Here is a 72,089-nt window from a genome sequence, read left to right on the forward strand (position 1 = left end):
AAAAGCATTGACATCATTAATGTCGTTGTAGGCTTGTAGCTGGACTCCCCTTTCTTGGCCAACTCGTCCTTGATAAGGTTCGTGTGATATACTGGAGAATAAGCTGGACTCCTTCGTCTATGTTGACACAGGAAGAGGAGTCCACCTCCTCCGTTGATCTGGACGGAGGAGATATCTTTGCATTCTCCGTCCAGATTGGAATAATATTATATTTTCAATATATATATTTTTTTAAATTCACGGGGTCTTTCTCCGTCCATCCGGGTCTACCCGCGTTTACTCCGAAAGGCATGATAGTTGACCCAAGGGGAATGGTCACTTGTAGAATCGAATCCGGATTGTCTAGAAATTCTTACCTACGAAGAGAGCTCCCTTGCCACTTAAACTACCCCATTGAGTTCCTATAAATAATGCTAACTGCACAAAATTTTAATATTAAATGGTTGAATTGCACACTTTTTTATTCAATAACCTAATTGAAGTGTAAAAGTTCCAATGAACTATTTGACACTTTTTCCTTTAAAATAACCAACATCCTATATTTTATAGATCTATTTATTTTCTTCTTCTCCTCGCCATTTTTCCTCCGCCATCTCCAACATTACCGTCAGTTCCGTCGCTGCCGTCGTCGTCGCAGCTCCATTCTACACAGAATCCTGCCGTCACAGTTGCTGCTTCGCCATCCAGGTTTACTCTTCTTTTAATGGCACTTGCAGGGGTATCAAGGATCATTGGAGTTGATTTGGTTCGTTCCCAGCATATTTGAACTAGGCAAGGTTTTAATTTTTATGTATTTACTTTACTAATTACTACTAGGCTACTAGCTAGCCTCTCTGCATTTCCTTATTAGTACGTACAATATTTGGCTAAGTTTTGTTTGCTCTTTTGTATATATTTAAGTCTAGAAATTCGGTAGGACAGTTTTTCTCAACCCAAAAGACCATAGCAAACCAGTTCAAGAGGTGATTGTTGAGCAAACCATAGCTATTTTAAATCAGAAGCGCGAGTGGAGTGCACAGATATCTATTTTAAAAAAATAAAAAATTAGATATGATACAAAAATCGACATAGTATCGTTTAATTAAAAAATTGAAAATAGGGTACTAGGTACATTTAAAAAAAAAAAAAGAAGTGGGGTAATCCTTCAATTAATGACCAATCAACGCATGCAGTATCTGTTCATAACTACTTTCTCAACCTATTGAAGCACAAGAATCAGTATTGCCTCCATTGAAACTCGAACCCACCACCCCTCATATAAAGGGAAGGGTTTGATGCCACTAAACTATAAGGTCCTTGGCAGGTAGTGGAGTAGGTATGAGTATATGCACTACAATGGGAAAGAACACAATTACACACTAATGTCGTAATGCCATTATTTAGTATGCATACATAGATGATGGTACTTGGCACACCATTATGCTATTTACATAAAGGCATATTTCTATAAGATTAAGGATAAAGCTCGAATTTAGATAACCTCTGTGCTGGCACAACAATTAAGGGAACACATTTCTTAGTCACTATCCCAAATTTATCAGATAGGTCAAGATTTTTACCTTCAGGAAGATGCCAGTCAAAGGAGTGCAACAGTGAACTCAAAATATAAATAAGCATTTTCTCTGCCAAGGGAATGCCAACACAAATTCTCCTCCCAGATCCAAATGGCAAAAACCTATGATCATTGCCTATATAGTCTAAACCAGAAGTTTGGTTAAGGAACCTTTCAGGCCTAAACTCCAAAGGATTGTCCCAAAGTTGAGGGTCTCTATGTATTGCATACATATTCAGAAAGACTCTAGTGCCCTTAGGAATTGTGTATCCCCCAATTTGTGTAGTATGAGTTGGGCACCTGGGAACTAGAAGTGGTAATGCTGGGTATAAACGGAATGTCTCCTTCACAACTGCATCCAAATAGCTGAGCTTTGGTAGATGGACCTCTTCAACAATATTGTTTATCCCTACAATCTCCTCTAATTCTTTCTAGACCTTTTTCATTATCACTGGATTATCAAGTAATGTTGTCATAACCCACTCCACCATTGTGGTTGTGGTGTCCGTACCCCCTATCACAATATCCTATATAAATAGTAAACTATAAATTAAAAAAAGAAGTAACAAAGTAATAAGGAGCCGTAATTCTAAAGTCAAATGGTATTATATGCATTAAACTTTATATTACTTGAAGTAATTTGTTTGATTTACTTGTAGCACTTTTAGTATATTCAAACATAGCAACCAATTGAAGAATAAACAATACATGTCTACTACATGTCCTCGACTATACTGTAACTATAACTTGGTAATTAGTTATTTTTTTCGATTTAGTCCTTTATTCTAACAGTTGCTGACTCAATTAGATAAAAGCATCAAAGTCGAGCCAATAATTGAGGCTCAAATCCACAACCTCCCATATAAGGGAGCAACTTGGTGCTACTGGATCACAAGGTCTATGATGATGTGTTTGTGACAATAAATTATTAGAATATTTTCAACTATTAGAAAGTCATTGGAAATTTATGGTTCATAGTAAAAAATTAAGCGCCATATTCAATCAAGATTTTTATAAATTTTTAAAGAATTTTAACGACTTTAACACAGTTTAGTAGTGTTGGACCAAAATTGTCATTTTCATTTAAAATCAATCACTCTTAAGTTTGCCACCAGCAATTTAACCACTTTTAAAATTTAAGACACAAATTTTTGTCTTTTAATTTCTTAGTTTTTTTTTTTTTTTTGAAAGTTTTGAACTTAAAACAACCCTTTTGAAATGGTAATTGGGATGTCATTATACTACACTGGAGTTGACCTCTTAATCTCTTTAATTACATAAAGAAGAAGTAAAACTTTTTCAAAAAAAAAATCAAAACTTTTTAAAAAATGAAAAAATTTTGTTCACTTAATAAATGATTAATTAAAAAGAAAAAAGAGTAATTGAAAGTACGCGAGTTTTGAACAGACATACCAGCAACAGTGCCTTGATTGCTTGGAAATCCAATGATCTCCCAGCGGCATCACGCTCCTTCAGCTCTAAAAGGATCTGCAGAAAATCCTTCTTTTCGTCACCGTTGCTCACATTCCCAGATTTCTCAGAAACTATCTTTACACCTTCATTAATGATGGGCTCCAAAATATTGTCCACAGCATTCCTCATACCCTCCATCTTTGCCTCTATCCCCTGCAAATCAAATCTAGCAAGCCAGGGGAAGAAATCAGAGATATTAGGCACAGCCACCATGTCAACATACTTCCCCATTAACTCCCTAAACACTGCTCCAATCTTTTCATTCTTTTCTTCATCAGATCCCAAAGTACTTCCCCAAATCATTCTCGTCACAACGTTTAGTTCAGTAGAAGAGGCCAACGCCCCAATGTTGACAGGCTCACCTATCCTCGATTTCACACCTCTAATAGCCTTTCTAACCTCTTCTCTCCGGTGCTCGTAGCACGCTCGAAGGTTGGCGCTGCTCAGCATCTCCCGTACAAACACCTGTTAGAGCATCCTTATCAGTGGGATATTTCGCGGTTATTAAATAGTTTTTGTAAGTGTGATTAGGAAAGATAAAGTGTGATGAGAGAAAAAAAAAAAAGCAAATTTGATTTTAAAAAAAAAATTAATAAATAACTTTGTAGGGGGAGGAGCCCAGGGCATAAAGTGACAGCCACGCGGGTGCCACTTGTATTGTTAATTGGAGTGGGTCCCACTGTTCTGCATTATTTCTTCATTTGCAGGAGCAGCTTCATTCTTTCTCCCTCACCTCACTCCTCCATGTGACATTGATGCCTGACATTATCCCCTCAATATGCATCAATGTAGATGCTCTTATGAGTAAAGCTGTGTTTATTAATGACAAACTAATAGACTATAAATAGTATACCGAACAGAGGAAGTAACTGAAAGTTACAACTTATAGGTAGTCTACAGGAACACATTTAGACCAGAGAAATGAGCATAATTAATATCAACCAAACTTTAACACACCTTGCGGAGGTCCCGCCAGTAGGTGCCGCTTGGGGCGAAGGCAATATCGCGGCAGCCATACGTGCCGACTATCCCAGCTATGGGCGGGTCGCGGTTAGCGAAAACAGCGTCGTGGTCGCGAACCACCTGTTTTGCGATGGAGGGTGAGTTGATTACCACAACAAGGCGGCTCCCAAGTTGGAGCTTGAAGATGGGGCCGTACTTGCGGGTGAGGTCTGTGAAGTGGTGGTGTAAATTGGGGCGGAGAAAAGGCAAGTATCCCACCACGGGGAAGCCGCGCGGCCCCGGTGGCAATGGCAGCCGGGCTTTCTTGCTTATAGACTTTGCATAAACCCACACTACTGCTGAAAGGAGCAGTGCTGAGAACAACGTGAATTGAGCTAAGGTTTCCATTTCTGTGTGGTATTGGAACGTTTATCCTTGCAAGAGCTTTAAATAGATAGATAGATGCTTTCTCTTTGGAAGGGATAAACAGAAAGAGACTGCTTCGTTCAATGCCTAATTTGGAAAGTTAAGGTTGAAAATATGGGAGCTTTTTGTCCATACATTATTTAGTAATTGTAAAAATTATTCCTAAGTGCCGGTAGCGTTCACTTTTTTCTCCTAACTTCATTGGCGTTGTATTTGTTCATCCTTTTATTACTTTTTATGCTCATTTTTTTGTCTATAAGTTATACTAAAATTGTAAATTTCGTCCCTAATATGTTGTTAGTAAGGAGACCAAAAGTTAGGGGACAAAAGTGAGTATGACCAACAATCCGACACTTAATAACGAATTTTACAATTATCGTATAACTTAGAGACGAAAAGTGTAAGTTGTTCTCAAATAATTAAATTGGAATAGAATATGAATACTATTCTACTATACCAAGAAATTAAAAATAAAAAGTAATAGTGAAAATTTCACTTTTAATCATTGACTATTGTATCATTGTCACATTTAGTCTTGCTCTTTTAATTTTGTCACACTACATTTTTAAATTTTATTTGTTTGCTACATTTAGGATGTGTTTAGTTCAAACATTTAAATCGGAAAGGTTATCGGAATACATTTTATTAAATACATGTTCAAAATAAAATGTTTTTAAATTTATAAAATATGAAATTATTTAAAATCTAATTTTTCTTTAAATGAAATTATAAAATGTTGTGATCGGGTTATTATGGTGTTATTTTTAATTTAAAAATTATTGATTATTCTATTTTTAACTTAAAATTAAAAATTTATGTGACCAGTAATCTGGCTAAGAGCATTCTCAGTAGGAATATTTGTCAAATTTTTTTTCTTGATGACAGAGAGAGAATGTAGGAAAAGGAGTGGGAGAAATTATTCGACAAGATCGTATTTTTTGTGAGCTGCACGTAAAAAAAAATTAACCGTGTTGATGTACAAATTATTGTGTAGATCATAACAAAATGTACAATTGTACATTTTTAATATACTAAAAATACATTATTCGTGTACGAAATGCACATTATACAAAATAATGTATTTTATGTATTCAAATAATGCAATTTCTCTGAATATAATATACATTTTAAATATACTAAAAGTATATTATTTATTTACTGAATGTACATTATTTGATAGTAGGCTAAAGTGTCATCTAGCACCACGAACTATATCACATTATTCATGTCTCACCCTGAACTTTCATATCGTATATATCGAACCACAAACCAAAAAATAAAATTCACCTAGAATTTTTAGCAGGTTTCCTGTCTCCCTGCTGACATGGCGTAAGTTTTCCACTGATGTGACATTTCTTTTAACCGCCCATGTAAGCATTTACATATTAAAAATTAAAATAAAAAAAAAAAGAATACATTATGAAAATAAAGCATTTCTATAAATTGAAAAAATATTAAACAAAAAATTAACCAAAAAAATATAAATTTTACAAAAAAAATTGAAACATTGGAATTGCAAAATTGAAAAAAGTATACATTATGAAAATAAAGAGAAGAAAATTCTGGTTATTTTAATATAATATTTTTTAAAAAAATTTTAATATGTAAATGCTTACCTGGACAATATAAGGTTAAAAGAAATGCCACAGCAGTAGGAAACATGCGCCATGTCATCAAGAAGATAGGGAAACCTGCTAAAAGTTTTAGGTGAATTTTATTTTTTGGTTTGTGGCTCGATATATATGATATGGAAGTTCAGGGTGGACATAAATAATGGGATATAGTTCGTGGTGCTAGATGACACTTTAACCTTGATAGTATGATTCACGCAGTTGCGTGGAAAATAATGATTGGTGTTGATGCACATTTCACCCCACCGGATGATTAGGGTTGTCTTATCTTTTTCATTTCTACTTTCGTTTTTTATTTTTTATGTTTGGTTTCGTTTCCCACATGCCTTCACTATCTCTTATTTTGACAAGCAAAAAATCTGAAAATAAAAAATAAAATATTGAGACTCTAAGCTTTATCCTGCAGAATGATTAGAAATGGGAAGTTTATACTTCAACACGTGATACTGTATAAATTTCACAGATCAGAGACGGCAGATGACCATAGATTGAGTGAATGGTTATCATATGGGACAGATATCTCTTTGTGTCCATACTCGAGATTTTTTTTTTTCCTGCATGAAGCTTTCTTGCATTTCTTTATGTGGCCATAGATTTTTGGTTAATAGATTTGATTTTACTTTTTCAATTTTAGATATATTAAATATAATATATCTTATATCTACAGTGGCGGAGCCACCTTATGGGGTAGGGGGGCCCTGGCCCCCCCAACCCCCACCCTACCCTTACCCCTAGCTACCTTAAAATATTTTAGTAAATATGTATTTATATATTGATATAATAGGGATAAAATACACTTTTGGCCCCCCTCTAATTTTTTTAAACAATCTATTATGTTTATATTAAGTGAATTTAATATATATATATATATATATATATATATATTAAAATTTAAATTCATTAAATAGAAAGAAATAAACCAAATTAAATAATTAAAGTCACCATTTTCTTTTTATCTTATTTCTTTTATCAAGATTTTAATAATGGAGGGCATCAAATATCCATTTTATTTTAAAAGATCTCTAAATTTGAGATATATGCTTTAGTTTTATTAGTTACGTTGATTAATTAATTAATGATTTATTGTGTGTTTTAATTATTTATTAACACTTTGAAGATGTACATTTGCTTGTATAAATATTGTGAATCATCAGTAAAATGAATATCAATGAATTATGAAAAAAATTGGTGACAAAATAATTGACAAAACTTTTTATTTGATAAAAATTGACAATTTATATTTAAATAAATGTTGTTGTTCTTATTGTTGTTCTTGTTGAATTGTTGTTGTTATTATGATATTTTGTGTTATGTGAAAAATTCTAAAGTAATGATCGACACTCGTGTCAATCGTACTCATATATTTATGTATTTCATACTTTATTACACAAAGTATAATTAGAAATCATTATCAATAATAATTACAATAATGTATGATATATATAATACTACAGTACGATTAATTATAATGTCGACTAACACGGTAAATTTTCTCTACTACATTAATAGCCCCCCACCTTGAGTTTTCTGGCTCCGCCCCTGTATATCTATATACGTGAAGAAGAGAGCAATACAAAAATGTATGAACAATTAATTGAGATGACACTCTTTTTTTTTTTTTTTTTTGAATACTAAGATGACACTCTTTTATTGAATGAACTTTAATTGATAAATTACAAGCTAAGCAAATTAACATTCTATTTATAGGAAAATTTCTAATTAACTTTCTTAAAATAACTAACAATTAAACCCATCGTCCCACTAAAGTGACTAGCCACTAATTCCACTAATTAAAATAACTAATCACTAACTTTAATTTTTACTTGGTTTAATGTAATAACAACAACAACAACAACAACAACAACAACAACAATAATAATAATAATAATAATATTTGATGGATACCCCGACTAGGGTACCCGACCTGAGAAGATCGATATTTGGAGCCCGCCGACTGCCTAGTCTCAGCGAATATGTAGTAGCTCGGGTCCTGTGACTCGTGTGGCTCCGTTCTTGCAGGCAGTCAGGAGGCGGCGCCCGGCCGAGTGCGCTCTAAAAGGCGGTTACCATGCAGATTTTGGAAACTCGGGGCGAGATTTAGAGAATTATGCCTTAATCGGAATTTGGTAACTTCCATGTCAGATGGACAATCCTAAATTGCATTCCTAAATCATATTTGTTAAGAATTTTATTTATTTCTTTGTAGGCTTATTATTCTTGTATAAATACCCCATTGGGTTCACATTGTAAGGGGTTGAATTTTGAATACAAGTACAATTATTCTCTTATTATTGTGTTCGAATATCTTCTCTAAGTTCTAGAGTAGTGTTAGCCAACCGAAACGGTTCTCGCGCAGCCGTAAAACCAACATTGGCACCGTCCGTGGATACCTGATACGAAAAGTCTCATTTCTAAACTAATTATATGGTATAGACTCGACGTAGTCGGCGCTCAGGCCCGACTAACCGGAACGCTAATGCTGCGACAAATGAAAACGCAAACGGAAATGCAAATGGCAACGTGATTGTCATCGCTCCTTAGGAAGTTGACTGTGCCCCAGAAGGAGACTTACGTCAATAGCTGAGTCGTCTACCGGTCGATTTGCGTCAACAACTCAGTCGTCGCAACTCGGTAGAGCAATCAGTAGCAGTAGCTAATAATGATCGACCAGTTGTACCTCCGGTAGCGGTGCCAGTGGCAACACTCAATCCTTTGACAACTCCTACACTAGTGATGTGTAGCAAAAATGAGTGATGGTGAGTGTACGCGGGTGTGAAATGTCGTTTCGCTGAGGGATTGGGGGTTATGACACGTAATATGCAATCACAAAACTAGGCACTAGCACAAGGAAATCAACAAGAAGCTAAGCAAACGACAACAAGGTAGAACAAACACATATAAACAATAGATAAATACAAAATAAAGAAATATGACTCAAGTTAGGGGCATTACCATCTAGATGCTTTAACACTTAGGTTTGGGGGAAGAGCATTTTATCTAGGGTTCCTAAAAAAAACATTTTATCTGGGGTCTTGAGGCAAGCACAAATAAATCCTAGTCAAGATAAGGATTAGAACAAGGATTGCCTCACTCCCGTGGTGTATCAACCCAAGTTCTTTAAGAACAAAAACTATTTAAGCCCAAATCTACCTCTACACAGAATCCCGCCGTCACCTTTGCTGCTTCTCCATCCAGGTTTACTCACTTTTTTTTTTTTCTTTTTCTGATGATTACTCTTCTTTTAATGGCAGGGATATCAAGGATCATTGGAGTTGATTTGATTCCCAGCATATTTGAACTAGGTAAGGTTTTAATTTGTATGTATTTACTTTACTACTAGCTAGCCTGTCCGCATTTCCTTATTAGTACGTACAATATTTGGCTAAGTTTTGTTTGCTCTTTTGTACATATTTAAGCCTAGAAATTCGGTAGGACACTGACTTTCTCAACCCAAAACCAGAAGCCCGAGTGGAGTGCACAGATATCTATTTAAAAAATATTAAAAAGTAGATATGATATAAAAATCGGCATAGTATCGTTTAATTAAAAAAATTAAAAATAGGATAAGACGTTGATTTTTTTAAAAAAAAAATTGATGTTGTATCTTGGTTTTTTTTTTTAATTAATTAGATAAGATGTCAATTTTTATTTTATTTTTTTGTAAAAATAACGTAGTATTTATTTATTTAAAAATTTAAAAATAATACACGATGACGGCATATCATTTATTTATTATGCAAGTCAGAAATACATCAGAAAATAACTAACCTCTTATGCCTAAAATAACTTGAATTGATTGAGGAAAGAAAAAAAAAAGAGAAATAGGTTAGTTCTTCAATTAATGACCAATCAACGCATCAGGTAGTGGAGTAGGTATGAGTATATGCACTACAATGGGAAAGAACTAAATTACACACAATTACACACTAATGTAGTAATGCCATTTAGTATGCATACATAGATTATGGTACTTGGCACACCATTATGCCATTTACATAAAGGCAAATTTCTATATAAGATTATTGATAAAGTTCGAATTTAGATAATCTCTGTGCTGGCACAACAATCAAGGGAACACATTTCTTAGTGACTATCCCAAATTTATCAGATAGGTCAAGATTTTCACCTTCAGGAAGATGCCAGTCAAAGGAGTGCAACAGTGAACTCAAAATATATATAAGCATTTTCTCTGCCAAAGGAATGCCAGCACAAATTCTCCTCCCAGATCCAAAAGGCAAAAACCTATGATCATTGCCTGTATAGTCTAAACCAGACGAAGTTTGGTTAAGGAACCTTTCAGGCCTAAATTCCAAAGGATTGTCCCAAAGTTGAGGGTCTCTATGTATTGCATACATATTCAGAAAGACTCTAGTGCTCTTAGGAATTGTGTATCCACCAACTTGTGTAGTATTAGTTGGGCACCTGGGGACTAGAAGTGGTAATGCTGGGTATAAACGGAATGTCTCCTTCACAACTGCATCCAAATAGCTGAGCTTTGGTAGATGGACCTCTTCAACAATATTGTTTAGTCCTACAATCTCCTCTAATTCCTTCTGGACCTTTTTCATTATCTCTGGATTATCAAGTAATGTTGTCATAACCCACTCTACCATTGTGGCTGTGGTGTCCGTCCCCCCTATCACAATATCCTATATAAATAGTAAACTATAAGTTAAAAAAAAAAAAGAAAAAAAGTAACAAAGTAATAAGCCGCCGTCGTAATTTTAGGGTGTGTTTTTAACCCGTAAAATGATTTCCGGAAAATGTTTTCCGAGTTTTCTGTGTTTGGCAACGTCCGGAAAATGTGGTCAACGGAAAATATTTTTCGTTGACTAAGGAAAATCAGTTCATTTTTCCGGAAAATGATTTACAGAATTTTTTTCCGTAAGTCATTTTACGAAATTGCAGAATAGCTGTTTCGCATGTTTTCGACCAAAACCAAGCCATATCACCCATGACCATAGACCAAGGAGGTGGGGAAACCGCCGAAAACCTTTGCTACATTTTTTTTTTATTTTTTTACTTTGTATTTTTTTATAAACACTATTTTTTATTAAATACCATTATTTTAATAACTATTATAATTTTTTATATTTTAAATAAAACAATTACAATGTTTAGTTATACAATTCTATCAATTTTCCAGAAAATGAACCAAACACACAAAGACAGTTTTCCATAATATATCCAAACACTGGAAATGAAACTGTTTTCGGGAAAATGACTCATTTTCTTGAAAACATTTTCCAGAAGTCATTTTCCTGCTTTCCAAACGGACCCTAAATGATATGGTATTATATGCATTAAACTTTATATTACTAGAAGTAATTTGTTTGATTTACTTGTAGCACTTTTAGTAGATTCAAACATAGCAACCAATCGAAGCATAAACAATACTATATGTCTACATATACAAAAAAATTTTGAGTTAATATTTTCTCTTTATGTCCCGACCCACCTGAGTTTTATTTATCTCGTTTTACCGAAATTGTTTCCACTGGGGCACAACCTCCTTTATAAGGAAGGGACTTGGTGTCACTGAACCACAATATCTATAATAATGTGTTTGTGACAATAATTTATTAGAATATTTACAACTATTAAAAATTCATTCGAAATTTATGGTTCATAGTAAAAAATTAAGCGGCATATTCAATCAAGATTTTTATAAATTTTTAACACTTTTAAAGCCGTAATTACCCGACTCAACGCTGCCCTGCCCAGCGACTGCAGCGACGCCCTCAAAGAGGTCGGTGTCAGCTTTCCCTTGCAGAACATCGTCAAGGGATGAACAATTTTCTTTCAAAGAGGACGGACGACATAGTTAACACGTGATTGACAGCCACACTTATTTCTGAGTCTTCTAGATACTGGGTTGCCGAAAAGAAAAACACAACACCCTAAGGTTTTTTTTTTTTTTTTTTTAATTTTTTTTTAACTCAACACCCAGAGGTTGAGTGCTAGTCAAATTGTCTCCCCTGCCAAGTTAGCATCATTCCAACAATTTTAGTGAGACCTTTATCTTCATAAAGAAATGGGAAATTGCAATTTTGGTATTTCAGATCCTAATTGTTCATTGAAATCTAGCCTATTGCTCGACCAAGTTTTAAATCTATGACGACCCATTTGAAATGGTAATTGAGATATCGTCGCCTCCACTGAGGTTCAAACTTATCCCTTTCATATGAGGTGTAATCGAGTATCACTAAACTACACCCGATTAAAAAATGAAAATTTTTAGTTCACCTAATAAATGATTAATTAAAAAGAAAGAAGAGTAATTGAAAGTAAGCGAGTTTTCAAGAGACATACCAGCAATATTGCCTTGATTGCTTGGAAATCCAATGATCTCCCAATATCATCACGCTCCTTCAGCTCTAAAAGGATCTGCAGAAAATCCTTCTTTTCGTCACTCTCGCTCACACTCCTAGATTTCTCAGAAACTATCCTTACACCTTCCTTAATGATGGGCTCCAAAATATTGTCCACATCCTTCCTCATACCCTCCATCTTTGCCTGTATCCCCTGCAAATCGAATCTAGCAAGCCAGGGGAAGAAATCAGAGATATTGGGCTCAGCAAACGTGTCAACATACTTCCCCATTAACTCCCTAAACACTGCTCCAATCTTTTCATTCTTTTCTTCATCAGATCCCAAAGTACTTCCCCAAATCATTCTCGCCACAACATTCAGTTCAGTCGAAGAAGCCAATTCCCCAATGTTAACAGGCTCTCCTATCCTCGATTTCACACCTCTAATGACCTTCCTAACCTCTTCTCTCCGGTGCTCGTAGCAAGCTCGAAGATTGGCGCCGCTCAGCATCTCCCGTACAAACACCTGTTATGAGTAAAGCTGTGTTTATTAATGACAAACCAATAGGCCAGAGTTAATTACTGGTCTCTTCAGATTTCACCATTTTTTTTTTGAAAACAGATTTCAGTCTTTCACCACTTCAAATCATATGCACAATTTTTGTTTGTTTAATTAAGTCATTGATTTTGAAAAGATTAATCAATTTAGCCCTCCGTTCATTTTACTGTTTGATATCCATTCAATTGGGATCAAATTGGTAGTTTTAGTCAAGGGACTATTTCAGTTAAAAATTAATTACTGAAATGGTCTCTTGACTATTGAAAAATTATCAATTTGAACCCGATTTAATTGTTGTTTAACACCCAAATAAACGGAGGACCAAATTGGTTAACTTTTTCAAAATCAAAGACTTGATTGAACAAGAAAAATTGTTGAGACCAAAGTGAATCTTAATAATCGAGGGATCAAATCGGTAATTAATCTTAATAGACTATAAACAGTGTACAGAAGAGAAAGTAGGTGAAAGTTATAGCTAGTATACAGGAACACATTTAGAACAGAGAAATGAGCATAATTAATATCAACCACACTTTAACACACCTTGCGGAGGTCCCGCCAGTAGGTGCCGCTTGGGGCGAAGGCGATATCGCGGCCGCCATACGTGCCGACAATCGCGGCTATGGGCGGGTCGCGGTTAGCGAAAACGGCGTCGTGGTCGCGAACCACCTGTTTTGCGATGGAGGGTGAGTTGACTACCACAGCAAGGCAGCTCCCAAGTTGGAGCTTGAAGATGGGGCCGTAGTTGCGGGCGAGGTCTGTGAAGTGGTGGTGTAAATTGGGGCGGAGAAAAGGCAAGTATCCCACCACGGGGAAGCCGAGCGGCCCCGGTGGCAATGGCGGCCGGGCTTTCTTGCTTGACTTTGCATAAACCCACACTGCTGCTGAAAGGAGGAGTACTGAGAACAACGTGAATAGAGCTAAGGTTTCCATTTCTGTGTGGTGTTCGCAGTTCGAACGTTTATCCTTGCAAGATTCTTAAATAGAAAGATGCTTTCTCCTTTCTCTTTGGAAGGGATACAGAAAGAGACTGCTTTGTTCAATGCGTAGTTTGGAAAGTTAAGGTTTAAAATATGGGAGCTTTTGTCCTTCAAAATAATTGAATTGGAAAAAGAAAAAAAAAAGTAAAAATTTCACTTTAGTCTTTAACTGCCATATCATTTTAACATTTAGGGCTCGTTTGGTTCGCGGAAAATATTTGAAGAGAAGTGAAAGTTAAATTGCGTGGAAAAGTAGTTTCCAGGAAGATAAATTCTGTTGTTTGGTTGGATTTAGAATTGTAAGGAATAATATGTAAAAAGACATATATGCCCTTATTATTAATATTATTAGGGAAAAGGGTCAAATAGGCCCTCGAACATTTCATAAAAAGTCAATTAGGTCCACGAACTTTTAAAAGGTGCAATTAAACCCTCAAACATTACAAATCGAAGCAATGAAGCCCAAAAACCGGTAATTGACCTGTTATCACCGGTCATTAGCATTTTTCGGCGATCGGCGTCAATTTCCGGCGACCGGCGACGACCGAATCGTCGCCGGTCGCCATTTCCGGCGAAAAGGTCGCCTTCTCCGGCAAAGGCGACCTCACTGGTCGCATTTGCCGGAGAAGGCGACCAGTGAGGTCGCCTTTGCCGGAGAAGGCGACCTTTTCGCCGAAAATGGCGACCGGCGACGATTCAGTCGTCGCCGGTCGCCGGAAATTGACGCCGATCGCCGGAAAATGCCAATGACCGGTGATAACAGGTCAATTACCGGTTTTTGGGCTTCATTGCTTCGATTTGTAATGTTTGAGGGTTTAATTGCACATTTTAAAAGTCCATGGACCTAATTGACTTTTTATGAAATGTTCGAGAGCCTATTTGACCCTTTTCCCATATTATTATTATTATTGTTGTTGTTGATGATGATGATGAGCCTCTTATTTACTTGTCATGACCCATTTCATTTTTTTTTTTTGGAAATCCATGACCCATTTCTAACCCATCAGCCCACATCCCATTAGGGCATTAGATACAAGGCTTACAACAAACCCATTCTCACTGCTGCAACATAATGACATATCAAAAGGCAAAGGCATCGAAGAGGTAGATCCATTCTCACTGCTGCAACAGATCAAAGGTATCACACTAGCTACAACAAATCCATTCTCACGAGCTCGTGGTCGCCGTTGAGGGCTCGCAGCGTCGGCGGAGGCAGAGGCGGCATCACCGTCGTGGACTCCTCCACGACGGAGGCAGAGGCGCGGCAAAGGCGAGTAGCAAGGGAGCAACAGCGAGCGGAGAAGAAGAAAACAGCAAGGGTAAAATAGTCTTGACAATCCAATTTTTCTTCCCAACAACAATGGAAAATAAAATTCTAGGGTATAGCTCGGATTTTGTTTTCCTCAAAAATGAGGAATTGAGTTTCCATGGAAAACAAATTCAGTGAACCAAACAGAGGAAAGGAGCAATTTCTTTGATATTCAGGAACCCACTTCCCATGGAAAAACTTTTCCTGCGAACCAAACATGCTCTTAGTTTTAATTTTGTAATTTTACCGCAATATATGTCATGCTTTGAAAAGAGGGGAAATATTTACACAATTAATAATTCAGAGAGTGACATTGAAATTTGGTATATTTATGAAAAGTTTAAATTACAATTTTTCCTTCGTAGAAATTGAGAGTTTGTATATTTTTTGAGTACTACTGACTCGGTTACAATGTAGTATCTGTTCATAAACTACTTTCTCAACCTACTGAAACACAAAGAGTTAGCATTGTCTTCACTGAAGCTCGAACCAACCCCTCCAACATGGACTACAACCAAATGCCACTACCGGATGCCACTAGATCACAAGGTCCAATTTTAAGACTATAGTAAATTGAGAGTTTGTATATAGTAACACTATTTGAAAGAATGTAGAATTTTCAAAGAGCAAGCATCTATTTAAAACGGCTGCAAGGATAAACACTCCATCCAACACCTCACTAAACTGGCTTCTGAAGCTGCAAAATTTTAAGCACAGAGATGGAAACCATAGCTCTGTTCACGATCTCAGCGCTGCTCCTTTCAGCCTTGTGGGTTTATGCAAAGTCAAGCAAGAAAGCCGCACCCTTGCCACCAGGGCCGTTCGGCTTCCCCATCGTGGGATACTTGCCTTTTCTCCGCCCCAATTTACACCACCAATTCACAGACCTCGCCCACAAGCACGGCCCCATCTTCAAGCTTCAACTCGGAAGCCGGCTTTTCGTGGTAGTGAACTCACCGTCCATTGCAAAAGAGGTAGTTCGCGATCACGATGCGGTTTTTGCTAACCGCTCCCCGCCAATAGCGGGAAGAATCGGCACCTATGGGGGCCGTGATATCGCCTGGTCCCCAAACGGCACCTACTGGCGCGACATCCGCAAGCTATTTGTTCGAGAGATGCTGAGTAGCGCCAATCTTCGTGCGTGCTACGAGCACCGAAGAGAAGAGGTTAGAAAAGCCATTAGAAGTGTGAGATCAAGGACAGGTGAAGCTGTGAACATTGGGGAATTGGCTTCTTCCACCGAAATCCGTGTTGTGGAGAGGATGATTTGGGGAAGTACGTTGGGATCTGATGAAGCGAAGATTGATCAATTTGGAGCAGAGTTTAGGGAGATAATGGGGAAGTATATTGCCATTGTAGCTGAGCCTAATATCTCTGATTTCTTCCCCTGGCTTGCTAGATTTGATTTGCAGCGAGTCGAGGCAAGGATGGAGGGTATGGTGAAGCTTGTGGACAATATTTTTGATCCCATCATTAAGGAAGGTGTAAGAATAGTTTCTGAGAAATCTGGTAGCACAACCAAGCGTGAAGAAAGAAAGGATTTTCTGCAGATCCTCTTAGAGCTGAAGAATCGTGATGACAACGCTGGGAAATCATTGGATTTCCAAGCAATCAAGGCCATGCTGCTGGTATGTATATTTTTCCTCACTAGCTTCATTTTAGATAAATATTATATTGGTCTCTCTCGTTTTACATGTATTGTTTATTATTCATCAGACAAATTAGCTTGTTAGGATCAAGCGATTATCACTATGCTAAATGTTATAATTCAAAAACCTAACTTTATTTTCTTATATATTAGCATACTGTCACGGGTGGATACTGAATTTGACCCTTTAAACCCTTGACCAGCCTAGGTTCAACAATTCCTCAGTCACAGAATGTTAGACTTTCTTTCTATCGGCCTTTGTCCAACATAACTCTTCTCCCATCTCCTTTTTATTACATTTTCTTATAATTTTAAAATTAAATTTTTATTTGTTTAATAATATTATAGATATGTTCAATAAATATTAAATTTTCACTAATACTTTTTTATATATACTTTCTCAGTGCAAATATCATTATTCACTCTATAGTTTTTTGAGTATTACTGATTTTATTATAATATAATATATGTCTATACATACTTTCTCAACGTATTATTAACTCTATATTAATACAATTGAAAGTCATTATTACAATTATTGGCTATGTATAGTACAATCAAACTTCTTTTCTAACTTATCATTTACTATATTTGGATAAGGATATTGTGATAGGTGCGACAGACACAACAGCCACAATGGTGGAGTGGGTCATGACATCATTACTTGACAATCCAGAGATAATGAAAGAAGTCCAGACGGAATTAGAAGAGAATGTAGGAATGAACAATATTGTTGAAGAGATCCATCTACCAAAGCTCATATATTTGGATGCAGTTATAAAGGAGACACTTCGTTTATACCCAGCATTACCACTTCTACTCAACAGATCCCCAACCCAAAGTACACAAGTGGGTGGGTACACAATTCCTAAGGACACTACACTCTTTCTCAACATCCATGCAATACATAGAGACCCTCAAGTTTGGGACAATCCTTTGGAGTTTAGGCCTGAAAGGTTTCTTAACCAAACTTCGTCTGGTTTAGATTATACCGGCAATGATCATAGGTTTTTACCATTTGGATCGGGGAGGAGAATTTGCGCCGGCATTCCTTTGGCTGAGAAAATGTTGGTTTATATTTTGGGTTCATTGTTGCACTCCTTTGACTGGCATCTTTCTGAAGGTGAAAAGCTTGACTTGTCTAGTAAATTTCTGATTGTCAACAAGAAAAGTGATCCTTTGATTGTTGTGCCTACGCCGAGATTATCTAATTTTGAACTTTATCAATAATCTTGTAGAAATATGTCTTTATGCAAGTAAATGGCATAAAAGGGGTGGAAAAAATGAAAAATGCCATCATCATTGTACGTATGTGTGCGTAATAAATGGCACCTGTACATCTATCTGTCTTTGTACTGCAAAACAAGGTTGTTATTTATAAGTTTATGTATTGTATAATTGATTTGGTTAGTAAAATTTTAATTATAAAATAAATGACTATTCAAAAAAAATAAAAAAATGAATTTAATTTGAAATACAATTCATTATCAATGATTATTGACCAATGTTAGAATTTGGGCATTGTATTCTTACTGTAATTATATTTCGCAGTATTTAACTATTTATGATAAATTTATTAGTACATTAATTTTAGTTATTAGTTTTTTTTTTTATCATAGATCTAGTGGATAATAAATTTTTGAGAAAATTACACTTTTCGTCCCTAAGTTATAAAGTAATTGTAGAATTCGTCCCTAAGTATTGGTCATATTCACTTTTCGTCCCTAAGTTATTATTGACGTTACACTTTTCATCCCTTTACTAATAAAACATTAGGAATGAAATTGCAATTTTAGTATAACTTAGGGGCAAAATGTTTGCACGAAAGGACAAAAAGTGCAGCGCTAGCTAATGAAACTTAGGGACGAAAAGTGAGCATGACCAACACTCATGGACGAATTAATATTCTACAATTACCTATAACTTAGGGACAAAAATTATAACTTTCCCTTAATTTTTTATATATGCATATTTAAAAAAAAATATTTAATAATATACATCTATATTTTTATATTTTTTTGTTTCCCCAAAATTTTGTTTCCTATATTTTTTGAACTTGTTGTTTCCTTATTTCTCAATATTTCGTTTCCGTGCTACATATGTCATCACATATATATCTAAAAAGTAAAAATTAATAAATGTGAATGAAAGTTATACCCTTCATTTTTGTCTCTTTTTTATTACTTTTTTGTATACATTATATTACAAGAGTTGTACTTTATAATATTTTGATAAAAAACACACGTCTACTGTTATAACATCTGTTATCTTTTTCAACTATTGTTGTCATGCACATGCATCTACCATATATTTTCTTATCTTCTTTAATAATGGTAATAATATATACACATTATATATTGGAGTACCATATAAGTTATTTCGTAAAATATATTATTATTATTATTATTATTATTGTTATTATTATTATCATTATTTTTTTTGAAAACTATTATCATTATTATTATTATATAATAATATAAATATCTAAAATCTAAATAAATTTAAGATCTTAAGATATATATTACTAATATCGACATCAATTTTTGCGCATTGCACATAGATAATTGTGTAATAAAAGTATTGGGAAAACTCCAATTTTAATTTCAGAACTAATATAATATTATCATATTTAGTGTCTAACTTTTAATTTGATTACATATAACCTCGCAATTTTACTAGCATTACTATGTTTGATATTTTATTACTATTTTTAATAAATTAATGTTAACTTCTAATGCATAATAATTTTACAATCTTAACTTCCCCTTCTTAGATTTTACTAAAAATGTTTTTGAACAACATTATAAATAAAAAATTGATACATGGTTTTCATGAAAACTTGCTTTTGTTTTCCCAATTCTATATATGTTGTTTATGAACATTATATAATAACAATGGATCATTAAAATTGTGAAATAATTATCAAATTATTAGGTTATTATCAAATTAGAATTTTACAATATCTTCCTTACGGTTAAAAGTGAATAATATTGTCATATCAGCACATTTACAATTTAATATTATTTTCTTTGTATTCTTATAATTTTAATTCACTTTCATAATATAATGTAATAGTTCGGAAAGTGGTGGTTGAGAGGGTGGAGCATGACAAGAAAAATATAATATAATAATAACAATAACATTATCCAAAAACGAAACAAAGTTTACAAAATCCACACCTTCGAGTCCACATTATCCAAAAAAAGAAAAAGTATACACAGTAATATAATAATAACAAGCCAAAGACCTTATGGTCTAGTGGCATCCGGTGCCCCGTTAAGTGTCCCGGTTAACACTCCTACATGGATGATGGGAGTGGGTTCGAGTCACAGTGGAGTCAGCTGTTGACTCATTGTGCTTAGGGAGACAATTTCAATTCGCCCCGTGGATCGAGTTTTTTTGGGTGATAGTGGACAGTGGGTCGAGGTGGGTCTTAAAAAACTAAACCCGTGGTGGGTCGGGTTGGATTTGGGTTCTATGTACAAAACCCACCTAGAACCCCACCCGACCCACCATGTGTGTGTATGTATATATAATAGTAAAATAAGTACTAGTACGTAGTTTAAAATAAAAGTTTCTATAACTTTTTACTATTTTTATATTTAAAATACTAAGTTTATTTTTAAAAATTAACATTTTAGTTATTATATTTGGATATTTTTATTATTTTTTATTTTAGTATAATTATTTAATTTTATGATTTTATTATGTGTAAGTAATTTTAATATTATTTTTTGAAAAAAATTAATAAGATGATAAGTGGTGGGTACCCGTAGTGGGCACCCGCATCCGGTGGGGTGGAGGTGAATTTTAAAAAAGTTCACCCGATGCGGGTTGGGGGTGGGGGTGGGTGAAAAAAATATAAGGTGGGTCGGGTGATGGATGTAGCTCTCCCTAGGGGTGGAAATAGGCTAGGCCGAGCCGGACTTTAGAAAATTAGGCCTGGGACTGCTATGGAAATCGAAAGCCTGAGCCTGAGCCTGAGTCTGTATGTAGGCTTTTTTTTAGGCTCAAGCCTGAGCCTACAGTTGGTCTGGCCTGGCCTAAAGCTTTTTTAAAAGCCTATTTAATATATAGGCCTTTAAAAAAGCTTCAAAATAGATCCTGAATAGGCTTTGCGCCTATTTAAATAGGCTTCGAACATATTTAAGGCCTACATTTTTAAGTGTTTTAAAGTATACCTGTAAAAAATTTATAAAAAATACTTAAGTTCATATTTCATAATGAATGACAAAACCATAAGTTCATATTTCATTATACAATATCCAACACCACAAGTTTAATAAGTAAAAGTTCGTAATACAAAATTCAACAATACATTATTTACTAATTACTAGTATTACTACAAATCTATAAATCCTGCAATCAATTACTAGTAGGCTCATATTACATTAGTATTACTACTTTACTAATTGCTAATAAACTGTAAACACTAAACAACTAGCAGAAATATTAATAGTAATTAGTAACACTACTTATTAGCAATTTATATTAGCATCATAGCAATAGTAACTAGTAATATCTAACACTGTTCACTAATTAGTAAGTCGTATTTATGATTTAGGTATTGGGAATTAGGGTTGTAGGTTATGTATACAAATATATATATATATATATATATATATATATATATATATATATATATATATAGGCTAGGCCTGCGGGCTCGTAGGCTAGGCTTTTAAATATAGGCTTAGGCCTATTTAACTAAATGGGCTTCTAATTAGGCCTAGGCCTGACCTTTTTACTAAATAGGCTAGGCCAGGCTAGGCCCTAAGTAGGCCAGGCCGTAGGCCCCTATGTAGGGGCCTGGCCTATTCCCACCCCTACCTCTCTCCGACCCACACTCGACCCATTGCCATCCCTAATTGTGCTTCAGTAGGTTGAGAAAGTATTGTAACAGAGTCAGTAGTACTCCAAAAAAAATATAGTAATAACAATAATATTATTATTTTTAGTACAATAATAACATTATTTTTAAAAAAAATTTAAAAAAAAAAAACTTAGTTAGCCCCACCTTGCAAAATGACTAGGTGGAAGCAAGGAGATTAATAAGACATATGCATGCAAGTGAAAGCCTAGCAAATGCATATTTAGATTTAAAATAAAATAAAAATAAAGATTCTTATGTGACTTTGACACATAAAATTGAAATGTATGTATACCCTTTTCGAGTTTTTTCCCAAAATGGTCCCTCGACTATTGCTCATTCTCAATTTTGCATTTCGACTTTCAATTGCACTTAATGTGGTCCCTTGACTTTCAAAAACTCACCCAATTTGGTCCTCCATTACATATTCCGTCAAATCAGTGTTAAAATGGAGGGCATTTTCGTCCATTTACCTATTGTTAGCCTAATAAACATTGAGAAATAGTTGAGGGACCATTTTGAGAATAGTCAAGGGACCATTTTGGGAAAAACTATTTTATTTATTTCATTTTTGTTTATTTTCATTTTTTAGACTCTATAAAATTAGAATTTCTATACAATTTTTTCTTACAAATATAAATAGTTAAAATCATGCAATCCATCCTAAAAATTTTTAACTTTTTTACAGACTTTTTCCTTCTATTTAAATATACAAACTATTCCTATGCAGATTTACAATAAGTTTCGTAAATTTTATAAATACTCATTTTTTAAGCACCGATTAAAATAATTCTTAGTCACATTCGTAGTACTAAATATATTACTTTCGATTTTTTTATAAATAAGATATAATATTATTAAACTCAAATAATTAAAAATAATGTGCCCACATCACAAAAGATTTTATGATTGACTTAAAAATTAACTATAAATTTTATTGTTGAATACAAATTGACAATTATTAAACATTATTTATAATAATTATTGTGTCCCGTGTAATATACTAAAATTATTAGGTAGGATTTTTATAATTAAGGTATAATTTAATTAAATCAAAATTATTAAAAATAATGTGTCCACATTACAAAATAAATTATACTTGCCTTAATAATTAATAATTAATAAAAAAAAATAAGAAGAGGAAAACATATAAAAGATGTCATACAATATCTTAAATAATGTAAATTAATATAAAATTTAATAATTACTTTGAAATCAAATACAGAAAATATTACAAGAAACATTGACGAGATTTTACTTTTCGGCTCACCTGAGAAGTTTACTAGAAAAATTTACCTTTCGGTCCAATATTTTCCCTACATTTTACACTCTTTGGGTGTCTACGCTTGAAAAAAAAATTATTTTCAATGGTAAAAGTAATATTTAATGTGATACATAGTGATTGATTGTCTATGAACATAAAAAAAAATAAAAGAATAAAAAAAGAAGTATATGAGTATTTATGAAATTTACGGAATTTATTGTAAAACTTCATAGGAATAGTTTGTATATTTAGGGGAAAAGTCTGTAAAGAAAGTTAAAAATTTTGAGGTTGGATTGCGCGATTTTAACTATTTATATTTGTAAGAAAAAAATGTATAGAAATTCTAATTTTGTAGAGTCTAAAAAATGAAAATAAACAAAAATGAAATAAATAAAATAGTTTTTCCCAAAATGGTCCCTTGACTATTCTCAAAATGGTCCCTCAACTATTTCTCAATGTTTATTAGGCTAACAATAGGTAAATGGACGAAAATACCCCCCATTTTAACACTGATTTGACGGAATATGTAACGGAGGACCAAATTTGGTGAGTTTTTGAAAGTCGAATGATCACATTAGGTGCAATTGAAAGTCGAAATGCAAAATTGAGAATGAGCAATAGTCGATGGACCATTTTGGGAAAAAACTCACCCTTTTATGAGTGTGAATAGCCTTAGGGCAACTATTTTAGACTCATTATATTACTAATCACACTAAACCTAAAAAGCACGATAAATGAGTACAAATCTTCTTAACCAGCAAAAAATTTAAAGATAAAGACAAGCGAAGCTGAGATTCTGCAGTTGTTATACCGCGGAGCATGGTCCACAATGCATTGTGTACGATGGGTCATGACTGATATTGCAATTGTGTTGAACGGGTGAACGGCCTCTGTTTCCGCGCAACTGCAGTTTCCTTTCAACGCAACTGCAATATCTGTTCAATGCAACTGTAGTATCTGTTCAACACAACTGCAGTATTAGCCATGACCGCGGTCCACAGTATAATTTGCGGAGATTCTGTTACCAATAAAATTTTCTTTTTTTCTTTTTTCTTTTTTTTGAAGGTAATTCTCTTATTTCTTTTAATCCTTTTTACATATAGAGAGAGGAAATGCAATAACAACATATTATAATGGCTTAAAATGTTACGTAGTATATTTAAAAATAAAAAATGATGTAATTTAATCACTTACCTAACTCATAAAAACATACAAATATACACTATCACTTTTTATCTTAAAATTGTAACATTTTTATGTACCACATTATGGGACTTTATTAATCATGCTTGAAAAAATCGTTAGATGCTCATCAGGTGCCCAAGGTACCTAGGCGGCGATTAATTGGCGTCTAGTTGCCCGCGCATTTATTTTATTTTATTTTTTATTTCTATTTTGTTTTAATTTTTTAAGACTAATAATTATAAACTATTTAATACTTTAATAGTTAATACTAAAATATTAAATATTATCTTAAAAAGAGTTTGAACAATTTAAGGTTATTTTGCTCAAAACATAACTAAATCGTTTTGAGTGAAATAACCCATTTAAAAAAATAAGAACAATGGCTAATTGGCGCCTAAGGGATCTAGGCAGTCAGCGCCTAAGTGGTCTAGGCGGCACTTAGCGAGCTGGCCATCTAAACCACCGATTATGATGATACGCTAAGCGGTCGGTTGGGGACAAGACGGGATTTTTGCAACATGTTATTAATTAAAGAAAACTTTCTAAGATACTGGATTCTCAACATGTATGCGAGCAAATTAAACACTAACAGTAACATATATACATTTCAATGCAAATAAAATGGTTAGTACTGTACATTGTTTGCTATATATACTATTTGAGGAATAGTTCAAATGCACATGCAAATTTATGAAGCACTAATTTGCAAAGATTTCACATTCTCAATCAAGACTGTTAATTAGTTCCTTTCACCTTGTCGTTTCATGAAAAATCAGTGAATAAATTAAAGGAGTGCCATTGCGACCAAGCTAGGCATTCTATTGGAGCTTCCAATCCCACTATGGGACACTTCATACTTGCATTATTTTCTTGGCCCCATTGCACACACCGCCTCACAGATGTGGTCCAATCTTTAAAGATGGATGATGTGAAGCGTCTTTGTGTGGTGGTGAACTCACCGCCCATTGCATGCAATCAAGATTGCAGATCTTGCTAATCACTTCGACCCATCATATCAACAATTGTCATATATGGCGGCTGCTACATTGCATGATCGACCTTAATCCTTGATAGGACTTTTGGAGCGCATGTCAAAAGTAATCAAATTATTGTGTAAACCATGCAGGCGGGTTGTAAGCATGTGAGCATGTCTAACATGAGTGATTGTAGCTTTCAATTTTTGAGGGCTTCATATTTTTTTAAGAAAAAATTATATGTATATAGTTTACAGAATTTCAGGCTAAGTGCATGGAAATTGGATCAATTTCTTTAATTTTGACAAGTTACCATCGATGATTGGTATGGATTTGAAGTCTTGTTGCATTTATTTAGAAGCAGCTTTTAAGAGAGATAGAATAGTGTGATGATATTGATGAAAATGAATTGTATTTTGAGCTAAAATTACTTATTAGAGAGAGTTTATTTAAAGAAAAGATAGGAGCAGTGAGTATATTGAATTCATTGAAACAAATGAGTTATTTTTCAAATGCTACTATTGTATATAGAATATTATTGACTATCTCAATTACCGTTGCCTATGTATAAAGGGTTTTTTTTGAAAGTTGAAATTGTTGAAATTTTACTTACAATCAAAGTATGTTGCAAGAGAGACTCAATGTATTAACTTTAATCTCCATTGAAAATAGAGTCATTTCCATTTTTGGTCCTACTGTTATTAAGGCATTACCAATTTTAGTATACTTCATTAATTTTTGCCACATTACGGTCAGTCTTATTTAGCTCTTGCCACTTTTAGTCCACCGTTAAAATTTTCGTCAAATAGTCGTCCAAAACAGGGGTATTTTTGGTCTTTTCATGCTTTGGTCATCTCCTTGACCCTATGTAGTTGTTTTCCTTACACATTTTCATCCAATGAAAAGGTCCGGCGAAAGCCATGTGAACTCTATGCTCACAATTTCGAAACTCTATATTCAATAATATTAACACAATTTTTGAATATATATAACAAAATTGTGAATATAGAGTTCAAAGATTGTGAATATTGAGTAATATAATTTTATATATTAAGATTTTAAAATTATGAATATAGAGTGCTAAAATTGCGAATATAGAATTCTAAAATTGTGAACATAAAATTTTAAAATTGTAAACATGAATCTAAGTCCACTTCACAAAGTGGGCCCAGGTCAATAACATAATTTGCCCATCCAATGCACACACCGCCTTACAGATCTGGTCCAATCTTTAAAGATAGATGTTGGGAACCGTCTTTGAGTGGTGGTGTGCTCACCGCCCATTGCAATCAAGATGCAGATGTTGCTAATCACAATCCACCAATAATTATCTCATATGGCTAATGCGACAAAGCATGATCCACCTCAATAGGTCCATTTGTAGTTAAGCGACATGCAAAAAATATTTGTCCACAATTTAAAATGCTAAGCCACTGTTAGAAATTTATATATTTAGATTTTAGTATTTGTTCATACTTACTTTTTCAACTTACTAAAGCACAAAGAATCAATACCTACACTAGGTCCGAACCTAAGACCTCTTATTTAAGAAGCCATAGCTATGCTGCTCGACCACAAGTCTTTTGGCAATTATAAATTTATAGGTGTCAGTTCACTTTTAGTTTTTATTTTTAAAAATCCTTTTTGTCTTAATATTATTGTGACATGACTATTTTTATTGCTAGTTCTTTCCTTAAATTGTATAATGCTTACCTTGGATTTTGGTTATCATATTTTCGGTTTCCTTTTACTGCTTTTTTTCCTGCTTTCTAGTTTGATATATCTTTATTGTTTTAGTTCGTAGGGCTTTGGTTGTCCATCAGGGACTATGTCCAGTTTAAGTGTGGGAGTGTTGTTTCTGATGAACTGTTGAAATTGAAATTTTTGATGATTTTGCTTGAAGGACTCACTGTGCAGCTTAGGATAGTTTGTTTTCCTTGTGTTGTGGCTTTGACCACTTTCCTTTTTGTTGGTTGGTGGTTTGTTTTGGTGGTACTTGTGTAGCCTAGCTTGTCAGGGATGATTCAAGGTTGAACTTATGTTTAATTCAGTCTCTTGCCAATAGTTGGGTTAACCTTTAACCTAAATGTTTCCCATGTGTGTTATGCATTGCTAGTGAAGGCTTATGTGGGATTCCAGTGATATTTGTCTTGTCATAGCTTGTCTTAGTGTTCTCATAGTGAAGTCTAGAATTTGCATGCTTTGAAGTGATTTAGGCCATTGTTGTTAGCCCAAACCTTTAAACCTACCCTTTATTATAAGTGTTTTCCCTAGTTGTCCCCTTTGAGCCTTGTTTTTGTTTAATAAGTGCAAAGCACTAACCCTATTCTTTGTATTGTTTTTCTTGTTTAAACCCTATCATTTAACCCTTAGCCTTTAGCCATATATTTCCATCCACCCTTAGAGAGAATGTAGCATTTGTTCTTTAATTTAGAGGAGATTTCTTTATCCACCCTTAGAGAGAATGTAGCATTTGTTCTTTAATTTAGAGGAGATTTCTTTCTAGAGCTTATTTTTGTTAGAGTTATTCCTGTTATCTTTGTTCTAGTGTGGGGGTGTGACGGAAGGAATTGATTGATTGGTTTGAATTGAAGGAAAGAAAGTTGGTTGGAAGAAAAAGAAAAAAAAAAGAGAAAAAGGTTGATGAAAAGAAAAAAAAAATTTGTGTTAGAAAAGTGTGAAAAAGAAGTCTGAAAGTGTAGAAAAGGTTGTGAAAGAAAAAAAGATGATGAATAAAAGTGCAAGTCATTTTGGTAGAATAAATGTGTCCAACCCCCACGAGTTTAGAATACTCTTATATGTTCATTTGTGTTTTGCTCTCTGGCTCATATTTTCAATATCTCCTCTAGGTTTAGTTGTAAATAGGTGTAAAATTCTCTCTCCTTTGTTCATCTTTCCATACCCCTTCTTTGTTTAGCAACTCACCCTTAGCCCTATTACAAGTCAAATAAAGACCTATTTGATCTTAGCATGCAGTTTTTAGAGTTGATTTATGGGAGTATGAAGGGCAAGTCTATGGGATTTCATCTTAAGCCAAGTCTTGCATAATCTCAACTGAGTACATGTGCATACAAGGTTTTAATCTACCTAAATTCGGGTGCCCGGTTATTGGCCTGAGAGGGGAACTCATCTGTGATTCTGAGATGATTTTTGAAGCAGGTTAGGTTGTATAAGGTGGTTGGTGATATGATTGGTTGTGCAGAAAAGAAGTGTGATCAGCTGCAATGCTTGGAAGGTGAATTGTCCTTGGTAATTGCTTGAGGACAAGCAAAAGTTCTAGTGTGGGTGAGTTGATACATATGATTTTATACTAATATTTGCCCCATAGTTTAGTTAGTTTGTTGCTTATTTCCTTTACCTTGATTTATCTTAGTTTATTCACGAACGAGGAGCAAAGGAAGGATTTTCAGTCATCTTTGACGAGTTTTCGAAGCATAGGAACCTAACCATGGTCGGAAAGGAGCAACGGAGCACGAAAGGAGTCAGAAAGAATATCAAGAGGCCGCCTCACGGCCGTGACCCCCACCACGGATAGCAGCCGGCCACGGCACCTCACGGCCCCGATCCCGGCCGTGAGGGTGCCCGTGACCCTGCTGCTGTCCAATATTTAATATCGCATTTTTCTGTATTTTTTGCCATTCCGAGCCCTAGTTTAGTTCAGTACAATTTTCTTTTTCTTTAGAGTTTTCCATAGTATAGAATAGCGCAGATTTACCTTCTTGAATTCGTTTGCAAGCTTGGAATCATTGATTGGATTGGAATTACTCTCAAAGATTGTTAGTAAAGTTCTCTCTTTTATTCTTTAGGTTCGCTGTTATGATTTCAATATTCAATTTTTGCTTTGTTTTGTTTACTTCAATTATACGTGAGTAGTTCGCTAATGGGTATGGATTAGGGATTTATTGTTAATCTTGATGTTCAAGTTGTGATTATTGCATAAAGGGATTGAATCATTTACCTAGGGTTTATGTTGAATTGGGGATTGTCTTCTACTTGTTATTGAGTGATGGCCACAATTAATTGCTAGTTTAGGAGAGGGATTCATTACAACGAAAGTTAGATGGAGACCTCGGATCGAGCCTTACCAATTTCAACATAATTTTTCCTACTATGAGAATATGGGTAATTTGGGAGCTTACAATGCTTAGGTGCTTAAGACTATGATTGATGCATCACGAAAGTGAGGCAATCCTAGCCTAATTCTGTTTATTGATTACGAAAGTAGCTGAATTGAATTCTTGTGTGCATTGTCCATAAATCCCTAGGTTAATCCTTCAATCCCTAATTCTGAGTTGTTAGAACATCAAGATTGCAATTCCCCTAATCTGACCCATTTCTTTATGATTCAATTTATTCATTAGCAAAGTTATTTCTTTTAATTTCCTTATTCAGTTATCATTTACTTGGATTCTAGTTGATTCGCATGCTCTAATGCCTAGTTTTTCTTAATTCACACAATTACGTGTCATAGCCCCAATCCTCAGCGGAACGACATTTACACCATCTTTTTACTATCACCACTTTACTCATCACACTATAAAAGGGGAGTATGGTAACGAAGATCCTTGAAGTTTCAAGAGCATTATTACAAGATTTGTCCAAAGAATTTGTGTAAGAAACTTCAAGAAAAATAGGGTTGATTAAAGTATTATCCGGAGTAACTGCTCCATTTGATATTTGTACAAGCTGAATCGAAATACAGGTTGGTTATAGTTTGTATAATTGGTAGAATTAGCTCAAACTATATTTGTAATATTTTTCATAGAGTTGTTTTATAAGGTTAATGTTTAAATAGGTGGTCGACCTTATTTTGCAATTCATTGAATCTTGTATTGTAAAAACTGCGGGGGGGGGGGGGAGGGCAGTTTCGGCGGTGTTCTCCAACTGCGTCATCAAATTCAATTGTGTACTTAATTTGGAGCCATATTCGCTTTATATTGTGTTTGGAATTTTATTGCGAATAATTACTTCTACTGTTACTCCGTTGATGTTAAAAGTTGGTTGTGCTTATCTGCATTACATAATTTCAGCTTTCTACTTAAGAAGATAAAAAGAGAGCGGAAGCAGAGGCGGAAAAGAGGAAAAACTTACAACACCATTCATCATCCGTCTACGCACATCTTAAATACAGAGAGAATCTAGCCAGGACATTTGCAAGGAAACAAGCTTGTACTCCCGCCCAGGTCCCTTCTTCGTCCCCTTCTGGTTTTCGACCACCCCGCGGGCGAATGTAGCCACTCCGGCTTCTGTATGTGCCCAGCCCCAGCCGGTGTCTAGCATGGCAAGCCAATCGCACAGAACAGTCAACCAACGCCAGCTCACTAGCCGCACTTCCAAACAAAATTTCCCAGCAGAGAGGCGATTATCCCGATCAGAATATCAACACCGCAGAGCTTGTGGTCTTTGTTTCCATTGTGACCAACGATGGACCCCGACTTACCAATGCAAATATCTCTTCTTGATGGTGCTTGATGATACAATGGAAATCGACCCCGACGCCGCCCAAGACGGACTTCATGGGCCTGAAATTTCCTTGCATGCAATAACCGGTAATAATAGCGCTCAAACAATATAGGTACACATGGAGATCATAGAGCGCCCAGTGAAGGCGTTGCGGACGGGAAGTGCTTGCAGAGGTGGTGGTGGGTTGCGACGGAGGATTGGCAATTATGATAATTTATATTAGGGTTTGGGCGAATAGAGTTTGAGGGGTTAGGAGAGGGAAAGGGAGGAGGAAGGTGCCATGGCTAAGAGGAGAAGAGCTATGCTGAAAGACAAGCGGTATGAAGAAGAGAACTAAAAAAAAAAAATCCTACTCAGCCTCCACGTCAGCAAGGTAACCAGAAGGGAGGGGAGGTTACCGGCTACTAGGTGAAATTGCACATATTTAACTTGTTGAATGGTGTAATTGCAGTTTTATTATTTTTCGGTAGCCTGATTGCACGTGCACGTTTCGTTCAATGGCTAATTTGACCCTTATTCCAAAAATTAAAAATAGGACAAGACGTTGATTTTTTTAAAAAAAAATCGATGATGTATCTTGTTTTTTTAATTAATTAGATAAGACGTCGATTTTTTTTTTTGTAAATATCAACGTAGTATGTATTTATTTAAAAATTTAAAAATAATACACGATGACGTCATATCATTTATTTATTATGTCGATCAGAATTACATCAGAAAATAACTAACCTCTTATGCCTAAAATTAATTGAATTGATTGAGAAAAAAAAATGAGTTAGTTCTTCTATTAATGACCAATCAACACATCAGGTAGTGGAGTAGGTATGAGTATATGATGGGAAATAACACAATTACACACTAATGTAGTAATGCCATTATTTAGTATGCATACATAGATGATGGTACTTGGAACACCATTATGCTATTTACATAAAGGAATATTTCTATATAAGATTATTGATAAAGCTCGGATTTAGATAACCTTTGTGCTGGCACAACAATCAATGGAACACATTTCTTAGTGACTATCCCAAATTTATCAGATAGGTCAAGATTTTCACCTTCAGGAAGATGCCAGTCAAAAGAGTGCAACAGTGAACTCAAATTATATATAAGCATTTTCTCTGCCAAAGGAATGCCAGCACAAATTCTCCTCCTAGATCCAAATGGCGAAAACCTATGATCATTGCCTGTATAGTCTAAACCAGTCGAAGTTTGGTTAAGGAACCTTTCAGGCCTAAACTCCAAAGGATTGTCCCAAAGTTGAGGGTCTCTATGTATTGCATACATATTTAGAAAGACTCTAGTGCCCTTAGGAATTATGTATCCCCAACTTGTGTAGTATGAGTTGGTCACCTGGGACTAGAAGTGGTAATGTTGTCATAACTCTAGTGCCCTTAGGAATTATGTATCCCCAACTCTAGTGCTTGTCTTTCTGAACCTTTTTCATTATCTCTGGGTTATCAAGTAATGTTGTCATAACCCATTGTTGCTGTGGGGTCCGTCCCCTCTATCACAATATCCTATATAAATAATTTTACAATATCCTATATAGCACATACATACAGTTCACGGTACTCATACTGCTCAGTAGACACCAGTACACCATCTAGGGTTCTGAGTCAAGTATGGGACAAATTTGACTAACGATCTACCGTTCAAGATGCATTACATCAACTGTGGCTGGAGATCAACACTTCTTCCGCTTCTGCTACTACGAGGTCTGGTTACTCGTATACTATTCTGTTTAGTTAGAAAATTTATTTCTATGAAGTCAAGCAAAGGTTTCTTCCCCCTTGAAATTGGATAAATCAGACTGGGAGGACGAAATCTTACATGATATTTTTAATAAGGCTGATAGAGCAAGAATCCTTAGCATCCCGATCCCCATCAAGGAGCATGAATACAAATTAATTTGGAGAATGGAGGGTAGTGGTGTCTACTCTGTTCGCAGCTGTTATGCCGCCCTTGCTACTTGCTAGTAGTATATATGCCCTTAATACAGAAAACCAAATGTTCAAAGATCTAGAACCTCTCAGTCCCTCCTAAAGTTAAAGTTCTCATCATATTATTTATTTTTTATGTTGCCCAGAATTACGTCGGAAAATAACTAAATTGGTATGCCCAAAATAACTTGAATTGATTGAGAAAAAAGAAATGGGTTAGTTCTTCATCAATTAATGACCAAACAACGCATCAGGTAGTGGAGTAGGTATGAGTATATGCACTATAATGGAAAAGAACACAATTGCACACTAATGTAGTAATGCCATTTAGTATTCATACGTAGCTAGATAGATGATGGTACTTGCTGGCACCCCATTATACTATTTACATGAAGACATATATTTCTGTAAATAAAATTATTGATAAAGTTCGTATTTAGATAACCTCTGTGCTGGCACAACAATCAAGGGAACATTTTTCTTAGTGACTATCCCAAATTTATCAGATAGGTCAAGATTTTTACCTTCAGGAAGATGCCAGTCAAAGGAGTGCAATAGTGAACTCAAAATATAAATAAGCATTTTCTCTGCCAAGGGAATACCAGCACAAATTCTCCTCCCAGATCCAAATGGCAAAAACCTATGATCATTGCCTGTATAATCTAAACCAGAAGTTTGGTCAAGGAACCTTTCAGGCCTAAACTCCAAAGGATTGTCCCAAAGTTGAGGGTCTCTATGTATTGCATAGATATTTAGAAGGACCCTAGTACCCTTAGGAATGGTGTATCCGCCAACTTGTGTAGTATTAGTTGGGCACCTGGGGACTAGAAGTGGTAATGCTGGGTATAAACGGAATGTCTCCTTCACAACTGCATCCAAATAGCTGAGCTTTGGTAGATGGAACTCTTCAACAATATTGATTATTCCTACAATCTCCTCTAATTCCTTCTGGACCTTTTTCATTATCTCTGGATTATCAAGTAATGTTGTCATAACCCACTCTACCATTGTGGCTGTGGTATCCGTCCCTCCTATCACAATATCCTGTATAAATATAGTAAACTATAGGTTAAAAAAGAGTTGTACATGTATTCCCAAATCTTACTCCCTAAAGTTTACTCTTTTATGTGACGGGCACTCATAAATTACATTTTTCATGTGGTTCACTATACAAATGTCTAAATCAAGATTTTGCGTAAATGATTAAAAATTGAGAGTAAAAAATAAGGGTACGTACACATAATATTTTTCGTTAAAAGAAGTAAACTATTAAAAAAAATTGTCAAATAAACCACTAACTTTACACCAAAGTGCAAATAGGCCCATGAACTTTTTCAAAGTGCAATTAAGTTCATAAACAAATCATTTTTATGCATTGAAACCCCAAAATCAGTAATTGACCTACAATAGCAGGTAACTTGATACCAACAAAGCTCTGACGACAGGTGACAATCCCCGGTCACCATCTCTGAATTCAAACTTTTATAGAGTCTTTAAAAGTCTACTAAAATTCAAATACTAATTAACTTTTATAGACTTCACCAGATTAGGAGTCCTGTAGACTTTTTCTTTACAAATATAAATAGTTGAAATCCGACCCTCCAATTCCATAATTTTCAACTTTCTTTATAGATTATTTTTTTTTGTTTGAACAAGACAAACTTTTTATCTATTCCTATCCAATTTTATGGTATGTTTCATAACTTATATATATATATATATATATATATATATATATATATAGAGAGAGAGAGAGAGAGAGAGAGAGTTAGAATCATATGAGATCACTTGTTTAGGTAGGATCGTGTGATCAGATCTTGTGCATCTATTTAATAATTTAATGGCATAGATTGATTTAAGATGCTAAGTTGAAGTGTGTGCGAACGGTAATAAAATGTGTGCGAATGGTGATTAAGTGTGTGCAGACGGTGATTAAATGTGTGCAAATGGTGATTAAGTGTGTGCAGACGGTGATTAAATGTGTGCAAACGGTGTTAAATGTGTGCGAACGGTGACTGATGTACAAGATTTGATCTCAAAATTTTTTAATGGTCTAGATTGACTAAGATTCCAAGATGAAGTTTGTGCGAACAGTAGTTAAATGCATGTGTGCGAACAAAGTGTGTGTGTCAATCAATCAAGACCATTAAAAAATATTATATGGATGTACAAGATGTGATCTCACGATCTTACCTAAACAAGTGGTCTAACTGGAACCCTACCATATATATATATATATATATATATATATATATTCATATCTTTTATTTTTACACATATTTATATTAAAAAAATTATATTTAAAATTTTTATTGTCAACATCAACAAAATTTTGTTGCGGTTCTCAGCAACATAATTTAAAATTTAGTTGCTGTTTGCAATAATGATTAAATTTTGAGAAAATAGTCAAATAAGTACATAAATTTTACACCAAAATTAATTAGGCATCTAATTTTTTTTTTTGTTTGAGTACTTCTTAGTATCTGTTCAAAGAGTGATCAATTGACTCGACTGAGACTCGAACCCACTCTCATCATCCATGTGAGAATGTTAACCTGGACATTAGATACCAGTAGACCACAAGGTCTTGGCGGCATTTAAATTTTTAAAAAGTGTAATTAAACTCTCAAACATGTCAAATTGAGGCAATGAAACCCAAAAATTGATAAATGACATATTATTATAAGTCATTTACATCAGTCCTAGTATTTGTTTATAACTACTTTCTCAACCTACTAAAGCACAAAGAGTTAACAGTTGCCTCCACTGAGGCTCGAACCCACTCCCATCATCCATGTGGGAGTCATGATAGTTAGTATCTTAATCACTTAGTTAATTATTTAAAGATTTCTAAAAAAAAAAGTTAATTATTTAAAGAAGAAATAAAACTTTTTTTAAAAAAAATCTAAATTAAAAATTTTTGTTCACGTAATAAATAATTAATTAAAAAGAAAAAAGGGTAATTCACAGTAAGCGAGTTTTGAACAGACATACCAGCAACATTGCCTTGATTGCTTGGAAATCCAATGATCTCCTAGCGTCATCACGCTCCTTCAGCTCTAAAAGGATCTGCAGAAAATCCTTCTTTTCGTCGCCGTTGCTCACACTCCCAGATTTCTCAGAAACTATCCTTACACCTTCCTTAATGATGGGTTCAAAAATATTGTCCACAGCCTTCCTCATACCCTCCATCTTGGCCTCTATCCCCTGCAAATCGAATCTAGCAAGCCAGGGGAAGAAATCAGAGATATTAGGCTCAGCAGACGTGTCAACATACTTCCCCATTAACTCCCTAAACACTCCTCCAATCTCTTCATTCTTTTCTTCATCAGATCCCAACGTACTTCCCCAAATCATTCTCATCACAACATTTAATTCAGTCGAAGAAGCAAATTCCCCAATGTTGATAGGCAAATTCCCCATTTTCTTGTCCCCATTGCACACACCGCCTTACAGTCACAGATGTGGTCCAATCTTTAAAGATGGATGATGTGAAGCGTCTTTGTGTGGTGGTGAGCTCACCGCCCATTGCATCCAATCAAGATGCAGATCTTGCTAATCACGTCGACCCGTCAACAATTGTCATATATGGCGGATGCGACATTGCATGATCGACCTTAATCCTTGATAGGACTTTTGGAGCACATGTCAAAAATAAGCAAATTATTGTGTAAACCATGTCGGTCAGTTGTGAGCATGCTAACCTGAGTGACCGTAGCTTTCAATTTTTGAGGGTCTCATATTTTTTTTCTTTAAAATATATGTATATAGTTTATCGAATTCCAGGCTAAGTGCATGGAGATTGGACCAATTTTTTTAGTTTTGACGAGTTACAATCTATGACTAATATGGATTTGAAGTTTTGTTGCATTTATTTAGAAGCAGCTCTTAAGAGAGATGAAAAGTGTGATGATATTGATGAAAATGAATTGTATTTTGAGCTAAAATTGCTTATTAGAGAGATTTTATTTAAAGAAAAGATAGGGGTAGTGAGTATATTGAATTCATTGATGAAACAGATGGGTTATTTTTCAAATGCTACTATTGCATATAGAATATTATTGACTATCCCAATTATTACTGTTGCCTATGTAGAAATGATTTTTTTCAAAGTTGAAATTATTGAAATTTTACTTATAATCAAGTATGTTGCAAGAGAGACTCAATGTATTAACTTTAATCTCTATTGAAAATAATTAAGCTTTTGGAAGAAGTTGATATCAAAAGTTTGATAGATGATTTGGCGTTTAAATGTGCATGACGCATGTCACTTTTGAAATAAAATTTTATATGTATTTTGAATACAATACTTATATTTTGATACAAATTTTTGAATAACTATTATTTATATATAGACATTACTTGAAAAATGGCTGAAATTAAGATATTGCACATAGCCCCAATTTTCCGCTGCAAAACACTTTGATCAAAGTAATATCTCGAAACAGTATAAACTTGCGAAGAAATTTTAAAAAACCCTAGTGAGTCTATTCACCCCCCCCCCCCCCCCCCCCCCCCCCCCCCCCCCCCCCCCCCCCCCCNTTAGACCCCCAAATTCATATGTTAGGACGAGTCGTTATATAGAACGAATCGATAGACGAATCGTTATCCAATAGTGTAGTCAACATGTATTCGTGGACATCAACTTGTCACCTTGCATTTAACTTAAGTTGATAGTTCTCATTGTTTATGTAACAAGGATGAATCATGAAAACCGAAGACTTGAAGACATAAATAACAGAAGACAAAGGCCAAGAGGTTACCAAAAGGCCGAACCATGGAAGGGTTTACCGCTTGAAGATTATCAAGGGCGAATGATAAAGAACGATCATTCGAGGTGTTTTGGGGCGAATGATAAAGTCAATCATTCGTAGTTGAGCACCAAAGGCACAAATCATTATTACACGATTACAATTATTTTTTAATATATTTATTTATTTATTTATATTTAAGGTATGGAAGGATAATTGCACAATATTAGTATAATTACCTAATAATTGTTATGATATTTAAAAAATTAATTACACATATATTAGCACATATATTAGTATAATTGACTAAGAATAATTATGCCTATCAAACTAATAATTAAGAGATATTTGTATAATTACAATTAAACATGCAATGGGTCGTTGGCTTCTTTTTGATAATATATATATATATATACATATATATATATATATATATATATATATATATATATATATATATATATATATATATATACACACACACATTTATTTATTTATACTTATATTTATGTATATATACTTAAGGTATAACAGCTTGGGAACAAAATAAATTATCATTCTTATTCTTTAGTGTAATTACTATGGTAATTTTATGGTAATTAATCTCTCTTTATATATTTTTATACTTAAGTAAGTATAAAAATATAATTGCACAGTATTAGTATAATTACCTATTAATCATTAATTATGGTAGTTAAAGAATTAATTGCACAGATATTAGTATAATTAATTAACAATTATTATGTTAATTAAGTTAATAATCAAGATATTAGTATATTTACAATAATACATGGGTCATTGAATTTATTTTTATAATAATTACTATTAATTCATTCATATATGAAGGAGGAAGAAAAAAAAAAAGTTAAAGGCGATATGGTGAAAAAGAATATACTTAAGGTATAAAAGTATAATTGCCTAATAATAATTGTCTAATAATTATTATGATAATTAAGCTCATATTACATATCAATTTTTTCAAGATAATTGCAGACAAAAGAGTCATATATTATTCAATTAATTGAGTAATACTTTTTCACTAATTTTAAAATTAAATAAATGTAGACTTTCAAATATTAGAATTGTTTATAATTTCATTTTTAATTTTATTATCTAAATATATAATAAATAAATTTTATCGATGGATCGCACGGGTAATTTACTAGTATTAATAAATATAACATTTACAACTTCAATAATTCATTTTGGGAATATATTATTGATAGGGAATATACCCTAGATATACCGCTCAGCGTGCGTATATTGTACGTATATACAGTGCGTGTATGAGGCTTATATATAGGGCCTTGATCCTTGATTAAGGGGACTTGTGGGGCAATTTATATCGTGGACTATGGTGTACAATGCATTGTGCACCCCGTACCAAAATGTTAGCAGATGAGCTCTGTGTATTCTAGACAATTGTTCTATGTATTCCAGGCAACCGTTCTATGTATTCATGTTAGTAACACAAGTTGTGATGTGTTTGTGCATTCGAATGTTTAGGAGGATGAGTTCTATGTATTTTGTGTCAATATTCTGTGTATTCTAGAAAACCGTTCTGTGTATTCATGTTATTAACACATGTTGTGGTATGGTTGTGCATACGAATGTTAGGAGGATGAATTCTGTGTATTTTGTGTCAAATATTCTGTGTATTCTAGGTAACCATTATGTGTATTTTAGGCAACCGTTTTGTGTATTCATGTTAGTATTCGAATGTTAGGAGGATGAGTTCTGTGTATTTTGTGTCAATATTCTATGTATTCTAGGTAATCGTTCTGTGTATTCATGTTAGTAACACAAGTTGTGATGTGTTTGTGCATTCGAATGTTAGGATACACAGAATATAAGCCCAAGTATTATCTCTTATGTTCTATGTTTTTCAAATTTTACAATGTTGTTTAAATATTCACCTTTTTTGTCGTGTGTGTTTTTGTGATCTGATGAACTTCTGTGTGTTTTTTTGTTCTTGCTTCTTCGTCATTGTTTTTGTTGTTGTTCAAATTACAATTATATTTTAATTTTTTTTAAAAAAAACTGTAAAATCCGTAACAATACAGCTAGTTTCGGACCAGCACTACAAGAAAATTACAATGTATTGTGGACCCTGGTCCACGGTATAACGTTCCGACTTGTGACCCTCCCTCTACTTCTCTCTAAAAAGGCCTAAGAAGCAATAATGCTCTCTATTCTCTCTACTTTATTGAAGATCAATCAATACAATAGTTATTTGGTCTAAATTCTCCCCTTGATTTCATACTTTACATATACTGCTATGCACTTCAATACATATAGGAATTAATCCTTATCAATTATAATATCTCATTATTACTGATTTTTAAAAAAATTTCAATAATCCTCCTGGAAAAGACTTAACTCACGAGAGGTAAACTTTCAAGAAGTAAGCTCGAGAGAATAAGTTAATCAGTCTAACTTCTCTAACTTTTTTTAAACAACTTCTCTAAACATGAAAATTTTCCCAACATTCTTATCAATTAAAAACATAAAATTCTTGCCAAGGACCTTATAGTCCAGTGGCATCAAACCCTTCCCTTTATACGGGAGGTGGTGGGTTTGAGCCTCAGTGGGGGCAATGCTGACTCTTGTGCTTCAATAAGTTGAGAAAGTAGTTATGAACAAATACTTGCATTGTAATAGAGAAAAAAACATAAATAATATTTCCAATTCTACAGCTCCAAAATATTATTTATGCTTTCAGTAAACATGATTAAATTAATATATTTAACCATTTACATATAAATATCCAACACCACGGCTGCACCAATACATGGAATACGATTCAAAGATGTGATACTTGCATTTTCTTGGCCCCAATGTACACCAGTTGCTGTGCCATGGACCTGGGTCCACCTTGAAAGGTGTACCCAAGTCTATGTTCACAATTTTATAACTTTATATTTACAACTTTTGAACTCTATATATTTATAATTTTTGAACTCTATGTTCACAATTTCGAAACTCTATATTTGATAGTATTAACACAATTTTTGAATATATAAACCAAAATTGTGAATATAGAGTTCAAAGATTGTGAATATTGAGTAATGTAATTTTATATATTAAGATTTCAAAATTATGGATATAAAGTTCTAAAATTATGAACATAGAATTCTAAAATTAGGCTAAAGTGTCATCCCGCACCATGAACTATATTGGATTATTCATGCCGCACCTTGAACTTTTATAAGGTCTATTTCGATACACAAACCATTAATTTTTTTTTTCATCTAGCACTTTTTACTGGTTACCTGCAAGTTATAGGTAATCTATGCTGACTTGGACTTTTTTTTTCTTCTTTTTTTTTTTTTTTTGTTTTCTTCTAAATCTTTTCCAGCACAACAACCGGTACCGGAACTGTAAAATAATTAAAAAAAAATTCTTATATTAAGCATTTAGCTACTGGCAGTAGCTAAATATATATAAAAAAAAATTATATTTAGCTACTGCCAGTAGGCAGTAACCAAAATAATAATAATAAATATTTATAATATGGTTTTTATAATAACAAAACATATTATATATACTAAAAAAAAAAATTCCGGTTGAATCGGAATCGGAACCGGAACCTTTATATAAGGTTCCGGTTCTGGTTTGTGTAACCTTGGAACCGTGAACCGGCGGTTCAGAACTGGAACGAATCGCGGTCACCCCTAGGTAGGTTGTTGCCTTGTTGGTGGGCTCAGCGCATGCTGCCGCAAGGGAGGGGAGGAGCAGTGGATTGTGGAGGGGCTGTGGTGATTTGGTCTAGTGAGCACTGGTCCAGTTGAAGGCATGGGGGAGAGGCAGCGTGAGGCGTTAATTTTTGGGGTTTACTTAAAAATTTTGGGTTGACTTAAAAAGAAGATCCACATAAGCTAATTACCTGTGCCATGTCATCATAGTAACCTGGTAACCTGTAAAAAATGCTAGATGAAAAAAAATTAATGGTTTGTGTATCGAAATGGACGTTATGAAAGTTCAAGGTGTGACATGAATAATCCAATATAGTTCATGGTACGGAATGACACTTTAATCGTAAAATTATAAACATAAAATTTTAAAATTGTGAACATGAACATGAATCCACTTTACAAGGTGGACCCATGTCGATAACATAATTTGCCCATCCAATGCACACACCGCCTTACAGATCCGGTCCAATCTTTAAAGATAGATGTTGGGAACCGTCTTTGAGTGGTGGTGTGCTCACCGCCCATTGCAATCAAGATGCAGATGTTGCTAATCACAATCCACCAATAATTATCTCATATGGCTAATGCCACAAAGCATGATCCACCTCAATAGGTACTTTTTCAACCTACTAAAACGCAAAGAATCAATGCCTAAATTAGAGTTCAAATCTGAGACCTCTCATTTAAGAAGCCATAGCTATGCCACTCGACCACAAGGCTTTTGGCAATCATAAATTTATAGGTGTTAGTTCACTTTTAGTTTTTATTTTTAAAAATCCTTTTTGTCTTAATATTATTGTGACATGACTATTTTTTGTCCACCTAGTATCTAAATGACCTTAACCATGAGCATTTGGGACTATTCAGTTCTAAGTGTTAATTCATTTTCCGTTGTTAGTTGGTCCTAGATTCATATGTATAATTATACTTTTAGTTATCTTTTTTTTTTTTCATAACATCTAGTTGGTCCTAACATTATTGTGGCATGACCATTTTTGGTAATATGTTTAAATGTCATTAAAAATGACGTTATTAACTACCTCAAAATCCTCTTTTTTTTCTTCTTCTTGGTAATAGAACAATATAAAGGGTCTAGATCTTCAAAAAGACATATACACTGATTATATATATATATATATATATATATAGAGTTGGAAAATAACATAAAATGGCATTTTAAGTGGTCATTTTGTAGTACAAATATATGTAGGGTCCACTTCTGATTTGGGTTTGGTCAAAGTGGATTCAGGTTCTTCGTAATTAGACGAAGAGATTGGTATATTGTACGCTCAAAATAGACGATGGGTGAATGAGAAATTGGTTCTCAAAGTAGACCCATTTGATATTGAAATTCATGTGGAAAAACTTTAAAGTAAGCTTTTGTAACACATTGGTTAGGGAAGTAGATTTGCACCATATTTATACAATAGCATAGAGGCTCTCTCACTCGCGCACGGAGCGAGGGAGTGGTGCAAATCAAATCTCAAAATGAGTCTGATAAAACTTGACTTGTGTACGCCAAACCATAGATAATAACACTCAACGTCCGAAGCAAAGCAAAGGATTTGCATAACTCACAATATACTCATCTTGAACCAAAGAAAGAAACATGAGGGTCAAGACAAGGAAACCAAACAGACACTAGAAAGCACAACCCACAACCAAACGGTATAGTGACGGGGGCAGGAGGCCAGCCGATCACTACCGCATGAATCGTACTTCACGGTGGAAATTCGACCGTGAGGTTCTCCCGCTAGGCCAAACCCGCGCCGATCACTACCGCATGAATCGTACTTCACGGTGGAAATTCGACCGTGAGGTTCTCCCGCTAGGCCAAACCCGAATACGTAGCTCAGACTTAGGAAAACTCATAGACTCAATACAAAATGCAACAACAACCATAAGGATCCATAAGGATTCAAGAACATACAACATAGCTCATTATCAACACAAGAAACTCTTCAAGAAGCAAGACATAACATATTATAGAGTGAAAATAGGTCCACACAAAGACCTTCAAATGCTCATCCTAGCAAGTCCTCCCCACCATGATCATTTAAGAACCAAAACCCCAAGGTACATTTGACTAGTCCTCTCCACCAAATTACTGAGGTCCAGAAAGTAAGTATCATTTTAATTTTACTACAATTTCATTTGACAATATACATTATTGCATAAGCTCTATTTTGTAGTTTCATTTTCCACACACGCTAGTTTAATTATAGTAATACTAAAGTATTATTTTAATTATACTCCATGTTCATTTGACAATATATGTTATTGTAATGTTATTGTACGACTCTGGATTTTAGTTTCAGTTTCCACACACACTTGTTTCATTATAAAAATACTAAAATATCATTTTAATTATACTACAGTTTTATTTGAAAATATACATTGATGAATCAGCTCTGTTTTTAATTTCATTTTCCACATACACTAATTTTATTATAACAGTATTAAAGTATTATTTTAATTCTACTACAATTTCATTTGACGACCATAATCCACATAACACTATGCGAACCATAGTCTACTATATAGCATCTGTATCCTCTACATATTTTAAAGATTGCAACGCAGTGGTAATAGTGAAGCACCACTTTTAGGCTTTATTTGCTAAAGCCCAAGAAAGCCTAGCAGCCCATTTCCATTCCTGCAGATTGGGTCAACTGCACAAAGTGTTAAACAGCCTAGAGGCAGAACGGCCCATAAACCCCACATCTTTTCTCTTGACAAATTTTTCTGCATACCATGAATAAAAGTCACAATTTTAGTATACTAAAATTATATTATTTATGTACTGAATGTACATTATTAAATAATATACAAATTAATTTATTTTCAATACTCAAATAGTGTACTTTCAAATAATATACATTTAGTACACAAATAATGTACCTTTATTATATTAAAAATGTATTTTTTATTCATAGTTCACACAATAAGTCATGGAATAATGATTTTATCTCTTCTCCCGCTGATCCAAGCTAAGTGGGTTTCCTCTTGTGAATAAACGACAATAAAAAGATTAAAATCACTTTTTAATATTTGTTTCCTGTTACCTGAACTCTTTTATCAACTCAGATTCAATCAATTTATGATTAATTAATAAAAGGATTTTAAAAATAAAATTATTTTTAAAGCTTTTAGATAATTTCACCTTAGGGAGTGAATAGTGTATAACTATCTTAGTAAGAAAAATGATATGCTTTTTATTTATTTATCTTTTTACCATGTTGACGTTGAACACTGTGATTGCCAATGAAATTAGACCATATAACAAAAGTTTTACTGCACAAAATATATTAATCAATTTTCATTATTCTAACAAAAACAACAATCGAGACCAAGAATAGTCATAAGAATTATTTATACTATACTGTAATTTGGAGATTTTTTAGAGTTTATAGTTTATTTTATGGTTTGGTTTAGTATTTTACTTTTTAATTTGGTTTATGTGTTAACTTTTTACAGTTTAGTATTTATTATTTATGTTTAATATTAATTTTTTTTGTTTAGTTTTTAAGTTTTATCCCAAAATGCATTATACACTATTAAAAATTACATTCTACAATCTTAAAAATTACACTTTCAAAATTGGAGAAAATTATTATAGTACCATCACTTTTATTCACAAACTGCATTAGGTAGTAGGTTAGATTTTTCCAAATAGGTGATTGAGATTGATTATTAGTTTTCTCCTAGGAATATATTTTCATGTGAATATATAACCAAAATAAAAATTATGTTGGTGTAATAATATGAATGGATAACTTATACAATTTAATTTATTCTTTGTACAGTGATAAGAAATTTTCAAAGTTATCATTTTTACTTTTCTCTTTTTCATGTACAAACTTTAATAATGTAATATTCTGTTAACTATTTATTATATTTTTAACTTACTCATTATTGTAAAATATTTTCTAACACTTTAATAATAATAATAATAATAATAATAATAATAATAATAATAATATAACAACAACAAAGTATTTTATTTCTATATTATTATAACAATGAAATTAATGTACACAAAATGAAATTTGTGCTTCTTTTTTTTTTTTTTTTTTTTTTTTTTTTTTTTTTTAACTNTTTTTTTTGCTTTTTTCAACTCGTTTCTTCCTTGTGATAAAAATGAAATAGTATTATTGTGGCATGACCATTTTTTTCCTTTATCAACAAAATTGTTAAAATTCTCATAAATACAAGGGCATTTCAGTCTTCAAATAAGAATTTTTTCAAAAAAGTAAAAATAAAAATATAGCTGATCAACTTACTTGGTAAAAAAAAAGATCAAAATTCCCTTGTATTTAACATCATTTTAACGATTTTGTTGAAGGAGGATAAAAATGGTCATGCCGCAATAATACTAGGACCAAATGTGGATGTTCTAATAAAAAATGACTAAAAGTGGACTACCACCTATAAATCTAGGACCAAAATGAAATTAACTCTATTTTGATATATCAATTATAGTTTACAAGATAAATAGCTCACATATAATAACAATTGAGCCCTCAATCATATACACAAGGAAAACTTATGAGTTCATGTGATAATTATATAACTTTTTTGCATAACTTTTTAATGACTATTTGACAACATCATTAAGCCTATTATAATAATTTCACTTTTAACAAAAAAAAAAAAAAAAAGAAAAAAAAGAAGTTAAGTTTTACATACTCATCAGTATCGCATTAAGAAGACTTAATTTATTTTAATATGAAAATAACATACTTCATTTTTAATATCGATTATAAAATACTCATTTTAAAATCATCAATACTCATATTTACTAATACTTTTATTACAAGTTAAAAATACTCATTTTGATTACATTGAAAATAATAATTTTTATTTCATTTTAATTATTTAATATTTAAAATTTACACTAAGTATTTATTTATTTGAATTTTCATATTGAGCATTAATTTAATCGCACAATACCAACATTATAACTAGTTAGGGGAGTATATTTTAGATGAATAAAAGAAAGGAAGTAATTAAAAATGAGATATTTTAAAGTTAATTTGCTGAATTTGGGTAATTGCATAATCAAAGAGACCTATTCAAAGCTATAAGGCCCTCCCCAATAGTTCTCTTTGACACAAGTTTTAAGGAAAAAAACTGACAGATGAAATTTTAAAACAAATGGAGATGGTGTAATTTGGAGAAATTGTTCTCCTGCAAGAAACTGGCGTGTGTCAGGATTTTGTTCAAAAAATAAAAATAAAACAAAAGTTTTGCTTCACAGTGATTCTCAATCCTTATTATTTTCTTTTTGTTTTATATTCTCTTTTTTTTTCGTTAGCTGCGTAACCTGCTTTAGTTCTCCACTATTCCTTATTATTATTTTTTAATTATTTGTTTGTTTTTATTTTTTTATTATTTTTGTTTTAAATTTTTAACAAAATTTAAATATGTAATATAGTTTTAGAATTAAATTTTGAATGATTTAATTATAATTAAAATAAATAGAGAAACAACAAAAATGAAATTAAATATTTGTAGTTATCATTTTAATTAAATGTAATTATGTTTATTTAAATTAATTTTCATTACAATTAAAATTTATAATTCAAATAAACAAAGAAATAATTAAAATATTAGATAGTTAATGGTGGGTCCACAAAAAACTGTGAAAAACTTAAAACTAATGGGAAGATGAGTTTTTGAGATTGAGTGAGATAGTGGATGATGAAGTGGATATTTGGGCCCACAAAAATCTTGAGAAAAACCTTAAACTATTAGGGAAGGCCTAACTGAAATTTTACTGAATTTAGATTTTTTCGTTTATCGAAAACCCATAATTTTCTCCCTTTTTCACCTTCCACAATTCAAACACGCCACCTAAAGTTCGCCGGCCGTAGAACCTTTCCTCTGCTTCAAAAACCTTAGCTCGTTCATGGCTGCCTGAACTGTGAGTCCACTGCTTTCTTTAACCGTAAACCCTTTATGTATTGTTATTTGTGTCTTTCTTGTTGGGCTGTGATTACTCAATTGATGACGGGGCTTTCTCACCTCGACGCTTTACCCTCTACGCCGGGGAAGTTAAAGATGGAAAAGGGAAATTTTTACCGGCTCCGATTGTACCCTTCTCATTTCCCAAGGTTCACTCTTGGATCCTTCGTTTTGATCTTTTGTGTTCTGTTGTTTTTGTTATGTTCGCCGCCGGGGAACCCTGCCGGGAGCAACCGCCGGAATCTGACGGACTTAGTGGCCCCAGCCCGAACCGTTAGTCTCGGCCCGAATTGAGAGCGTCGGGTTCGGGCGTCGGCGTTGCCCAAGTCCAAGAAGGGGTTCTCGATCCTCGTAACGGGCGCTGCGGGTTTCGTCGGGTCCTACGTCTCTCTAGCGCTGAAACGCCGCGGAGATGGGGTTTTGGGCGTGGATAATTTCAACAATTACTACGAAGTCGGGCTGAAACGGGTCCGGAAGTCCATCCTGGAGCGGGCTGGGGTTCACGTCATCGAAGCCGACATAAACGACGGCGTTTTGCTGCAGCGCCTCTTCGACGCCGTGGCGTTCACCCACGTGATGCATTTAGCGGCCCAGGCGGGCGTCCGGTACGCAATCCACAACCCGACCTCGTACATCCACAGCAACATCGCGGGCTTCGTCGCCCTGCTCGAAGCCTGCAAGGCCGCGAATCCCCAGCCCGCAATAGTCTGGGCCTCGTCCAGCTCCGTCTACGAGCTAAACTCCAAAGTACCATTCACAGAGAACGACACAACAGACAAACCCGCAAGCCTCTACGCCGCCACAAAAAAAGCCGCCACAAAAAAAGCCGGCGAAGAAATCGCGCAGGCATATAATCACATCCACGGCATATATTATATTTATGCTCACACGCCCCCTCAACGTGTGCGATGGATTCCAAGCAACACGTGGAAGTGCGGAGATTGTTGGGTGGCGCGGAGATTTGATACCAAATTAAAGCATGTGCTCCATCTCAACTAAAAGTCTAAGCTGATAGTTGGACTGCACATATTATATTTATGCTCACATTTTCACCGTTTACGGCCCGTGGGGAAGGCCGGACATGGCGTATTTCAGCTTCACAAAGGACATCCTGAGATCAAAATATTCGAGACAACCGAGTCGCCCGGGACTTCACCTACATCACGGACATCACGATGCAGTGAAGGGCTGCCATGTAGAGCTTACAGTGTTCAATTTGGGGAACACGAAGCCCGTGCCTGTTGGGAGGCTGGTGGGCATTTTGGAGAAGCTTTTGAAGGTGAAGGCGAAGAAGAAGGTGGTGGCAATGCCGAGGAACGGAGACGTGTCGTTCACGCACGCTAATATCACTCTGGCGCAAAGAGAGCTGGGGTATAAGCCCTCCACCAAGAAACCATGAATTTCTTCGATAGCCATTGGAGGGGATTTTTATTAAGAAGAAGAAGGTCATATAATGAAAAGATCCATTTACCCCACATTTAACGCCTAACTAACTGTATATAAACGGAAGGATCATTGCTGGAACAAATTCAATAGTCAAGTGTCTTTTTTGTCCAAATTAAAAGACGAGGACCAATTTTGAAAAATCAACATAGTCGGGGGACCATTGCTTGAATTAACTCTACAGATGAACTACCTTCCTAGAATGTAAATGTTTTAGGGCATCCAATATCTGTATAGACAAAAATAGGCAAATGTACCTTTGGATCTAATAGTCATCCTAGCTAAGGACTCGTCCCTGACGTAGGGGTATATGATCTTTGTAATACATATTTTTGTGGAAAAAGACATGGACGAATGATATTAGTGTGGGGGGGCGTATAAGAAAAAAAAGGCCCTTTAGTCGTTTTTGAATAACTTGTTTTCATATTAGAAACATTATCATAACCTTGATTCCTCATATTTTTAGAACCATTATTCTAACAAATATTTCTTTATTTTTATATTGTTATGAGAAAAATTAACATATTGTACTACTAAACTCATTTGTTAGAGCATATCAGAGCAAATTAGAACTAGAATCAAAGCATATCAGAGTAGTTAGTTGTGATTCAATTAACGGTATTGAGTGTCAATTAACGATATTGTGATTCTAGGATGGTAGAACAGTAATTTTGTTTGATTAGTGCCGCATGAAGGTAGTCAGGTGGCAGATATTTAGCTCTTTCATTCTGGGTAGCTGAAAAGATAGGCATCATAGCCACATCTTCTATACATCTTGCATTCCCAAATCCGGTAAGTATAACGTTATCAGTAGGGTAAGTCAGTAGACTTGGTTGTATGTATAGATGAACTACCTTCATAGAATGTAAATGTTTTAGGGCATCCAATATCTGTATAGACAAAAATAGGCAAGTGTACCTTTGGATCTAATAGACAAAAATAGGCAAGTTTATAGATGAACTACCTTCCTAGAATGTAAATGTTTTAGAACCATTATTCTAAAAAATATTTTTTTTTATTTTTATATTTTTATTAGACATATTAACATATTGTACTACTAAACTCATTTGTTAGAGCATATCAGAGCATATTAGAACTAGAATCAAAGCATATCAGAGCAGTAGTTCTAATAAGCTCTGATATGGGTAACTGATAGGGAATATACCCCGGGTGTACCGCCCTACGAAGACTATATGTATGCCTAGCGTATTATACTACGTACTATATATTTTTAGCTTATATAAGGGCTTTGGCCCTTCACTTTAGGGGATTTTTTTTCTTCTCTGGGCTCTCTCTCTAGAAAACACTCATGTGATTGCTCCTAACTCTCTCTACAATATTCAATAAGAGCAATGAATGAGAAAGGCTTCGGGGGCTGATTTTCGGCTATCTGCTTTCTATTCTTTATGTGATTTTCATATTCACCATCATTTACATACAAAATACACTAAATGATTTAATCCATATCAGTAACTTAGGCTGGTTTACAGGGCGAGGAGAAAACCTTCTTGTGGTCCTTTGCCGACTAGGGTCACAAGGCGAGGAGAAAACCTCGTTAAAAGAAGAAGAAATATGGAAGTTAATAATTAAGCATATTGGTGTCATACGCTATAAAAATTTTAAACTTCGACAATTATTTGTTGTTTCTTATTATCGTTTTTAATAAATTATTTACAACTGCAAAACCAAATAAAAATATAAAATACTTATTATATATATATACATAATAAATGTGAATGAAGGTTATACCCCTCATTTATGTCCCTTTTTTCCGTTAAGTTTTTTTGTACATTATGCTATAAAAGTTGTACTACATAATATTTTGGACAAATATACCCCCTACCGTTATAACTTCCGTTATCTTTTCCACTATTGTTACTATGCACATGCATATATCCACCATATATTTTCTTATCTTCTTCAATAATAATAATAATAATATAAATATATACACATTAAATATTAGAGTTATATGTTAGTTATTTTTTAAAATATAAATATTCAATTTATAAAAATATTGGAGTGGAACCCGTGTTGTTGTTGTTGTTGTTGTTATTATTATTATTATTATCTACTATATTAAAATTTAAATAAATTTAAAATTTTAATATAAATACTAATATTAGGCACTTATTTTGTGCGCATCGCGTATAAGAATAACTATGTATATTTTATAAAACCTTATTCATATAACTATTAATTAAAACTCAAAATAAGTATAAAAAAAGTATCAAATAACAACTAAATAACTAATGGCTCATACTCTACTTTCCACTTCCCATTTTACTTCCTATTGCACATATTTCCACCTTATATTCAATTCTTTAGTCTTTATTTATATGAATGCTTTGATTGATATAGATTTTAGACCCCCAAAAAATGGTCATAATTTTTCCCTCCAACCAATAAAATAAAAATGTGATATAAATTTTCTTTTTGAAAGAATATTTATCATTTTTCATGATTTAAAGATAAGAAAATCCGGAACTTACAAAGCATTTGGTTGTAATGCGTGGAAATTAGGAAAAAAAGAATTGCAATTCGGAAAAGAATAATTTACAAATAAAGTATAAATTTAAATTATATTATTTGGTGCCAAAGACCTTGGTGGTTTAGTGGCACTCGGTTGGACTCCCACATGGAAGGAGGTGAGTTCGAGCCTATGTGGCTCATCAAAATAATAGAATTATTAGAGATGAGTAATGTGGTCCTCACAATTTAACCTTGTTTTTTTTCAATACATATCATGGAATTGCAATTCTTTCCCACTAAAAATGGTAAAAAAAAAAACAAAAAAAAAAACAATTTACTTTTAATTGTAAAATTAAGTGGGAAAAAAAATACAATTATCTTCTACCATTGCTGGGAGATGACTAGGGGTGCAAGGGTGGAAGGAGGTGAGAACCATTACTTAAGGAGCGGGTTGTGAAAGCTTCCGAGGGTAAAATGTAGAGATCTATACCTTGGAAGTTAGCCCTAGCCTTAAGGGTGGTAGGGAGGCGTATGAGCCCGGTCTCTGGGCATCGTTCCCACCCTGAGGTGTAGGGTAAGAAGCATGAGACTTTTGAAGTTTTTTGAATGTGTGAATGCTTGTTGAATGCCTTAGGGAAAGTAGGAGACTTGAAGATTGTGATAGAAGAACTTTTACTTGTGTGATTAGCACTTTTGGGCCTTGTTTGTTTATTTTGACATAGCGTGATGGTGGGCAAATTATTGCATGGATCACAGTTGTGTGGACCAAAAATAAAAAGTACATTATTTTTATAATGAATGTACATTATTTTTGTACTGTAGGTACATTATTTGACAGTATATATCAAATAATGTACCTTCAGTACAAAAATAATGTACCCTAAAATAATTTACCTACAGTATAAAAATGATGTACCTTCAGTACAAAAATAATGTACTTTTTATTTTTGGTCCACACAGCTATGTGGACCATGGTCCATGCAATAATGATTGGTGATGGTGAGATTGGGTCACTTTTGGGCTCAGCTTATGTATAGACTTTATTTTGAGTATTAATAAAAGCACTTTTTTTTTTAGCCAAAGACTTTGTGGTCTAGTGGCACCTGGTGTCCCAAAAAACACTCTTACATGGTTGATTGGAGTGGGTTCGAGCCCCTCAGTGGAGGCAGTTGTTGTGCTGCTCCAGTAGGTTTAGTAGTACTAAAAAAAAAAAAAAAAGCACATTTTGAAAAAATTAGACCTCCCAAAATTAGACCTCCCTACATTGAGTAATGATGAAAATATTGATAAGATGTTTATTTGGACAGAAATTTCAACTTTGTACGCATACTTTTGATAGATTTTTGCATTAATTTGCTTATATATAATCAAGGCCATAACACCAATTTTTTACCCATCAAGGTGTGCTTTAGTCATTTCCTTAGTTCTATAAGCTATCCAATTTTTGTACCTTAATCAACAAATATAACCAAAACACAAGTTAACTTCGAAAGATGATCAAAATATGTAAAATTGTTATAAGTTAATTAGTACATTATAGTAAAATATAAGCACATGGAAAAAATACTTAAAGAATAATGCAAAAATTTATAAACTACGGAGTATGTATTTATCAATAGTCATGGTTCACGATGTGTATTAAATATTTTATCCTCAAACCGTCTTTTTTCTTTTTGATAAAAAGCGTATTCTTTAGTTTGTTTTTCCCCGCTTTTCATAGAATGGTAAATATCTGAAACAACATTAATTTATACATATATATATTTTTTAATCTTAAAACATGTCAAATTAAAATATTGAATTTCACCCCCCTTTATTCAAACTCAAATAATGTCGTGAATGGCGGCAAAAGAACTTACCCGACCTTATGACTATTGCAAAATACAGTGTAAAAATGACTACATACAAATATTAATTTCCATGAAGATTGTGTGTCTTTTTAAAGTGATTTTATGCCTTTTAAAGTGATTTTTCCTCAACTTTACTAGGTAAATTGTTTCAAATCCTTTCGCACTGACATGATGACTAATTAGTGTTCTTGAAACTTTAATTTATTTTTATGCCTAATAACCAATTGATGTTGGTCAGCATGTGTGAGAATTTAATTAAGGAAAAATTATAATTTATGCCACTCACAAATATGTCAATATAATTATCAATGTCACTCCTGAATTATTAGTGATGTAAATGTTGTTCTTCAATTTTTATAATGTGACATATATTGCCCTTCTTTAATAGGAAAAAGAAGAAACATTGTTGTTGGCGGAATGAGAACAAACCAAAAAAAAGAGAAATGGAGAACAAAAAACTTGGTCTTCGAATAAGAAAAACAGTTGGTAACCACATTTACACCACTAATAATTCAGTGGAAAGGCAATATATGTCATGTTTTAAAAATTAAGTGACAACATTTACATCACTAATAATTCAAGTGAAACATTAATAATTGACATATTTGTAAGGGTCAAAAATTACAATTTTCTCAATAATTAATTTCCTATGACATGCCCCTGCCACTGCCCTCTCCCCCCGCATCATTTTTTTCAATTGGAAGCTAACCATAAAAACAATCAAATCCTCTTTATTTAAGTATTAATTGGAAGCTATAATATAATATTTGAGCATGATTTTAAATATGTAAAATATTTTTAAATGGTATGCTTCGATTTTTTTTGGTTGTATAATGCATATATTTTGACATATTATATTTTTAAAATTTTGATGTTATGTTACAAAATTTTAAATAATTTTTGTGAAAACTCAAGAAATTAGGGTTGGATTGAATTTTCTCTTGGATTAGAATTATAATTAATGTAAAATACAAATGCTTAATATTAATTTGAAAAAATTTAAAGGTTTTAATATAATTTTGATTTGCATGTTGAGTATATATATTTGTCACTAAATACAAAGGTTTGGATTTTTTAAATCTAAATTTTAGAGGTCCATATATAATTGTTATAAAGTATAAAGATTTGAATATTTTTCAGCCAATAAGCCCCCAAAAAAATGTAATTCACACTAGAAGAGAAATCAAATTTACCAACATACAAATCGTACTCATTTGTAGGTAAACTACTAAAACCCGTTGGTATTTAAATTACTAACACATTTATGTTGGTAAAACACTAAAATTCGTAGGTATTTAAGTGGTACCTTTTTGTTTGAAAACTAAGTGGTACATATTTAAATAACGTAGTACCTATTTAAGTGGTAACCATGCATTATTGTTTTTTTTTTTTTTTGAAAACCACCAAGTGGGTGAATATATTAAATCAACTCAGAAATAGAGTTTGGGGGGATAGAATCCCAAAACAAAAAATCAAGCTGAGAGAAGGCCAACGTAGCAAGAACGTGAGCCCCTCTATTTGCAGTTCTAGGAATATAACAAATTGAACAACTAGTAAAGGAAGACATAATTGCCCTAGCGGCGTCCACGGAGTAACGAACATAAGAAAATAAATTAGTACTATCCGTGGTCAACAAACTCTTGAGTGTGGAACAATTTGTGTAGATGCATGCAGACTCTATGCCCCGATCTTTTAGCCACGATAGAGCCTCCTTACAGGCCAGCTATTCCGCCATAAGCGGCGAAGTGCAGGGCGGAAGCTGACCATTGAAGGCAGCCACGAACCCTCCTTCTTGCGAGAAAAGGACCGCACCTACCGTGGCCGTGCTAGTCTGAGGGTTGAAACCAGCGTCGAAGAAGCACTGCGGGCTGGAGACCGACGAAGTTGGTACTGCCGCGGGTTGCTGCTGCGGAGCTGGCGTGGTGTGGATCTCCTTCCAGGCTGTTGCTGTTGCACGTGCTGACTGCCATACACGGTTCGGCCGTGGTAAATAACCATCCCAAACCGCATGATTTCTGGCCCTCCACAGATGATATAACACTGCTACAACATACACAATGTTCTCTTCCATTAGCATAGCAATCACATTACCAAACCACTCCCCAAAGTCACTACCAATCATACTAGTCACATGCAATTGAGATTCATTCCATACTAGCTTTGAGTAATCACATAAAACAAGTGAGTGCATTGTATTTTCATGAAAAATTCCACACATTGGGCATGATGAATCAGTATCTACCCTCTTTATAATCAAGTTGGTAGTGGTTGGAAGTGAATTAGTTAGGGCTCTCCAAACAAAAGTTTTCCATTTCGCGGGGCACTTTATCTTCCAAAGATGTAACCAATTATCAAAGGTGCCCGGGTATGCTCAAAATTACCAATGATACACCTGTACCCTTCTTTAACTGTGTAGCAGCCCTTTGGATCCCCTAACCAGAACCAGGAGTCCTCATACTGCGGGGTGACCGGGATTCTCAATATGCGGTCCACATCACTTGGAATGAATATGTCCTGAATAATGGAATGGTCCCAAGTTCCCGAAACTGGATCAAACCAAAGAACCATTGAGTTGATGTGGCATAGGTGTTTGCACCATAGGAGAAGGGTTATCAGGCAACCATGGATGTCCCCAGATGAGTGTGTCTTTCCCATTCCCCACTCTTCGGCGAACCCCATTACAAACCATCTCATGTGCGGCCATAATACTCCTCCAACAAAAACTTGGGCAGCAACCCAGGGTAGCATCAATAAAAGAAGTCTTGGGAAAGTACCTGGCTTTATAAACTCTTGCTACCAACGAATGGGGTCTTGTCAGAAAACGCCAGGCCTGCTTGCCTAACATAGCCAGATTGAAAGCCTTCAAATCCTTAAAACCCAAACCTCCATACTTCTTGGGGACACACAAACGATCCCAGGCCTTCCAGTGTATACATCTATCATTCCCAGATCCCCACCAGTAGCGATTCATGGCCCTCTCAGTAGACATACAAATTGAGTCAGGGAGCAGAAATACGCTCATTGAGAATGTAGGCATAGACTGGGCCACACTCTTAAGCAGAACCTCCTTCCCTACTTGCGAAATCATCTTCTTGTTCCATGAGCCAATCCTATGTTTGATTCTGTCCTCAATATATGAGAAAACAGCCTTCTTCTCCCTCCCTATAAAGGATGGCAGTCCCAAATATTTTCCAAAATTAGGCGCTTGAACAACATCCAGAACTGCCATCACCTCATGTTTATCCGCCTCTGGCGTGTTCCCACTGAAACACACACTGGATTTATGATAATTTACCGTCTGGCCTGACATGTGCTCGTAATCGGTGAGGCACTGCTTGATAACCCCTGCCTCCTGAATTGTAGCTTTGAAAAATAGCAGACTATCATCTGCAAAGAACAGATGGGTAATTGGTGGTGCCCCCCGAGCAACCCTGCAACCATGAAAGCCTCCTCTTGCCTCGGCCTGCTGCAACAACAGAGAGAGCCCCTCAGCACAGATTATAAACAGGTACGGAGAAAGAGGATCTCCCTGCCTGATGCCCCGAGTTGGTACAACCTGGCCTGCACTCACTCTATTCACCAAGAAGTTATAAGAGACTGTAGTCACACAAAGCATAATCAACTTGACCCATCTTTCATGGAAGCCCAAAGCCAGTAACATGGTGCGCAAGAAAGGCCATTCCATACGATCGTAAGCCTTTGCCATGTCTAGTTTCAAGGCCCCCCAGCCTACTAAACCGCACTGTTTCCGGTTTAAATAATGCCCCACCTTAGCCGCTACCAGGATATTATCCGTAATGAGCCTGTTTGGAATAAATGCACTCTGAGAATCTGATTCCTAGTAGTGGTTTCATCCTGTTAGCCACCATCTTAGCCATAATTTTGTAAACCACATTGCACAGAGCAATTGGTCGGAAATCAGACACCTTCTCTGGACAGGACATCTTAGGAATGAGCACCACATTGGTATCATTGAGACCATCGGGCATGGTACATTCATTGAGACATTTGATCACAAAAGAAGAGACATCGGATCCTACCACATCCCAATAATGCTGATAAAACCCAGGGTTCATGCCATCTGACCCTGCAGCTTTATCAGGAAACATAGAAAAGAGGGTAGCTTTCACCTCCTCCGGCTCAAAAGGACGCAAAAGGGAGTTATTCTGGTCATGGGTGACACGTGGAACAACAGACGCAGCAAAAATATCCATAGAAGCAGAAGAGTGATTTGATGCAAAAATATCATTAAAATAGTCAAGCACAACAGCATTCAAACCCTCCCCCTCCACCCACACATCAGATGCATTCTTTAATCTAGAGAGGGTATTCTTCTTCTTACGGGTAGAGGCATACCTGTGAAAGAATTTGGTGTTGGCATCCGCATCCCTCAACCAATGCTGCTTCGCCCTCTGTCTCCAGAATGCATCCTCCTGTGCCTCTACCTGACACAACTCTGTCTCAAGGCGCTGATATTCCCCTAGCGAATGGGGGTCCAAGCGACCTTTGAGTTGGAGTTGATCACCTCGCAGCTTTTTGATCTTCTTACCAAACTTATAAAGGTGATCACCCCCCCCCCCCAGGTAGCTAACCTCTCACCACAGAGCTGCAGACAACCAAGAAAACCAGCATGTCTGCCTTCCTGCCAGGCTTCCACCACCTGTTTTCTACACCCCTACTCATGAACCCATGCCATCTCAAACTTGAAAGACCGACGCAGACCATGGTACTGTCGCCCCTCATCCTTAACTCCCAAAAGGAGAGCCGAATGATCTGAGTTACGAGTAAGAATATTTGTAACACTTGCCCCAAGCATAGAGGCAGTCCAATCTGAACCTACAAGAACTTTATCCAACCTCTCCTCTATCCAATCCGATGTTCCCTTTCCCCTCTCCCAAGTATACTGATAACCCCATGGGTAGTTGAGCCAAACCGCAGTCTTCCACCACCTCCCCGAAGCCGCGGAGCAGATTATCAGGATGCGGATTGCCCCCACGCTTCTCAGATTGGGATAATAGATCATTAAAATCACCTATAACCACCCATGGAAGATCAGACCTGCCTGCAAGGGTTCTCAACAAGTCCCACGACCCACTCCTCCTTCCTCGCTCCGAAAAGCCATAGAAACCAGTCATTCTCCAGGCCCCCAACCCTGCCACAGACACCTCTATATCCACGTGATTCCTTGAGAAACTTAGTAACCTAGTTGTATTATTTTTCCTCCACAACAGCGCCAAACCACCACTCCTCCCAACACTATCTACATAGAACAAGCCTTCGAAACCAAGCCTGACACGGAGCCGCTCTGCATGAATCCGTGCCGCCTTAGTCTCCATCAGAAAAACAAACTCGGGCTTCTTACGGGACACGAGGTCCACAACTTCACGAACTGTGCGTGGATTGCCCAAGCCACGACAGTTCCAACTCAGGGTACTCATGATGACGGGCGAGTTTGAGAACCAGAACCCACCACATGCAAGTTTTTTGGAACCTCTACCATCACAATGTCAGCATTGCCCCCTGTATGCCGCCGTGAGCCACCTCCAGAGCCCTCACGACACCTCTTCGTCACAGCAGTAACCACGGTTTCAGCCTCATGCCTTTCAACTACGTCCACGACTCCACCCGTAGCAGCTGTAGCACCTCCCGCCACCTCGTCCGATCGCGGAGACCCGCCGACCGGCACTAGCCAGCTGTCTCCTATCGCCCTTGGTCTTCGGCGCTGCCCTGCCCGGAGGTCCGCACCATACAGATATTGCTCGACGGGAAGCGGAGATTCCCTCGCCTTTAAGCAAAATCGGTACGTGTGGCCCAACATACCACAAAGAAGCAAAAACAATGCAATCTCTCATACCTGAAAGTTACCCAACACCACGTTTTGTCGCGTTTGAGCAGCTTCATGCGTCTCTTGAGTGGCTTATCAACTGGCAATGCCACCCGGATTCGGTAAAAATCCAACCAAGCCGCCCTTGCAAACCTCTCATCCCCTTTAACATACCTGCCCAGGTAATTTCCAATCTGCTCTAGGATCACGGCTGACGTATAACCCATGGGAACTCCATGCAACTGTACCCACATGTCGATCGTGTCAAGCTTCACGTCTCCGGGCAAGACGTCGTCGTCAACTTGTCTACAAACCAAGGTACTATTATCAAACGCCCATAGCCCCTCGTCCAACACATACTGCATATCAGTAATGTGGAAGAAGACGAACATAAATAAATTCGGCTGAAGTTCCGTGATCTGAACACCCTTGGCTGGTTTCCAAACCGATGCGAGAACCTGCCTCATGTGTTCGAGCTTTACCATCTTCTCCGTCAAGAAACGCCCAACAACTGGCCAGGTAGAAACGACCTCCGCACCAGCACCCAACTCGGCCGGTGACATCGGCGCAAAAGCCTCATCTTCGTCCTCCAGCACCATATCCGCCCATCGAGTCGTGAGAGCAGCAACCCCATTCGTTGGCACTGAAGACCCCATGCAGGACGATGAACAAAGCAATGGAACGAACAAAGCACACGTAACAAACTGTAGCTATAGAGAGAGAACAAACAGTAGCATCGGTGATTGCCCGGAGGAAAACAAAGAAACCGGAACGGTGGAAAAGCCAAGGAAACCCTAGGAGAGAACCAAAACCCTAGACGGTGCTAGAGAGAGAATTTTTCATAGTTTCATAGCCTATTGGTGCTTATATAATTACATCTAATTAGCGTGATAATTATCTCAATGACTAACTAATTAGGCATTATTGTTTAATTTATTGGTATTTTATTATTTTTTTATTGTGTCATATTTATCATAAACAAGCCCGGCCTCATGGCACATGGCAACTAGTCAATCAATACAGAATAAGATCATAAGTTCTGCTTTGCTAGTAGTCGCATAGTGCATAGATTTGGCTTTGTTAGTAGTCGCATAAACAAGCCCGGCATGGCACATGGCAACTACTGTACATACATTTAAATACTTATGGACTAATCGAAACATGTATAATGCAATTTACCTTTTCTACCCGTTTTTAGGGCATGAATGATGAGAAACCTTAATTTGGGAGTTAAAACTTATATTTATCATAAGCGATCAATTATTTATTCTTTCACAAAAGATTGAATGGATAATCCCAAAGGCCCCTACACTCGGGTCCTACTGAGTAATCAATTATTTATTTAATTTATAAAGACCAATCAATTCTATTGACATGGATATTTCTCTGATCTCAAAGTATGACACATCATGTCATTAATGTGAGTAATTATTGAGAACCAATCGCAGCCATCCACGTGTCTAAATCTAGCGGATTAGAAACACTATTTTTTTTAAATGCGGTAGTATTTTCGTAAATAATGAAACTTTGAAGTGCATGTAAATTGTGTTAAAAGCGCAAGTAATAATAATTTCATATAGTGCACCTAAGTGCAAGTAAAATGTATTAAAAGTGCAAAAAACAATGTACACTGAGCATCAATATTAAGTGCACATAACGTTATCATTAGTTGCACGAAACGTTATCATTAAGTGCACCAATGTGAAAGACGTTATCTTTTGGTGCACCAATGTTAAAAAGGTAAATTACTTGCACTATTAAGTGAAAATGGTTGCACTTTTAAGTGATTTTACTTGAACTTTCTACTTGAACAATTGTACAAGTTACTTGTACTTTTAACACATGTTACTTGCACAAAAGTTGGAATTATTTACGAAAATTCCACCACATTTTTTTTAAAAATTACATATGATCCATTAAATCTAGACACGTAGATGGCTGCAATTGGTTCTCAATTCTTTCCTAGGAATCTGTTCTCACCTGAGCGGGCTCCTATACCCTGCTTTCTTAAAGTTAGTGAGGAAGAAAAAGTTTCCTGGAAGTGGCGACAACCTGGTATTGAGATAGGAGAAATCGCCTCAAGACTTTGTGAAATTGAGCACGGACGGGTGTGTAGCTGATCAGGGGAACAATGGAGGCCGACGAGGGCTTCATTTTCCGTATTTGGATGTATTCTGGAAAACTGTCTTTGTGTGTTTGGTTCATTTTCTGAAAAATTAATAGAATTGTATAATTATATATTTTTATTATTTTATTTAAAATATTAAAATATTTATAATAATATAAAAATAATATCTTTGGTAAATAAAATTATAATTAACAAACAAAAAAAAAAAAACCCTCCCCCTCTTGTTTCCGCTCCGGAAACCAGAGCAGTGCTCTGGCTTCCCGGCTGAAACCAAAGCAACTGGTTTCTACCGATAACCAAAGCCGGCGACGATTCAAGTGCATTTTCCGCCATTTTGGCCTGATTTTCCCCAGTCAACGGAAATCATTTTCCGTTGACTGGGGTTTCCATGTGTAGCCAAACATGAGAAACCCAGAAAATGATTTCCAGAAATTATTTCCCGAGTTTCCAAACACAGCCTAAGCAAATGTAGTGTCTTCAAAGCTGAAGCATAGGGTGTTTTGGCAGGAATCAGTATGGCAGCCGAACAAGGCTTTAAGAAGATTATTATCGAATTAGAGTCTAAGGTGAATGTTGACTACCTTCGAAAGAATACAAAAGTGGGGCGTAGTTACCAGAATATTATCGCAGCCTATCATAAAGAGTTCCTGACGTCTTCTGAACTAGAGATAAAGCACACCTTTAGGGAATTAAACAAGGTGGCTGATGCGCTGGCCAAATCCTCCCTGTTGGCCTCGAATATTTGCTTGAGACTGGACTCTCCCCTTCCGCTCCCCCCCCCCCCCAAATTGGGCGGTTAAGGATCAACAGTGCATTCCTAGTTTAAGAACATCCTTATCAATAGAGTTTTTTTGCGGTTTTTGAGGAGTTTTTGTAAGTGTGATTAGGATAGAGAAAATGAGAGGGGAAGAAAAAAAAAACAAATATGATTTTTTTTAAAAATATGTATATAAATAAATAAATAAGTCTGTCCGCTCTGCGCCAAACGCGCACAGCAAGCAACAAACATTAATTTTTTTATTATTTTGCTTGGAAACCTAAATAGCTCAATGCTTGCAGGAGCTCCCAATCCTCTTTCTCTTTTATTTTTCTCCCTTCCAAGTCATCCTCTACTGTTCCAATAACCAAGTATAAACTCTTGATGTAGATGCTATAAGAACCTCCTGTAGGAGCTTTGTATTCCCAATGTAATCCTGGGGTTGCCCCCTCCGACTGATGTAAAAAAAAAAATTATGATTAAAATTACTTTTTGAACTTTAAAAAAAATAAATTAAAGTGTTTTTTTTTTCAAATAATGCAAAATGAAAAAGAACAGAAGACAATGAACTATATACGTCTAGAATACATAATATTAACCATCTCCGATCCAAAACACCAAATTTTGCACCAAATTTTACTCCAAAAAAAATATTCCTAACATATTCTTACACCAAATTCTTTCATCTCCAACCTATTTATACCAAATTTTATTTCTTCATCACTAAAATAATTTTTATTCTTATAAATTAAAAATTTATATTAATACTTTAATGATTTTAATATAAAATATAATTATAATGCAAATAATATTTTTATTCCACAAGTACAATAATATAACATATAACATCCATTACATTTTTTAATAAATCTATATTCAATATTAGTCTCGTCTTAATCGTCTTTATGAGATCTTTCAAATGATATGATTTATTTGTAATAATATACCATTTATCTTTTAAGTCTTTAAGAAAATAGGTGAATATAACACTAAACAAAAAAGACACAAAAGGAATTAATAAAAACGAATAAGGCAAAATAGAGAAAAAAAAAATCCCAAATGTTTGTCATCGATGAACAATATAATATGGCGCAGTAATGTTGACCGAGAACATAAAAACTTTACGGTTTTGACGTCTTCATTAGAGGCCATCTGAGTTTCCAGTCTTCCGTTGGAGATGGCGCACCTATTAAAAATAAAATTTGAATATCCACACAAATGAATCATTAAAATAAGAGTTACAAATCAAGTTGTAAATAATCAATTTATATATATATATATATATATATATATATATATATATAGATTTTTATTCAAATGTGGCCGCGCCCTTACGTGCGGCCGTGCGGTTTACACCACTCAATGTTACGAAATGCACCACTCAATGGTACGAAATGCACCACTCAATAACATTGAGTGGTGTATTTCATATTTAAGAAACACACCACTCAATGTATTGAATGGTGTATTTCGTAACATTGAGTGGTGCATTTCTTAACATTGAGTGGTGTAAACCGCACGGCCGCACGTAAGGGCGCGGCCACACCTGAACATGACCCTATATATATATATATATATATATATATATATATAAACGACGACTCCAATAATTTATCCAGTGAATTCTTGTTTGGCCTAACTTGAATTGAACATCTCTCCATTGGCCAAACAAGGTCTAGTAGCCGTCTAGGTAAACAACCATATCAAATCTAGAAGACAATGAACGCCAATGATCAATCAATAATTCATTTTCCAGTGAAGAAAACGTTGTATAACACAACAAATATAATGTTAGGCGGGAAAAAGAAAAAACACTAATATAAAAAGTTGCATTTGGTTAAAGTATTAGAATAGAAATGGTAATAGTAATGAGTTTAACTAAAAGAAATCTCTTTGTTTGATAGTAAATAGGATTAAAATCAAAATAAATATTTAAAAATACTTAGAGTTAATTCAATTTTTTGTGATAGATTTATACGCGACCCTTCATTTTTAGTTCCTTTTTTTTTTTCAAAACATCCCTATTTGGTTCTAGTATTATTGTGGCATGATATTTTTTGTCTTTCATCAATAAAATCGTTAAAATGTCGTTAAATATAAGGACATTTCAATCTTTTTTATACAAAGCGGGTTGAGTGGTTGACCAATTATATTTTTTTTTTAATTTTTTAATTTTTTTAAAAATTCATAATTACAGACCTAAATGACTTTGTATTTTATGGAATTTAAGCAATTTTGTTGATGGAGGACAAAAATTGGTCATCTACAATAATACCATATGACCAAATGAGATTTTTCTGAAAACGAAGGATTAAAAGTGGACTTTCACCTATGAATCTAGCACCAAAAATGAAATTAACTCAAATATTTAATACATATATATACTCATATTAAAGTTTCATATTTAATGGATGAAAATTTACCTTTTTATTTTTAAATTTGTAGCTTTTTTTTTTTTTTTGTTATTCTATTGTTCAAAAATAGAAGATGAAAAGAGTAATGTGCTTTACTTTTTAAATCGGATCGTGGCCCTCTCTCGCACATTGTTAGCGAAGCATGGGGTTGGATTAACAGAGATTGGAGAGTCGACTTGAGGGTGATCTATAGGGAGCAAAACAAAGTGGCGGACCGCTTGGCATCGTTCGGTGCTCTCCATGTGGATGACTGGAATATCTTCGAGGTGTGTCCTGTGATCGGGGAGGAGGCTTATTTTGATGACTTGGCCCATGTCACTTGGGCGCGTAGAGTGGTGGAGCTGCATTAAGTTATCACGCTCCTGGGATATACCCCTCCGTTTCCGATTTAAAAAAGAGTAATGTGCTTTATAATTACTAAAAGGTTTGAATCCAATAATAGAATAGCAAAAGTAAGTAAATAAACATGATAATGATTAATTACTATCAAATATCATATAATAAGGTGCAAAAGTGCTTAACTAATCAAACACAACCTAAGATGAGAAGATGCGTTAACTATTTTGCGGCTTTATTAGTAAAACAAACACAAAGACAATCATGTTCGATTATATTATACTAAGTTGTATTTTAGGTGTGGCATAGATGTGACTCTTCCAAATGGGAGGTTACAGGTTCGAACTTCAACGAGGCTCTCCTAAATGGGAGGTCGAACCCAAATGGGAGGTCACAGGTTTGAAGGACAGAGCGGGAGTATTGACTCTTTGTGCTTCAATAGGTTAAGAAAGTATGTATGGACAGATACTACACTATAACAGAGTCAATAGCACTCTAAAAAAATATTTTATTTTTTAAAACAATATATTAAATATTTTTAAAAAAATGGACACCACGTGCAGAATTAAAATCTACATAATCATCATGACACTATGAGTTAACTTAATCAATGTCACATTAGTAGTAACATTTGAATATATGGCCTAATTGTACTATTTTTCCGCTTTAAAGGTCTTGTTGAATTTTTTTTAGTCAGGCAACTTATTACACTATTTGATAGAGTTGGAGCGCAAATTATATCGTGGACCGTGGTCCACAGTGGATTGTGGACCGCGCATCAAAACGACGTCGTTTTGATTAATGAAAAACAGACGGATGAATTCGCGTCACTCACTTTCAGTTCATATATACTGCAGTTACATTTCAACACAACTTCAGTTACATTTCAACACAACTGCAGTTACATTTCAACACAACTACTACAGTTACATTTTGATATAACTACAGTTTCATTCGATAATATAAAAACACAAATGTGAAACTGTTATTCAGTATCAGTTCATATACACTGCAGTTACATTTCAACATAACTACAATTAAATTTCGATATAACTACAGTTTCATTCGATAATATAAAACACAAATGTGAAACTGTTATTCAGTATCAGTTTATATACACTGCAGTTACATTTCAACACAACTACAGTTACATTTCGATATAACTACAGTTTCATTCGATAATATCAAAACAAATGTAAGGCAGTATCTTTTAAGATGAACTGTAGTGTCAATTACGGAACTCCGTCTCCCACTTACTGAAACGATGTCGTTTTGGGACCACGGTCCACAATGCATTGTGGACCGTGGTCCACGATATAACGACTGGAGTTGGAGAGCTATATTTACACTTTTTCGAAGTGAAAATTGTTAAGCAAATTTAATAGGGAGTAGCTTCACTCAAATAACTAAATGTAAAAATGAATGTAATCCAATACATTAATCTCATGTCAAGTATTATGAATTCTGAATTAAGTTTAGTATAAAAACGCCAACTACAATATAGTGTGATGGCACTGCACCTCTGTTACCATTTCAACATGATATGCCAGACAATATACAATTGATTGAATAATTTAGTATTGTGTGTAAAAATTGCAAGTAACCAAATGTGGTTAGGTTATGACAGGGCAGATTTAGAAATTTTGTTTAATGAAAGCAAAAAATAAAAATATTTATAGTAAAATATGAAATGGTTTAAATAAATATCATATTTTCATAATTAAATTACAAAACATATTATGTATCAATTATTGTATTGAGCAAGGTTTGATCTCTTGACTTTTAATAACAATTACTCTCATAACTATTAAGTACAACTAAGCTATCTATACTTTTGATAATTTTTATGTATAATCAAATGTCATTTACTTTTACTAAAGATATATATATATATATATATATATATATATATATATATATATATATATATAGAGTAAATTGCACTTTTGGTCCTGTGACTATAGAGCTCCTGTTAATTTCAACACTTGACTTTAAAAACTAACAAATTAGTCCATTAACTATGTTTTTTTTTAACAGATTTGGTCCTTCAGGCCAAATCACCGGTCAAATTTGACTGGAAAATCATAACCCAATTTTAATTATTTATAAGTGAGGGTAAAATGGTCATTTTACAAGATCTTCTTCTTCCTTGAACTTGCTCGCCGGAACCTCTGTGAAATTATTTAATGGACTAATTTCTTCCTTGGCCTGTGCGGAACCTCTGAAAATTGCATAAGCAACTAAACCAAACAATCTTATAACAAACTAAACTAAACACCAATCTTATAACAAACTAAACACTAGTCGAACAGAAGCAGATCTGCTAAGCCATTCGAACAAAACACCAATCTTCCTTCCATTAAATCGCGAGGCCGATGCGTCACGTGGCGGCGACGCCGTCATCTCCGGCCGGCCCCATGGACCTCCGTCTTCTCCTCCAGTGACCTCTGTTCCTTCCGGCGTGAGGCGGTGGTTCGACGAAGCGTGAGTTTTTGGTTCAGATCTAACATTGGTTTTGGTTCATATCAAGCTGGTTGTAGCTCAGGCACAATCGACTCTTTAATTTTGCATCTAATTGAGATGAATCTCCAGCTGGGTCAGATGAGCCGACGACATTTCCATTTGTATGTTCATAAAAATGTTGGTTTTAATCGAAGTTTGGTTTACGACATTAGGGCAAAACCAGTAATCATCAAACCACTTTAGGATTCTGTTGGCTTTGCTGCTGGTTTAGATTCAATTCCAATACTTTTTTTTGTCTTCATGCTTTTGATGTCCCAAACCCGTGACTGTTCAGAACATACAAATGAAGAATGAATGGAGAAGAAGAGCCGGCGACATTTCCGGCGACCGAAGGGAGAAGAAGAACATAGGCGGGTAAAAAGACTAAAATACCCCTCTTTTTAAAGAAATTAAAATAAATTACAACTTTCCGGCCAAATTTGACCGGTGATTTGGCCGGAAGGACCAAATCTGTTAAAAAAAACATAGTTAATGGACTAATTTGTTAATTTTTAAAGTCAAGTGTTGAAATTAACAGAAGCCCTATAGTCACAGGACCAAAAGTGCAATTTACTCTATATATATATATATATATATATATATATATATATATATATATATATATATATATATGTAGTTGGAAGGTGAATTGGAGAAATTACCCCATTATCTGATCCCTATTTGGATCCGCCATGAGGTATGATATAAAGGTCATGTTTAATAAATGAAAGAGTCAGCTGAAATCTCAAACACTTCTTTTAACGACATTTAGGGTTGGCACACTTCTTTTAGCGGCATTTGGGGTTGGCGTTTTAGGGAAGGATTTATCCTTCCCAAAACAGCATCCATTTTATAAAATAATAATAATAATAATAATAATAATAATAATAAAAAAGAAGCCTAAGGCTTCTCTTCTCTTGCCCATTCGATGTGGGATGGGCAAGAGGAGAAATTGATGGGGCGTTGAGCTCAGCTCAACGCCCCTTCTTTTTTAACCTTCCGATGTGGGATCATTTATGATCTCACATCTTTTGTTTCTTATTATTATTATTATTATTATATGTATATCATTTTTGTCATTTTAATCTAAATAGTTAATTTTATCAAAAATCTTTTTACAAATCGTTGATACAATCCTTTGATCAAATTCGTTAATACAATCTACTATTTTTGTTAATCGCTAAGGGAGTGTTTGGAAACTGGCTAATTAGCCATTTTCCAGCTGGTTTGACCAATTTTGGCTGATTGACTTGGTCAATCAGTCAAAATTAGTGTTTGGTAAAAGAGCTTGTTGAGATAGCTATTTGGCCAATAAGCAGATTTTTAAAAAGCTACTTGTAGCAGCGTTTATACTTCAGCTGATTCATCTTCTTCTAAAAAGTCAAAATTATCCCTGCTCTTCTCCAAGACAAACCAGTTTGATTTTTTTTTGCAAACCAGTTTGATCTTCCTGACTCATCCCAGAACTCACGTATATTTACAAATTAAAAGTAAAGAAAAAAAAAAACAATGAAAAATACTACTAACCCAAGTCAAGAAACAAATTAACCCAGCAAGGAAATCATCTCCATCTTCAAACTCAAAACACACAACAAATCTAGATTTTTTAGTTCACAAATTAAAAAGAAAAAAAAAAACACCAACAACAATGGAAATGACTACCAATCTAAGTCAAGAAACGAATTTACATACAATTTCCATCTCCAATCGCTGGTTCTTCATCTTTGATTTCTTCGTACTGGTTCTTCATCTTTGATTTCTTCGTTTTCTTTTGCGGTCTCGCCTTCTTTGCGTTTCGCAATGCAGAGAAAATCAGGGAAAATGGGTAGGGATTGCTATTTGGAGGTGGGTTGGAAAATGGGCTGGGCTTTCAAGTGATTTAATAATAATAATAATAATAATAATAATAATATTAATAATAATTTGTAAATGTAATTAAAAATGAGAAAACGAGTGGCAGGTTTCTGCTTTCAAGTGAAATAATAATAATAATAATAATAATAATAATAATTATTATTTGTAAATGTAATTAAAAATTAAAAAATTAACGCAATGTCCTTATAGGTCATTTTACATACAATCAACTAAAAGTAAACAGTTAATTTACCAAACATTTTTTTATAATCAGCTAATACAATTAGCTGGTCAAACCAACTAGCATAATCAGCTATTAACTATCAACTAACCCAATCAGTTATCAGCTATCAGCTATAAGCTAATTGCCAAACACCCCCTAATACAATTCGCTAACAGCTTATTACCAAACAAGCCAACACGTACGTCCAAAGTATTGTTGAACTAAAAACCAGCCTGGGGTTTGGAACGTACTCAAGTAGTTAAGTGTAGTCAACACGCTTGTCTGACAAACACAAACAGCAAGCGTCCATATTAATTAGCTGTCCCTTTTGACTATAAAGTTTAGGTTATGACATAAAGTAATGTTAAAACTTTTTTCAACATAATAATCAACTACATTTTTGAATATTTTAAAAAATTCTTTATCAAATTATTTAAAATGAACGTAACATGTAATAAGAGGTCAAAATAGCTCAATTATTCTTTTTTTTTTAAATAAAAAAAATATTTTAAGTGTCTATTTTGAAACTTTTATTTTAATAAGTTTAAGAATTTATTTGACTTTTCTCTTAATCAATGCTTGTACCTTATATATATTTTACTATAAAGTCCAACTCTTGTTAATTTTTATGAGTAATGTTATAGGTATTTTTTAACAAATAAAATTTTTAGATATAACTTATGATGGTTTAATTGTTCAAATAAATACTTCATAATTGATAATATTTAATACAAAAGCAATAATTTTATTACTCCGTACTTTACAAATTTTACATTTCTTATCGGAACAGTATTTACATAATTAATATACAAAAAGTCATATCATAATAGGTAGTAGAGAATCGATCACTCTCTAGATTAATATACAAAAAGTCGTATCATAATAGGTACTAGAGAATCACTCTCTAGAATAACTGAACGAAAGCCTTTGTTCCAGCAAAGTCTGAGATCATAATAAATAGTCTAAATATCGACTGTGAGGCTCATTGCAATTTCTACTCCATACATAAAATCACATAATTAACCGCTAGCCCAAGCAGTTTTTCATATCTCCCCATACCAACTATTCCCAATTAAAGACTATTTTTAATTCCTAGATTTTTTTTTTTCCTACATCAAGTCAAACTAAGGGTGTGTTTAGAAAGCAGGAAAATGATTTCTGGAAAATGTTTTCTGGAAAATGAGTCATTTTCCAGAAAACAGTTTGATTTTCAGTGGTTGGTTGCATTCTGGAAAAATGTCTTTGTGTGTTTGGGTCATTTTTCGGAAAATGAGTGAAAATGTATACTTATATATTTTTATTATTTTATTTAAAATATAAAAATATATAAATTAATAATATTTATTATAAATAAAATTAAAAAAAAAAACAGCGTTGTCGCTGCTCTGGTTTCGCCGGAAACTAGAGCAGATCTGCTCTGGTTTCCGGCCGGCCCTGCCGGAAACCAGAGCTGGCTCAGCCGTCCCTCTCTCAAAAACACCATGTTCTCCTTGGGCGGAAAATGACTTCCGCCCAAATTTGACGGAAGTCATTTTTCGCCAAAATAGGCTCATTTTCCCCAGTCAACGGAAATTATTTTCGGTTGACTGGATTTTCCAATGCTTGCCAAACACCCAAAGCCCGGAAAATGATTTCTGAAAATAATTTTCCGGGCTTCCAAACACACCCAAAACCAAATAGTTTATTTCTTTAGTCACAGATTTGAATTGAATTGGTTTCGACTTGTCAAACCGTACCTTCATATCCCCACTTAAATTTAAGTCAGTGGGAGACAATCAGCGTTGAGACTTTAAATTTGAAGATATTGAAATGGATATATATACAAATAGACACGGTTGAGGAATGAAGGCGGAATATTGAAAATTTGAACGGTTCCGTAAAGTAAAGGGTACGTACATACATACATGAAATGATGATATAAGGTGGAAGGAGCGTGTGAGCCGGCCTTTATGGCCTTATGGAATAGAAATTGATACATCAACACCCATCCATCCTTCTTGTTCACCTGCTCCCCATTGTGGCGCCAATATTTACTATGTTTGAATCCCAGTCAAAAAATCGTGGATTGACACTAATGTAGTGTTGTACATGGTAGCGACACACAGTTATAACAGATTGTACTTGATACTGTTTAGGGAAAGTACGGATCTAGAAAATTATCTGAGTGGGGCGGAGTTTAAATGACGTTAGGAATGTCAATGACGAAATATCAAACAATCATAATAAGGTTAAAATACAAAATACATTATAAATTACAATGACATGTTTTTGATAGATTACATGGTAGTCAGGGTTGGAGTAAAAAATATACTTGAGCGGAGTGTGGAAATGTGAAAATATTTATGATAAAATATGAAATATAATCATAAAATAATTTGAATAAAACTATATTCATAAATACTTTTTAGTTTTAATATCTTTTTAGTTAGATCAACTTTAAGTTTTTCTAAATTAATTCGAATATAATGAAGTATAATATAAACTTGTATACTACATTAATTAAATGATTCATAAAAAGTAGACTAAACAAATATTTAATTTATCTTAGGAAGGGATTAAAGAGAAAATAAACAAGAGAAGTTAAAGAACTAAAGTATTGCTATTGATATTTGAACCTATAACAATAGGCATTTTTAACATTAAATTTGAAGTTCAACCAACTAAACTACTTAGACTATTAATAATTTAAACATAAATATAGATTTTTATATAACATATAATTCTATAGATGTATATATATGCATACATATATATAAAGGAGTGGGGTGGGGAAGGGGGGCTACTGCTCCCACTGCCCCCATAGTGGCTCCGCCCTTGGTTTAGGGCAATCACATTAGTGATTCTTTGGTAGTTTTTTGCAGAACAAAACACTTAGGATAGGTGAGGAAGAGGGTTTTCCAATTTTTTTTTTCTTGTAAATCAATTTTTTTGTGGGGTCCATGGATTGGTAGTAGGGTGAAAAGGTACTGCGTAGATTACGCATATGGAGTGACTGTCGTGTTGCGCCCAGCAAGTGCGTGCAGTGCTAGGCGCATAAATTGCCATTTTTGTTTTGTTTTTTTTTTATTACTTTTGCTTTCATAATGGTTCCCCACCCCCCGTCCCGCCCCACTTTTTTTTTTTTTTTTTCCTTTTCTCTCTCCCTTCACTTTCCTACATGTCCTTGTAAAACCAATATAAAAATCAAACAATTGAGGTTGCTCATATACTAATGTCAAAAGTATTGATAACTTCTCATCATGAAAAAAAATTACTTAGTACTTCTACACCTACGTAGTTGTACTAGATACGACAAACTTCTCATCATGAAAAAAAATTACTTAGTACTTCTACACCTACG

At 34.5% G+C, this 72,089-nt stretch overlaps 5 protein-coding genes, 1 long non-coding RNA gene and 2 pseudogenes across 6 annotated transcripts; 3 read left to right on the forward strand and 5 right to left on the reverse strand.

The window, feature by feature from the left end:
* Positions 1 to 1,318: 1,318 nt before the first annotated feature.
* LOC116027260 lies at positions 1,319 to 4,357 on the reverse strand (annotated as a pseudogene).
* LOC116026895 (flavonoid 3'-monooxygenase CYP75B3-like) lies at positions 3,741 to 4,375 on the reverse strand. Its single transcript, XM_031268321.1, has 2 exons — positions 3,983 to 4,375; positions 3,741 to 3,863 (listed from the first exon to the last, which is right to left on the reverse strand). Exons 1-2 carry the CDS (start codon positions 4,373 to 4,375, stop codon positions 3,741 to 3,743), a joined length of 516 nt encoding a protein of 171 aa, XP_031124181.1.
* Positions 4,376 to 9,837: 5,462 nt separating this feature from the next.
* On the reverse strand, positions 9,838 to 13,918 carry LOC116027258 (angelicin synthase-like). The gene is made up of 3 exons (XM_031268775.1): positions 13,438 to 13,918; positions 12,337 to 12,861; positions 9,838 to 10,673 (listed from the first exon to the last, which is right to left on the reverse strand). The coding sequence occupies exons 1-3, from the start codon at positions 13,825 to 13,827 to the stop codon at positions 10,044 to 10,046; spliced, it is 1,545 nt and encodes a 514-aa protein (XP_031124635.1). The 5' UTR covers positions 13,828 to 13,918; the 3' UTR covers positions 9,838 to 10,043.
* A 1,842-nt stretch (positions 13,919 to 15,760) lies between these two features.
* LOC116027259 (7-ethoxycoumarin O-deethylase-like) lies at positions 15,761 to 18,265 on the forward strand. Its single transcript, XM_031268776.1, has 2 exons — positions 15,761 to 16,811; positions 17,432 to 18,265. The coding sequence occupies exons 1-2, from the start codon at positions 15,903 to 15,905 to the stop codon at positions 18,059 to 18,061; spliced, it is 1,539 nt and encodes a 512-aa protein (XP_031124636.1). The 5' UTR covers positions 15,761 to 15,902; the 3' UTR covers positions 18,062 to 18,265.
* A 9,530-nt stretch (positions 18,266 to 27,795) lies between these two features.
* LOC116026564 lies at positions 27,796 to 28,929 on the forward strand. The gene is made up of 2 exons (XR_004099858.1): positions 27,796 to 28,409; positions 28,498 to 28,929. It is a non-coding gene; the product is annotated as an uncharacterized LOC116026564 (long non-coding RNA).
* A 3,862-nt stretch (positions 28,930 to 32,791) lies between these two features.
* Positions 32,792 to 35,991, reverse strand: LOC116026684 (cytochrome P450 76C4-like). Its single transcript, XM_031268039.1, has 2 exons — positions 35,528 to 35,991; positions 32,792 to 33,577 (listed from the first exon to the last, which is right to left on the reverse strand). The coding sequence occupies exons 1-2, from the start codon at positions 35,954 to 35,956 to the stop codon at positions 32,951 to 32,953; spliced, it is 1,056 nt and encodes a 351-aa protein (XP_031123899.1). The 5' UTR covers positions 35,957 to 35,991; the 3' UTR covers positions 32,792 to 32,950.
* Positions 35,992 to 46,982: 10,991 nt separating this feature from the next.
* LOC116027820 lies at positions 46,983 to 51,318 on the forward strand (annotated as a pseudogene).
* A 5,181-nt stretch (positions 51,319 to 56,499) lies between these two features.
* LOC116026896 lies at positions 56,500 to 58,149 on the reverse strand. The gene is made up of 3 exons (XM_031268323.1): positions 57,568 to 58,149; positions 57,304 to 57,484; positions 56,500 to 57,191 (listed from the first exon to the last, which is right to left on the reverse strand). The coding sequence occupies exons 1-3, from the start codon at positions 58,147 to 58,149 to the stop codon at positions 56,500 to 56,502; spliced, it is 1,455 nt and encodes a 484-aa protein (XP_031124183.1).
* Between the last annotated feature and the right edge of the window lie 13,940 nt (positions 58,150 to 72,089).

Source organism: Ipomoea triloba, chromosome 8, assembly GCF_003576645.1.
Source record: "Ipomoea triloba cultivar NCNSP0323 chromosome 8, ASM357664v1".
NCBI classification, from domain to species: Eukaryota; Viridiplantae; Streptophyta; class Magnoliopsida; order Solanales; family Convolvulaceae; genus Ipomoea; species Ipomoea triloba.

Coding starts and splice junctions, on each gene's coding strand:
- LOC116026895 (XM_031268321.1), bottom strand. CDS start 4,375: ATGGAAACCTTAGCTCAATTCACGTTGTTCTCAGCACTGCTCCTTTCA. Junction 3,864..3,982: donor ACTGGCGGGACCTCCGCAAG/GTGTGTTAAAGT, acceptor TACTATTTATAG/TCTATTAGTTTGTCATTAAT.
- LOC116027258 (XM_031268775.1), bottom strand. CDS start 13,827: ATGGAAACCTTAGCTCTATTCACGTTGTTCTCAGTACTCCTCCTTTCA. Junction 12,862..13,437: donor ACTGGCGGGACCTCCGCAAG/GTGTGTTAAAGT, acceptor TACTCATAACAG/GTGTTTGTACGGGAGATGCT. Junction 10,674..12,336: donor CAATCAAGGCAATATTGCTG/GTATGTCTCTTG, acceptor CTATTTATATAG/GATATTGTGATAGGGGGGAC.
- LOC116027259 (XM_031268776.1), top strand. CDS start 15,903: ATGGAAACCATAGCTCTGTTCACGATCTCAGCGCTGCTCCTTTCAGCC. Junction 16,812..17,431: donor CAATCAAGGCCATGCTGCTG/GTATGTATATTT, acceptor TATTTGGATAAG/GATATTGTGATAGGTGCGAC.
- LOC116026684 (XM_031268039.1), bottom strand. CDS start 35,956: ATGGGGAATTTGCCTATCAACATTGGGGAATTTGCTTCTTCGACTGAA. Junction 33,578..35,527: donor CAATCAAGGCAATGTTGCTG/GTATGTCTGTTC, acceptor ATATTTATACAG/GATATTGTGATAGGAGGGAC.
- LOC116026896 (XM_031268323.1), bottom strand. CDS start 58,149: ATGAGTACCCTGAGTTGGAACTGTCGTGGCTTGGGCAATCCACGCACA. Junction 57,485..57,567: donor TCGGATTGGATAGAGGAGAG/GTTGGATAAAGT, acceptor CTCGTAACTCAG/ATCATTCGGCTCTCCTTTTG. Junction 57,192..57,303: donor CTGCAGCTCTGTGGTGAGAG/GTTAGCTACCTG, acceptor CCCATTCGCTAG/GGGAATATCAGCGCCTTGAG.